The sequence below is a fragment of the Anastrepha obliqua genome, chromosome 2, assembly GCF_027943255.1.
Source record: "Anastrepha obliqua isolate idAnaObli1 chromosome 2, idAnaObli1_1.0, whole genome shotgun sequence".
NCBI lineage: Eukaryota > Metazoa > Arthropoda > Insecta > Diptera > Tephritidae > Anastrepha > Anastrepha obliqua.
This window is the reverse complement of record NC_072893.1, coordinates 32,131,296-32,203,384: the sequence shown is the minus strand read 5'-3', so window position 1 is coordinate 32,203,384 and position 72,089 is coordinate 32,131,296. Positions and strand designations below refer to the sequence as shown.

The window sequence follows — 72,089 nt, the reverse complement described above, 5'->3', positions numbered from 1 at the left end:
CGTCCCAAAGTACGTTTTTCCAAAACTGAATAGATTTGTCTTTGTGGGCTTTTGCAAAGGCAAGTCGGTGTTTGATATGTCTTTTTGACAGGAGTGGTTTTTTTCTGCCTATGCGGCCAAACAGCTGGGCTTCGTTAAGTCGCCTGTAGACCAGATTCTTGGTTTATTTCAAGTATTATTTGCCGTGCCAACTTAAAAGGATCTGCTTTGCTCTTGCGTATTATGGCTCTCTCTATATTAACATCAGTTTTTCGCGGCTTTGGTTTTTTCCCGTTTTTTTGCTTAGATAGGATGAATTTTGCTTAACTAAATTCAGGGCATTATAAGCCATTTTCCGGGAGCACATCAACATTTCAGCTATTCCTGGATAGATTTTTCCGTTTTGACTCATACTGTATATAAGAGCTCTTTTCTCCGGCGTGCAATGTTTTCCACGTCCAATTTTTAGTAATTACTTAAATTTTATTTAAGAAACAAAAAAGTATACTGCGCAAGTTAAAAAGTGCTATTTTGGTGTCCTTAATATTGTTTCAGCGATTTTTAGTATACTTTTTTGTTTCTTAAATAAAATTTAAGTAATTACTAAAAATTGGACGTGGAAAACATTGCACGCCGGAGAAAAGAGCTTTTATATACAGTATGAGTCAAACGTCGAACGTAAATATTATAAAATGGAATGCAAAAAATTCCATCGAAAAAAAGGGTAAATTCCTCGCATAAATGTAAACTTAATAACGGTAATCAATGTAAACAAACAAATTTATTTGATCAAAGAAGAGTTCGTACTAAAAACTTAACTTAACATATAGGGTTCACATTTGTGCTATTTATCTGTCCATGACTGTATTTACACACCCATACACACACCCGCTTTATTTTTCTTATTTTCATTTAACAAGTGATAGCTCAGATGAAAAAAATTTTACTATTTCTGATTTTTCCCACCAACAATTTAATCAGCTGTTGTTACTGGCTTTATGTTAACTTTGGACTTTTGGATATTTTTCTTTTTGAGAGAGAGTTCTCAGAAAGTAAGTTACTGTGTAAGTTATGAAAATGAACAAACCTGAAAATTATTGATTGAAAAACCGGTGTTTCTATATGAGCCTTAGGTAATCATAAATGAACCAAAAACACAACCTAAAAAGCCAAAGATTCCAACTTTAATCTGTAGTAGTTTTCAGGACTCAAAAAGCTTTTCAACAAACTTTTGCTGCTAATTTATTTACTATATGTACATCTACGTATGCACATACAGAAATTCATATATTATATGTGCACACTTGTAAACACTTGAAAGCGATAACCTTTTAGTAACGCTATACCCAAAGCATTTCAAATATTTCTCAGTCAATGGCACAACTCTCAATCCAACTGACCGCTAACGAATAAAAGAGACAACTTTCAGCCCCTTCGTGCCATGAAATTGATACTGTGATTCAGCATTAATTATTTGGCAGCTGCGCTTTGAATGAGATTCGTGCATACGATTGTTGGTGAAGTACCAAAACGAAGGTCAGCCGCGTATTCGTTGTAGCAGCAGCTGGTGGAGAACACAAACACTTTCGAAATCGGTTAGCCAGCCTTGCAGTAGACAGAATAATTTGTGCAACAAGTGGTGTTTTTAGTATTTGTCACATGTCGAAATAAGTGCAGTCAAAAGTTCCATTAAAAATAATCACTAAAACGCCAAAAAATAGCCAAAAAGTAAAAACTAATTTGTAAATTACTCAGAATAGTAAAGGAAAGGTAAAATGGTATTGGACTTGGAGAAGCGTACTTACCTGCTGGTGACGGGTGCGTCTCGCGGCATTGGCCAACGTATGGCCGTGGAAGTGTCTGCCAAGTTGAAAGCTAAATCTTTGATTGTGCTGTTGGCACGTAGTGAACAAGGCTTGGCAGAAACCAAGGCCCACATAGAAGCGTTGGGCAAAGATTTGAAAGTGTGCATTTTCTCTATTGATTTGAGCAGTGCCACAGCAACACAATTCCAGGAACTATTGGCCAAATCACTACAGGGAACAAGAGTAAGCGATTTTGAGCGTGCTTTCATCATACACAATGCCGGTTCAGTCGGCGACGTGTCCAAAAGTGCGGTGGACGTGTCGGACACTACGGTCTGGCAGCAATACTATCACATGAATGTGTTCTCCGTGGTTTCACTGAATTGCGAATTTTTCCGCACTTTCACTGGTGTGCCAAAGGTGGTGGTAAATATTAGTTCAAAATGTGGCATTGAGCCATTTGCTTCAATGAGTTTCTATTGCTCTGGAAAAGCGGCCAGAGACATGTACTTTCGTGTGCTTGCCACCGAGCAAGCCGATGAGGATGTAGTGGTGTTGAATTATGCGCCCGGCGCGATCGACACCGAAATGACGGTCCTAGTGCAGCGCGAAAGCATGAACAAAGAATTGGCTGGTTTCTTTAAAATGCAACGGGATACAAAAACTATGTTGACCACTACACAAACAACCAAAAAATTCTTACAGGTACTAGAGGAGCAAAAATTTAAATCCGGTGATCATGTGGACTACTGGGACGAGTGAGGAGAGCGCACACTAAACTCGAGCGGAAGTGTCGAAGTCACATACGAATATAACGAAAAATGGTGCTAATAAAACCAGAGTCTCAAATCCCAATAAGAAAATATTACATTTACATATTATTAATTATTCCAAAATAAATATTAAATAAAAAATAAATATTAAATTAAATAAAAATTAGTATTAGTATTAGTATCATAATAGAACTCACTACTGATAATAGTATATAGGAAACAACAACAATTGAATACCATATGCCCTCATTTCAATAAGCCCAAAGAGAAGTTTCATGGGAAACAATGCCGCTTCTTTACTTAATTTGCTTTGTTTATTCTAGCAATGGATACAAAGTAGTTAGTAATAGTGACTACTGCACTTTCATTTGTGCTGTTAAAGACAAGCGTGGTTTCCGTTAATTTTGCATTGGTTTTTTATTGTTCCATATTTTTTAAGTAAACGTCATTTTATTTCATTTTGTTTTTTGTTATAAATACTAATAGTTTTTATTACCACATACTCACATCTTTGTGCGCTTGAGTAAATCTATCGAAAATGGTATAAATTTAAAAGAAATCAGAGGCTCGCAATCGCTTCGTAGGAATTTTCAGCAAATCATCAGTGAGCGTTGATTTTCCACTACTGATCTGTTTCGGTGTGCTTGGTGCTGAATTACTTGCACCTGCTGGCGTTTTACGGGAATTTGCAGCTTTTGGCGTGAGTTTGGCTCTCGGTATGGCGGCACCAGGCGTACGTTGGGGCGTGGGCATAAGCGGTGTTGTACACAATCCTAATTTAGTGGTTGCTAAAAGTCTCGCCGCCGGTGACATTGAAGCTAAACGATCCATATTTGAGCGTATGAATGGCGAATTGATATTTTTTCGTGCTGTATCAGCTGCCCTTTGTTTTTGCGCACGCATCTTTTCACCTACTTTTTCTGCCAATGCGATCGCAATGTTTTCACGACGCGAATTCTCGGTGATTGTGAAGGCTGGTCCTACATTTGGACGCACCGGTGTGTCAGAGCCATCGAGACAGAAGGGCGTACCTTCGATCTCACCCCATGTCATGAGCGGTGAAAATGCTTCACCTGGACGTGGTGATGGTGTTTTTACTAGATTAAAACCACGCACCTGTGGTCCTTCACTTTCGTTGCCGGGCGTTATGACGTTACCGTCTAGACCGATTTTATTCATCAGTGCCTGCGATTGGTTTTTACCCACCTCACTGCCCGTTTTTTGTGTAGGGGTCTCAATGAATGGATTACTGCTGAGTCGAGTAGCGTTGTGTTGTATTATTTCACGACGTTTCGCAGCTTCTACACGTTCCTTTTCGGTCAGCTCTACCCCATCGGGAATGTACATAATGGAGTTTTTGTTTGTATACGTCCAAGTTTCAATCTGAAAAATTAAAAATACTTTTTTAGTACCCTCTTACCACTTAATACCCAAATTCTTTGTAACATTGTTTTTGTTATTCAAACACCTTTCGCAGTGGATCCGGTTCCTCAAATTGTTTTTCAATAGACGGCAGAGTTAACGCTCGTGCTAATTTGGCGGCCGACAATTTTTCTTCATTGTACAACACGGCAAACTTCTGTCGCAATTTCTCGTCGGCAGTGTCGATGATTTCTTGAAAACTATAATTGTCTTCACTGGTGTAATGTTGCAGAAATGAATCCAACGAATGTTTATCCGCTACTGACTTTGACCCCGTTCCCTTTGTTGACATTTTCGAGCAACTCGATATAGTTGATTTTGGTGTATCTGAACCATGACGGGGCGTCACATTGCCATTTGCACTTGCGGGTGTCTCAAAAGTAGCCGGTGACATGGCTGCGAAATGATAGGTTAGTCATATTTACAAGGATTAACTTGTGTATCTTTTTACTTACAGCCTCTATCGGTGGGTCTGCGTCCACTGTACTTGGCACGTATCGCCTCCATTTCTGCATAATCTTTACGCTCCATCGCATCGAGGTAATCATTTTGAGCACGCAATTTATCCAAATGTGGAAAGAAGTCACGTTGTATTATTTTGGACAGCTCTTCAATGTACATTTCTTCTGTGAGAATTTTTTGTTTTGTTTTCTTGCGTACTGCTCCTACATTGGGCACTTTAAAATCTTGTAGAGATTTGTCGCGTTCTTTCAGATTCACCAATGCCTGGCTACCAGGTGTGCTTGGCGTGGCTGGCTCACTCATTTTTCCTTTATTTTAAAATATATCTGAAGTTGAGTATTAGGTATCGTCGAAGTTTTAAAATGAATATACGATTAAATACGCATTTTTTGCATAAACAAATACTCAGTCACTACAACCATTCAGAGAAACAGCTGACAGCTAAAAATGACGTTTAAGTGCTGCCAAGTTTTCGATTCGTGCTGCGCTGTGGAACGGAAGTTATTGTGGATGCTAATTTGATGGCATCCGAAACACTTAACGGAAATATTGACAGGAAATGTGATGGAAATATAGTACTTCGGGTAGTATAAAACATATATTTATTTGTTCCTTAAAGTGAAGCGAAGTCTTTGAAATATTTAATTAAGTGGTGATTGAAGTATACATGTATACTTTTTGGTAACAAAAATGAGAAGTTTGATTAATAGTGCTGAGAAGTTTGTGATGACTGCAATGAAGAGTTTAGTTGTCAGCAGTTGTTACATTGAAAGAATAAAAATGATTAGTTAGTTAAAGAATAGCAGATATATTTCTGTTATAAGAAATGCTATTGGTAAAAGAGAGATAGCATATCACACCGACAAGGGGAAAGTATCAGAACTTTCCTATGGTTAGAAAGAAAATTTGTAGTTTAATGAGGACAGTGCTGATGAAAATATGAGTGCTTATATGATAGTCAGCTTGTAGGGCAATTATATGAAATGTATTAATATATCAGATCATATTTAAAATGTATAGTTAGAAATTAGTCGTTTTGTCATCGTCATTACGCACCGACGCCCAGTGTGCTAATTAAGTTATGGTTATGTTATAAAATATATATATCCTATAAATAATAATAATAATAATAATATTTAAGTAAATAAGATTTATTTTTTTAGAGCTATTTATTGCTTTTTGTTTGCTCTGAATAAATTAAATTAATTCATTTGACACGCTACCGAAATAGAGAGAAAATAAGGTGCGTTATAATCTTTGAACACTAATACTGAATTTTAATTATACCGAACTCAGTCTGAAGGCCAGTAATAATTGCTATTATGATATACTGATAATTTTGATCCCTTTTCGGACTAAAATCGTTTGGCGATCAGAGGAGCTTGCGTTCTCTCATTCAGTAGCTGTTCCTTTGCCTACTAAACCTAGTCTAACTGTATTCATCGGATGGCGACGCAAGATGAAGGGATTGTATGTGGAACCTTCACGGTCGTTCCGATGATATTTTGATTTTATTTTGACGAACGGAAAGAAAAAAGTAAGATACATACAATAATACATATATAATATATATGATAAAGTGTCCTCACCTTGTAATGGCTGAAACGTCCTCGTCCTCTATTTTGAAGTGATACTATCATACATTTAAATTTTACAAGGAAAGTAACCTCGTCGAACAGTGTTTAACACAGTTAACGTCTTGACTGTTTGGCGGGGAAATGCCGATGTTAACGGCCTTAACATTGCAGGACTGGAAACGGTTGTTTGCAACAGTCGGAATGAGGCGTTTTTAACCCTAGGGTGGCTAAAACACTTTTTTACTGTTACTAACCAATATTTACGTACTGCAACAATATAACTGGTTTAATGGAAAAATGAACATCCTTTACAATCTATATGAGTGGAGTTTGTTTATGGATTCCCATGAACGTAGTAAAAAAAAAGTTTTGCTACATTTCAATAACGCATAGAAAACAATGAAAAAGATACAAAGCGACATAGTATAAAAAAGGAGATTTCGGCAGACCTTAAAGCAGTAGCAAGTTTAATACGAGGGGTGCCTTTTATATATCGGGATTAGAGAACAAAAACAAATTTTAATCATCGAAAATCATTTTACTGTTTTTAAAAATATTCTCCATGAAGATCTATACACTTTTGCATGCGTTTGAACCAATTGTGGAAGCACTTTTGCCACTCTGAATGAGGTACCTCCAAAACATGCATTCTTAATGCCGCAACCGCTTCTTCAGGTGTCGAAAAACGTTGACCTCTCAGTTTGTTTTTTATGTACGGGAATGAAAAGAAGTCATTCGGTGCCAAGTCAGGACTATACGGCGGATGACCCATTAATTCCATGTTTTGGGTGCTCAAAAATGCAGTTGTTTGAGCCGATGTGTGAGAGCTCGCATTGTTCTGGTGAAGAGTGATCCGTCTTTGGCGATTGGTTTTCCTAATTTCTTGGAAGACAACTGGCAAACAAATGGTTGTGTACCACTCAAAATTTACTGTTCTGCGTTGTTCTAGTGGTACGGTTGCGATATCTCCAGTTTTTCCGAAGAAACAGGCGACCATTTGCTTGGAAGTGCTTCGTGCGCGAACAACTTTTGTTGGATTTGGCTCATCTTGAAACATCCATACAGTCGACTGCTGTTTACTTTCGGGCTCATACGCGTAAATCCATGATTCATCACCTGTCACGATGTCATAGACGTGTTTCGAAGCCCCGCGATCGTATTTTTTGAGCATTTCTTTCGACCAATCGACACGAGCCTTCAATGGTTTTCGAAACAACAACTGATTTTGGACGACCTTCACGAAATTCGTCTTGGAGTGAACTACGACCACGATTGAATTCACCATACCATCGATAAACACTGGTCCTTGATGGAGCTTCATCGCTAAAAAATGAATTAAGTTCATCCATGCAAATGTTGCTGAGTTAATCCACGTCGAAAGTTGTAAAAAATAATCGCACGAAAATGTTCACGATTTAATTCCATTTTTGGACCGAGATGAATCTTTTAAGTTACTGTAAACAACACAAATAGCGCTGATAATATATTTCAAAACGTTCTGAGTACGTAAAAGCCAAAAAATGTCAAACTTTGCGATACAGCTGTCAGTTGCCAGATTGCAACACCAGGGTTGCCAAATCCCGAAATATAAAAGGCGCCCCTCGTAGTTGGTTACAAGACATTTACACAATAAATATATGTTTTCTTTGCACATGAGATTCACGTTGTACATCGAACCAATATGAGGAAAAAGATTGGCAAATGAGAGATAATCAAACTATTGGACAATTCAATTGCTCCACCTAAAATGATCATCTTTCGACCTTCTGTATTTGCATGTTTGACAACTCTATTCCTCAGAGCATCTCAGGAGAAGATTCAAGCAGGTAATTTTTCTTGGACCGGATACTCGTATAAGAAAACTCATGAACTGTTAAGAATTCAGTGATCGCTTAGATCCAGATGCTAAGCTTGCGTGGTATGGGCTTAAAGCTGTTTGTAAAGATGTCTTGGGAAAAAAACGAGCGCACAGTTTTCATGATTTAGTACAGGGTGGGCCATATAGCGTTTGCTTTTTAAACCACCTATTTTTTTGAGAATGGTAACACAAATAACATGTCAAATGTGTTCATAATTTACTTAAAGGTTTGACATTTACAAAATGGGACGCTATACGCTTGAACAAAATTGGGAAATATTAAAAACCTATTTCCAAAGTGGTGAGTCTTCTTCTTCTTTTCTGATTTTCAAATCGGTGGCTACGTTAATAAGCAAAATTGTCGGATTTGGGGCTCAGAAAATCCACACGTTACTGTAGAGAAGCAAATGCATCCACAGCGAGTCACTGTTTGGTGCTGTTTTTGGTCTGGCGGCATCATCGGGCCATTTTTTTTCGAAAATGAGCGAGGAGCCACGGTTACAGTAAATGGCGAGCGTTACCGTGACATGCTCAACGAGTTGTTTTCAAAAATTGAAGAGGATGACATGGACGACATTTGGTTTCAACAGCACTGCCAAAGTTACACTCAAACTTTTGGCTACCGCTTTTGAATTCCAATATCAATTGGCCGCCTCGGAGCTGTGATTTAAGCCCGTTGGACTATTTTTTGTGGGGAGCCGTTAAGGACAAATGCTATGCGAACCATCCAGAGACGATTGATGCTTTAAAACACGAAAACGAAGTTGCCATTCATGAAATTGGAGCCCAAACAATCGAAAATGTGCTTAAAAATTGTGTTGGTCGAATGGCCTACTGTAAAGCCAGTCGTGGCAGTCATTTGAACGATATTATTTTTTATTCATAAATGACAATGATTGAACATTATCATACAAAATAAAAAAAAAGTTTGAAAAAATATTGATAAGTTTTTTTTTTATAGCCGATTCAAAAAGCAAATTTTCCATGGCCCACCCTATACAATTAATTATCAACAGAGAAAGATGAAGAGGTCCCATCAAGTAACAGTATCTACGAAATCTAGCATATATGAAATTGTTAGTGGATAATGGCTGCAATCGATGATGTTAGTAATATTTGTATAATGCCTTTACGGCTGTATGGTGTGTAACCGAGTAGGCAGGAAAGTCCTATGATTGTAGCCCTAACATCCAGGGATGGATATACCATGATAATTAGGGCAATGATAAAATACCAAGTGGTTGCGTGGGTATCAACATTTCGGGCAGCCATGGCTAAGCTCCAGCGCCTAGTATGACCGATGGCATTGAATAGCAGCTCAAAAATTGCGGTGGAGAGGATTCTTGAGCTAAGTACCGCATCAGCAGCTTCATCGCGTCATTCAGCAGTCAGCTAAGCATTCCCTATTTAACCTTACTAGGGAAGGTTATGCCAAATGAATTGTGATCTCATACAAAAACATGGAGTCGTTGAGCCTGCAACTCTTGCTTGCTAAACTCCACGGGGATAATATCACTAAAATTATTGTTTCTAAGAAGAGGTGCAGAATTAACGAAACTGGACAAGAAGGGAGATTGGAGCACCCTTATCTTTGAAAGGAAACTACGGGATTGCACCCAGCACTGGAATACGGATGGTTCGAAAACACTCGAAGTCATAGGTGCTGGGATTTCTGATCACAAAACATAGCTGTCTGCGCCAATAGGTAGTTTTACCAGCATTTTGCAAACGTCGGTGTATGCCATCTGTCTAAGGGCAAAGATTCATTTGGAAATAAAGCTCCGGAATGCGCGCATTGTCATCCCCTGCCTCACTAAAGACTAACTGGGAATGCTCACTGGTATTCTCACAGATAATTTCAGATTGCGCAGATATCTGCACAGCTTCGAAATATGGTCCACCGACTCCTGTCATTTTTGTGATCAACCCCGAGAAACTCCAACAAACATTGGTCTCGAATGTGATGACATAGCAAGAAAAAGAAATATATTTACATACAGAGTTCGGCCCTCGAAGTGTAACCAATTAAAAAGACCATAAATTTAGTTTGAAAAATTACTTTTATTCAATTCAAAGTAAAAAAAAGGTGTGAAAATAATACAAAATTAAAAATAAATTTACTTTTGCTCCATATAACCACCTTTTGTTTTGACTATGGCCTTGAGCCGGTCCAGAAACGAATCGCAAGCTGCCCGAATATGGCTTGCAGATATTTTGGTCCACTCGCGGACGTTGGCTTTTCTCAGCACCTTGGGACTGGTGAATTTTTTAGTTCGGACTTTGCTCTCCACAATGATCCAAAGAGAATAATCCATCGGATTCGCGTCTGGTTTGAGAGCCATTGTGTGGACGTTATGAAGTTCGGAACGTTATTTTTTAGCCACTCTTGATTAACCCGAACTTTGTGAGACGCTGCCGAGTCCTGTTGAAACGTCCGTTGTCTGCCAGCCAAATGTTTGTCTGCCCACGGCTTCAAATCAACCTCCTGAATATTTTCCCGGTAACATTTCGAATTTACCTTGACGCCAAACTTGCCCTTTAGTGTAAGCAAACCGCTGTCAAAACTCTGATTTCAACAGATTCCGTCAAAATCGCTGAGAGCTGTTAAACAGTCTGATGTTGGTCACACATCGGTATTTTTTGCATTATGACCGAAATCTCTACTTACTCTCAGTAAACAAGATATTCCCTCAAGCCATTTCTCGGAATAATTTCTGATGAAGCTACCGGCAAGAAGAGTTGACCATACAGCACTTTCTATGTCACTGTCACTGTACGAACCTATACTAACGGCCCAAGCAGCCGATATGAACTTCTTTGGGGAACCTGATAATATCTGATCCACGAATAAATCTTTGAAATCAGACGAACCAATTGGGTATAAAGTGGTATCACCATGCTCGTGTGATTGAGAATGAGATTTGTATTTTGGAGATCAATCAAAGGCTCAATCCAAATGGCCTAAACCGTTATGGCGTCCATCAAATGAGAGCAGATTTCACTGGGGCTGGTTTTAACATCCATTTATTTGGGGTATACAAATATTTTTACGCGTATAAGGCAGACATTTTATACAGATGCGAAGCAATGAGAAAACCAGTTGCGACGCAAAAACCAATCTCCTACTTAGAGCATTGAAATTCTTCTACATCAGCCCACTAAATGAAGTTTCTGTAATTTATGTACTCAATTTTATGAGTTTTCAACCCACGGATCCGAGACATATTATTTATTCGCTCATTTATTTGGTTATCCAGACGCTACAATGCGATCGTATAACTTTCAATGCCTCAATATCGAAAACATTTTGTCAACTCCAACGCCACACAATGGCAAAGCAAAACTTCCATTTGTGGCCCGCAACAGGAAGGAAAATACTTGCGAGTTCCGCCGGCAGAAAAGTGGCAACCAACAGCATTTGAATATGGAAACGAATCACAAATCTGTTAACAGTTGGCAATAATATTCTCATAATTTCTGCTGTCCCTTTTATGTGTGTGTTTAGCTGCTTCGAATATGTTTGCCTTTTTTGTTCATTGCTATTTGGGGCCAAACAAAGTGAGCGACACTGCAAATGTGTTGCGCCCATCGAGAGGGTCGACGGAGAATCATTGGAGTAACACTCAAGAGGAAATGCAAGGGTGTGAGTGTGCGCTGAGAGTTACGCTGCTTTTATGACTTGCATGTGGATACGAATACGAATAGAAGACACGAATAAAAAAAAACATTTCATTCACGTCATCGATGGCATTAATTTTCGAACATTTCATCACTTTCATTGCTACAACAAAGAGACACGATCGAGCCAATGAAGGTACCATCGCTACATATGCATACATACAGACATACATATGTACTTAGTTATTTGAATGCACCTACTTAATAATACTGCGTGGCAAAAACATTTATCGGCGGCGCATATTGGATGTGAATTCAGCTGCATACGAACGACAACAAGCACTGAAACTGCAGTTGATGGAGCCACCAGTAGCAGCCAGGGTGCCTCCAATTTTAATTGCTTTTAACTTCCTATCACACATTCATACATAGACTTGTAGTGGTGAACGTTTTGGAAGTGGTTATAAATTTTCGATGGCATCGCCGCAGCCTCTGCTGCTTGCGTGAATTTGAATTACGCGCTCAATTTCCGATGAATCAAGACGAAGCGATGTTGGCCGATGACGATGGCGTTTGCGATGATGCTGATGCCAACCGACCGTCGCCTGCCACCAAAGTCAACCGAGCGCAGTTGGTGTTGTTGGTGGCTTGTGATGGCGCATGCCATTGTGCGTTGCGCGCTAATTGATGAGTCTAAGTAAATGAACGGTGGCCGCAATTTGTTTCACATTCTTTGACTCTTTTGCGGTAGCGCACCACAAGTACATTGATAAATTGTTAAAACAATCAACAAAAATATACAATTCCTCTACATATATTCTTAAATACACGCATATATGTATGTATGTATGTACATATTATATATTTGTATTGCATGTTTGGTATGAGTGTTGCTGAAATTGTCAGCATGCGTGATGATGCAGTGGGCCAGCAGCACTTCATAAAAAACAAAACGAACGATAGTTTTAGTACAATACATACAATACATACATACATACATATATATCAGCACACTGCTTAGACTTAAAATGTGTCCATTTTTCGCTATAAAAATGCATAAATTCCGTAATTTGCTGTTCACGCCTCATAAAAAATCCCATTTAACTTTGTTGTAAGTGGTCGCGACCGCAGCCACATTACACACTTATATACGCGTGTTGGGGTCTTGCGCTAAGGGGGGCTAAACATACATACATAAATACGCATGCTCTTATATATAATAGTGTGCTTATAGCAAAAAGAAATTCAAAGTTTCAGTTGCAAATTTATGTTTTTGTGATCGCATCCAACAGCTTTACTAAACACCCAAAAGGAGCTGTCAGCGCTTAGCTGTGGCAAGTGTAGAGGTGTAAAATTGCAATGCTGTTGGAAATGTGGCACAATTAGATTGGAAAAATCGTTGCTGATGCGATGTAGATGGATTTTTTGGATGAATAAATATTAATACTTGTGATTCGGGCTCAATTTTCTCAGCCGTAATTTGCCATATGGAAGAATTTAAAGTGGCAGTTTAATCATTTAGTAAATATAGAAATACAAAGTTTCTTACAGGCTACATAGAACGAACAGTGTTTGTAAGAATTATATATATGTATATACATACAAGGTGAAGCCCAAAATAAACAAGACTGGCGTCATAAAAATGGTTTCAATGAATGAATTGGTGCGTTGGAAGTTACATCCCTAGCTGACTTCTAGTGAAAGCTTGGTGACATTCTGTTCAGTCGAAGCGAAGTCATTGCGTCTAAAGTGTCAGTATATTTGTGTCATCGATACAAAAATGAGTTTCGGACAAAGAGCTAATATCAAATTTTGTTTTAAAATCGGTAAAACGTTTACCGAAACATTTGAAGTTAGGAAAAAAGTTAATGGCGATGATTGTCTATCTCGTGCCAGAGTTCATGAGTGGTTTACACGTTTCAGAGATGGTTGTGAGGTCATAAATGACAATGAACATACGGGCCGCTCAAAATCAGTAATCATCGAAAACTCCATCGAAACTGTTCGTAATTTTATCAAAAATGAACCGAAATCATCGTTGAACTGCATGGAATCGGAGTTTAATATCTCCAATTCACCGATTTATCGAATTTTAACTGATCATTTGGGCTTACGAAAGGTCTGTGCACGTTTCATTCTGCACAAATTAACTGAGGGCCAAAAATTGCTCAGAATTCAACATTCGAAATACCTCATTAAGAGGCGAGAAAAGACGAGAACTTCTTTTACAACATTGTAACTGGTGACGAAACGTGGTGTTTCCACCATGAACCTGAAACTAAGCGCCAAAGTGCAGAATGGAAGGTCCCAGACGAGCCACCCCCCAAAAATCGAGTTTAGAGAAATCAAAAATCAAGTCGATGCTCATTTGTTTTTACAATTCCAAGGGAATTGTCCACAAGGAGTTCGTGCCAACGGGTCCAACCGTCAATGCAATTTTCTTCCTTGGCGTTTAGAAGTGTCTGTTGCATCGCATTCGCCGATTTCGCCCTGAATACCGCAAAGGGGGAAGCTGGTGCTTATTGCACGACAATGCACCATATCATCGATCCACTCTTGTGACTGATCAACAGACGAACAGCTGTTTAAATTGTTGGCAGGAAAAATCACAAAAATTAAAAAAAATTTCATTTGAGCTGCCTCGTATTCAATTAAAAAAAAAAAAACAAAAATTAAAATCCAAAGTAAGGAGCATCGGATTCATATGATTTCATTTCGTCCACAATAATTTGTTCCATTTCATTATCGCTGTCAGATGAAGGACATTCCATTAGCAATTGCAATTCCCTAATTTTAATTCATGCTAATTTTTACTTTGCGATAAGCTGTTTTTCTGAATTGCAAATTCTTAAAAGTAAAAATTTATCCAGTAAAATCTTGCAATTTCTCCTCAAAATGAAATGTCATTTTGCTCTCTTACTTTCCTCTACTTTGCAAATTTTTTGGATACATTAACACCAAAACGTGATAATTTGTAACAATTTTTATAAACTATTTGCTTCATGAACATACCTTTTTTTATAATCGTTCACTGACATTTGGCAATTGAAAGTAATACAGTTGAATTGTGATACGAGTAGGCCGCCGCCAACTTGTCTGCCAAGAAGAGGAACATTTAGTTACTTTCAGCATTGTGTAATGATGTTCCAAATCGTGACTTAACTACGCACAGTAGCAAGGCTTAAGACGTTAATCGAGTTCTACTCGTATTATGAGGAGCACATCCCAATTTTCCGACGTTCTCTTTGAGTACTTTATAAATTAAATTCGATGTAAAGCGAACCATAATCAACAATATGGGACGTATCCACAAATATTAATCACCCTATCGGAAGATTTAGTGAGTGACAATCATTCGGGCATGCGTAGGTTCGTACCTCCATGCATGAAACAGCAAAATGATAGAAGAGTTTTTTTCTAATAGCACTTGCCCCTCGGCATACAATGGCGAACCTCCGAGTGCCAATCATTTGCCGTTCGAATTCAGCTTAACTCCCCCTATTTGTGGAACAATTTCAAGAAACACACCACAAAAAAGGAGTAGAAGCTCGCCCAAACACCTCCGCGCAAAACAGCGCACGCGTCAATTATTTATTTATTTTTAAAATATTTATGTGTATGCACGTATATGTATACGTGTATATTATTGTCGCGTACGTACTTTATTCGGTTTTTCCGAACTTTCCTTCAATTTGTGGTGTGCGTCTCGATGTTGTTTCACAAATGCGGAAACCTACAGTTTTATGCCGCCTTCGAACGACAGATGGTTTTTTATAAGAAGCTTTTGTATGACAGAATTATTTACATTCGGGGATATGTTATTGTCTGGCGAGACCGAGAAACCGTTTCTACTATTTGGGGTTCCATAATAGAAGCTCTAATGACAAACTGCGTACGACAATGCTGGAGCAGGATGAATGAGCTAGGAGCTAAGAAACAAGTTACCATCTACTGAGTTCCAGACCACAAGGAAAACGAAGGAAACGATAAAGTAGATATACAGGGTGGGCCAAATAAGACCTACTAATGTTAAGCACAAATAACTTTTTTAATTTTTTTATATATTTATTTTTCTCTTTTTGTAGGTTATAATTAAATTGTTGGAAATTTATTATGGAAACCTACAGTACAACACAACGCGTTAAAATTATCGAGTTTTTCTATTCTTGTTAACGATCAATTGTTTTAACGCAGCGTAAACATCGGCGTATGTCGGATGAAGCGCATTTCCATTTAAATGGTTATGTCAACAAACAAAACTGTAGATTGTGGAGCTCTGAAAATCCTAGGGCAACACACCAACATCAATAGCACCTATTTAAATATACTGTTTGGTGCGGTGTTATCGGTCCATATATCTTAGAAAATGAGGATGAAATGCCGGAATCGATTTCCGGAGCTTCTTACAGAACATTGATTGAAAACTTTTTGCGGCAATGGCGGAGCAGTTTCCTAATTTGTGGTTTCAAAAAGATGAAGCAACTGCGCATTACTGTTGTAATGGAAAACGCGTTAAAAAAAGCCAATCTTTGTATCGAGAAAAATGGTAGACATTTGTCTGATGTAATATTTCACACATAATTTCCATAAAATATATTCAATGTATAAAAACAATTAACCAAAATAAATGATTATTGCAAAAGTTGTTTGTGTTTATCATTAGTAGGTCTTATTTGGCCCACCCTGTACTAACCTAAACAGGCGCAAAACTTCCTGTAGCTAGCACGGCCGGCATACAACCACCACTCTGCAAACAACGACTGGATATAGATGCAGCAATGATGCAAGAAACGAATTCAAAATGGTAAAGAACCAGCTCATGTAGGATCGCGAAAATCATGCTACGTAGACACAATGTCAGGTCTACAAACTATATTTTATCTCTTCACAGGAAAGAGAGTGCAAACTTGTAGTGAGGATACTGACGGGACACTGTCTCACTCCATCGTACGCGCCCAAACCGATGGTAGTGCAGAACGATACATGCACAATATGTAACGAAGTCAAAGTGAGAGGAACTCTGGAACACTTACTCTGCCACTGTCCTGCACTTGGCAAAACAAAAATAACTGCATATTCAACCTGAGAAAGCGTGGCAGATCAAAAAATTACCAGTGCCACATCAATAGACTTGAACGCATTCGAAAGGAATTTCTTCGTTTTGCACTCAAATCTTTGAACTTCACTGATCCGATTCTTTCATACACTGCAAGGTGTGAATTACTAAATTGCAAATCGTCACAGAGTACAGAAGTATACTTTCACTCTGTTTTGTTTTCGATATTATAAATGGGACAGTTGACACGCATTTACTCTTGAAGCGCTTTTTTCTGTTAAACTCACATACCTAACAAAAATCGTCGGAGTAACGATTAGGTATGTTCATGAAGCAAATAGTTTGCAATATTTGTTACAAATTACCAAGTTTTGGTGTTCATGTACCCGAGCAACTTGCAAAGTAGGGGAAAGTGAGACAGCAAAACGACATTTCATTTTGAGGGGAAGTTGCAAGTTTTTACTGAATAAATTTTTACTTTTTCTGTCGGTGCACTGCCTACCTACTGCTCAGCTCTCACAGCAGAACCAGCTGCACTGCATGAAGCAGTAATGTTTGCCTCCCAAACGAGCAAAAAACATCTAATATGCAGCGACAGCAAATCAGTCATTGAAGCCTTGCAGAATCCAAAAAAACGATCTGTTACTCATCAATATTATAAGAAATATTATACAACGAAGTTGCTGATGAACGTGCAAATAAAGCACGGATGCAGCCGTTACATTTCCTTAACCACCTCACTCCTAAAGACCTACGGATGTATGCGTCAAATTACTTAGCCGGAAAACTCACGCATGATTGGGCCACATATCATCACTACTAGAAATTAAATAGTCCCCGTGGAACTAAACCGATTTTCCCATCTGACTCTCCTTGCTGAGGTATCAGAACTTTTGTGCGTCTATGAATCGGACATTCAATTTCCACTCATAGTCATTTACTAAATGGAGCTTTGAAGCCGCCATGCTCCTACTACCAAATACCAGATTTATCAGTATAACATCTCCTGGACGAATCCCCTGGCCTAAGTCAGATCCGAACAACAGTTTTTTGGAGCAGCAAACCCTCTGACCATCTGAAATTAGCAAACTCAGACGCTTCCTTAAATTTCAAATCTTATATTAGCTAAACTAAATATGTATATAAAATTATTGTTACTTTCATCTGACATAACACAAAGTTTTTGTTTTTTTTTAATAATAAATGTAAATTATCTCTAAATTATCTGAAATAGTCTTACAGGGTTTGATTGAAAAGTAATGAGCCTTCCCGCGCGGAGTGTCTGCCAAGCGATCAACCTAATCGGCTGATGGGGGAAAATGATCGTTGGACCTTCCACTAGAAACCGGTCCCAGTTCGCTGGCAACAGCGGCGCAGTCAACATCGCTCAGCGCGTGAAAGCTGTTTTAAAAGTGTGTTCGGATTTTGCAGTGGCGAAAATGCAGCGATCGTTGGAGCAACGTTACTCGATCAAATTTTGCGTCATCTTTTTCGACTCTCGCGGCATCGTCCACAAGGAGTTTGTACCTCCAGAAAGCACTGTAAACGCGAAATTTAACAAAGAAGTGCTCCTTCGGCTGAAAAACCGATTCGCCCGGGTTCGGCCCGACCTCGTCAACAATTGGACCCTTCACCACGACAATGTGCCGGCGCACACCGCCTTCCTCTGCACCTCTGCATTTCCAAGATGGGGGCTCCGGTGCTTCCCCACCCTCCCTACAGCCCAGACCTGTCCCCTCCGGACTTCTTTTTGTACCCGCGCCTGAAAAGAAAGCTGAAGGGGAGGCGTTTCGACTCCATCGAGGCGATCGAAAAAACTGTGACAGCCGAATTGAACGCGATTCCGGCGGATGAGTTTAAAAAATGTTTCCTGCAGTGGAAGGACCGCTACCAGCGGTGTATTGACGCTGAAGGGCCCTATTTTCAGGAATATTAGTTGTATAAGCCAAAAGTTTTAATAAAACTGCTTAAAAAAATAAGGCTCATTACTTTACAATCAAACCCTGTATAAATATAAATCTCGAGCCGAAGGCCTTCGTAGCCAGAGTTCTTGTTAATTTTTAGTGTATTGGTTATTTATAACTATTACTCTTACATATAAATAAATAAAAATAAATAAATTTTTACTTGTAAGAATTTGCAAGTGAGAAAAATAGCTGATCGCAAAGTAAAAATTAATTAAATCGAATGTTCTTCATCTGACAGCGATGATGAAATGGAACAAATTATTGAGGAAATGATATTATGTGAATCAGAAATTCGTTATTTTGGATTTTATTTGCTTAATTAACTCAACTAAATTTTTGCTTTACTTTTTGTGATTTGTCCCGCCAACAATTTAATCACCGGTTCGTAAAACTTGCAAATTGTTTCTGGTTTTGCGTTCTCTGTACTTTCTTTGATATTTTTCTCTTTGAGAGCGAATTCTCGGAAATTAACTTACTGGCAAATTACTGGATAATTTTTACATGAGCAGACCTAATTATTTCTAAGTTCATTTTTTTTCTGGTGAATAAAACCACATTTCATCAATTCGTGTTACTCGTGCGATTCCTACTCCATGGCTTTCACAACAATTTCACTCAGTAGCGTTGAGAGTAAATGAGTAAGTGAAAAACACGCAGCAGCACATAATTTCCGAGCCAGTGTGGGCGTATCTAACACATTGACTTGTGCACACACCCATTGACATAATCGTAACAAGGTATGTAAGCGCACAGCCTAACAATTACTTTGTGTTTACATTGTAAAGTCAGAAAAGGAAGCGCACTATTCCTTGCACACGCGTATTGAACCATAAAACCACGCATGGCCTCCTCCCATCTACATTCAAACGAGTAAAACGTATGTTTAAAAAGTAAAGTGAACGCATTGCCGCTTTGCTTGAAGAATTGAAAGGGGTGCCACGCTCGACTCAACGACATCAAAGATGGCACAGCCACTTGAACTTGAAATGGAAACAAAATCAGTTTTTTGTATTGTCTGTACGCCTGTCAAAAAAATTGAAGATCGAAGAAAATTAATAGGCATTGCTGGAACGTAGGATTTGAAAAGTTTTTGTAGGGGTTTTGGAGTACCAGGAGGGTTTGAAAACCTCAAGGAACATCAAAGAATTTGATCAACATAAATTCCCACAAATATTTTTAAGCCTGTGGAACGCACTGACTTTATTTTCGACTACCCCCATCTTCTTTTTTTTCACGCGGATGCTACATAAGTGTACCTATCAAAGTTTAAACACCCCAAAAGTGTCAAATTTATTTTTTATATATTTTTTAAATACCTTGCGCCAATCAAAAATTTTACTTCTGCATCGAAAGTCGGGTCGAAAGAGTTAACTGTAGCAAGAGTCTTTAAGCGACTAACCTTGATCAGCAGATTTCCAAACCCATGGAGGACTAAACTTATTTTTAAACTTTATCTAATTGTATCTCCTCGCAAGGAAGTAGAAGTCGCGATTGACCAAAAACACTTGGACATGGTCGATGTTGCGCGAACTAGCAGATGCCGACATCTCATGGGACGGCACAGAAACAACAGCACAGAACCGTGTACGATGGAAGAGTCTTGTCGAGCCCCTATGCTCCCGAAGAGTCTCTAAAATGTTACCCTTCATCAGCAGATCTGACAGTTGAAAGTTCTCGCAGAAAATAGTAGATTGGCTCTCCTTCCTCTTTTTGTTGATTTCTTGAGTGAATCGCCTTAGCTATTTAGGAAAGATTGTGCACTTGTTTCACGGTGCTAGACAGCAATATTTATGCTTCCCTGTGATACTGATTCTATAATCAAAGTTTTAGGGTTCGTATTGTCGATTTTCTGCTTAAAATTCAACGTAAGATTTCAGCAGTCTTATCTGTCCTTCATACTTTAGTAAATATCAGTTACCTGGCGCCCGAGTTTGTTCTTACAGGAATTTGTATCGGTTGTGAAAGATTTTGTGCGTAGCTAAGTTTTCTGATGGGAGAATTTTGAGATAGTGTGAGAAATTTTGAGAATACTTTTTTTCTTCATCCACTTGACATATTGAATGATGCCTTTAGAAAAAAAGGGAGAGTCGAATGCCAAACTTTTTTATAGTTGAAGAAATCTAAGCAGTAATAAAAGTAAAGTCTCATGTCGATATGTTTCAAGATGATGTTCAAGGCTTCGAGTACCCGATCGGGTGTTTCAAAACGCCAAAGCAGCGAGTCCAAGTCACCGCGTTTTCTGATAAGCTTTCTTTAGCTATTCGCTCATGGTATATATAGTAGGTAGGTAGGTGAAATGGTTGAAGTGCCAGTCTGGCACTCCCCAAGTAGCACTAAAGCGCCGTCTTGACACCATTATGAGACCTCCGACAGGCAGATATCTATAGCCAGCCAGAGCTGTTGATTTAATGGAGATTTAAGTTGGCGTACTGCCCCAGGCTGTCGAAAACAGAAGCACCCAGTGACCTTGAACGTCTAGCTGGCAAAAACGGACATTGACAGAGATTGTGCTCAACATTCTCCTTCTCTGAAAGATCCCCACATCTTCTGCAATGGGTGTTAAATGTTAGCCCTAGCTTTTCCGCGTGTGTACCGATCGTCCAGTGACCGGTAAACACAGCTACGAGTTTGGAAATTAAATGGCGAGGAGTCCAAAGGACTTTCTGAATCCTCCGTTTATTGTACTGGAGCCAAAAGGTTTTCGAAATAAGAAGAAATTAAGCTTCATCTTTTCTGCGCTTTCCTGATAAATAATTTGTGCATTTCCCCTTTAATTACTGTCAGGGGGGCTCATAGTGTCGCCCATACTCATTACTAAAATTATGGTAGGAACTGAAGGTTGGCACGAACGCATCACTGATCCAATATACGTCGTCTAATACTTTCATGCAATTTACTGTTTCTTAAACATTATTTGAATAGATCAGTTCCTCTTAATACCATACATATATTCAATAACCACCGCTTTCCTTTGTTTCTCTCTCAGAAATGGTAAGACCAAGGTCGCTGCCACGATAGCAATAAAACTACTTGTAAACAAAACTCCTCTTCCACAGGTTATTACTGGAAACGCAACTCTAAGAGATTCTCAAGAGCGAATGGTAATTTAAATGACGCCTGAACTGACGTACCTAAACTTATGCGCGACAAGTGTACTTCTGTTAGTGAAAATGTTCTCATGAAAACCACTTACTGTTCAGAGGGGACAACATCAAGATACAGCCCACATATTGGAGGGGAAGCGCCTAACTAAACAACGTTTCCCTAGTGCGCAATAGAATGAGAAGCTGCGATTCAAAGAAATGGAAAACACTTTCACGCCAAGAGGTTCTATGTTTACTTTCATTTGGTAGAAAATTTCCGAGAGTAAAACTCTGTTTAGATCGAACTTCTTCAAGAATGATAGAAACAAGATTGCGCCCATCAGAGAGTGCGTGACGTCACATTAGCTGAGTTGTGCAGTGTTGCCAACCATTTGCTTTTCGCAATAAATTTAGCGTTTTTATACCCAAAATAAAAAAAATTTAAAGTTCGGCGTTTGCTTCTTTTTTTAAATTTAAAGCCACCGAAAATGTGAGTTAAAAAACAAACTGTTTAATAAACAAAATAAGGTTAAAAAAGTCACTCGGAGAAGATTTTAATGCTAATGAAAATTTGTTGATTTTTATCTTTGATATTTTGATAGTCGAAATTAAATTTTTTGCTTCTTTTAAGGTTATGCAAAAATATTAAATGTTGTTCTCTCAACTCTTCTTAACATTGAAAACCTTTTTACACATTTTAAGAAGAAGAATTTAATGAATGTGAATTAAAATAATAGAGATGTAATCGTTTCTTCCGCTCCTCAATCCTTATGAGTCATAGGGCATCAAGAGGTGTATTCATAGTAAAAATAAGCAACAAAATACCAGAAAGTACTGAAGAAACCATAACGATATTTCTACAAAAAGAGTACCTTGTCTTGTTTAATAACCTCAAATATAGCAAAAAAGTCGTTCTCTTAACAAAAGAGTTTCTCTTAACAAAAAACAAATAAATTAAATTATACATAACTATAACACATTTATTTAAAAAAAGGAACATTTTAAAGACAATTTGTCACGCATACAAAGTTCTTTAAGTAATTCAATACAAATTTGGTATTTTATTTTCTTTAAATGGGCATTTTAGTGTGTTTTTATATCCAAAGCTAGGCAACACTGCAGTAGCGAGAGAGAGATTTGACTGCTGAAAGCAGAAGAACACCAACAACAACCGCAATCGCGGGCATATGTGACCAGATGTTAAATAAAACTAAAGCTAAATAAAACTAAGTGAATTATTGAACTAATTTTTCGAAAACGTATATTTTACAAAATTTTTAAACATTTCAATTAGTATAGCCTAGAAAAATGTCATGAAGTAAGAACTAAAACTCCGAGACTAAATAACAAAAAATAAAAAGCTAAATCAAGTTACGAAAATGGTAGTCTGGTCATACTGATGCTAAAACGATGTAACTCATTGTCAAATTCGCTGAGAGCAAAGTAACGGTACCACGACAGGCGCCATCTCATTACTTTTTTCATCATGGAACTTCTTCTCAATTTTGTAATGTTTGTCTTGATTTTGTTTAATATTATTTATTTATTCATACAAATAGTACATAGTAAGAAGACTAATGTCTTTTAATAGCACTTCAACAATATTATATACAACTGGAATATTTTTAACATACAAGTTTCTTAATCTAAATTTTACACCAGTTCATTAACAAATCAATCCAATATATTTAACTTAACTATAATAATTAGAAGAAAAAAAGTAGTAGGAAAAGAAAAGAAGGATTTAGAAAAGAGAAAACAAAAGTAGTATTAGAGAATGTAGAGAGAAATTTAATGCAATCAATCCCACACTTTTAAAGTAATTGTAGACTTGTGCCCTGAAGTTAAATCTGTTAAATCCAGCTTTCACAGTGTCGGGTAATGAGTTCCACACTTTAACAGCGTTAATGAAAAACAATCTAGATGATGCTTGGTAATTAAATGTTAGAACGATGAACTTGTTGTGTCTGCCAGACCTTACTGGTATCAACCTCTCTGTCAGATAGGGAGGTGACTTGAATAATGTAAGTTTGCACATAAATATGCAATTTCTAGCAGACAAATAATTGTTAAGGCCACAGCCCAGTAACTTTGATCGGAAGGCAGAGATATGGTCATATCTGCCAATCCCATATACATGCCACATTAAGTTTATGGCGAGATGTGGAGTCAAGTTTGCCGTATACCACCTCAGAGTAGGTAATGAGAGCCATAATTAGCTGAAGAACTAATTTGCACCTCGTTTCCTCTGGCGTGAATGTTGCAGAGACTCTCAGCTTACGCAATGTGGCATAACCCCACAACCCTATTTATATGGTCAACACAGGTAAGCTTTGTGTTAAGAATAAACCTCAAATTTTTTACCTTACCTTCTTCTTCTTCCGCGGTTACAGTAAATGGCGAGCGTTACCGTGACATGCTCAACGAGTTTTTGTTTCCAAAAATTGAAGAGGATGACATGGACGACATTTGGTTTCAACAGGACGGTGCAACTTGACACATTGCCAAAGTTACACTCGAACTTTTGGCTACCGTTTTTGAATTCTGATATCAATTGGCCGCCTCGGAGCTGTGATTTAGGCCCGTTGGACTATTTTTTGTGGGGAGCCGTTAAGGATAAATGTTATGCGAACCATCCAGAGACGATTGATGCCTTAAAACACGAAATCAAAGTTGCCATTCATGAAATTTGAGCCCAAACAATCCAAAATGTGCTTAAAAATTAGGTTAATCGAATGCCAGTCGTGGCAGTCATTGGGACGATATTATTTTTATTCATAAATGACAATGTTCAATCTTCAAAATAAAAAAAAAGTTTGAAAAAATATTTATTAGTTTTTTTTTATAGCCGATTCAAAAAGCAAATTTTACATGGCCTACCCTATATATCATCAGCATACGCATGGACATTCACAACGGTAAAAACATCATTGAAAAAAAGACCAAGGATATACCCTTGCGGAACATCAGTGTGTACGTATTTAGACTGAGATGTTAATTTACTGGTCTTGACATTCTGCGTTCTGCCATTAAGGTAGCTCGCCATCAGCTTCACCGCACTGTCTTTGAAGCCGAAGTAGTGTTTAAGCTTCAAACAACAATCTGTGACTCACTGAGTCAAATGCTTTAGAAAAGTCAAGTAAACAAAGTAGAGTCAAGTCTCCGTTGTCAAAACTAATTCTATAGGGTTATTCAATAGTGCGCTTCACCTTTTTTCCGATAGGGAGGGCGAACGACGCAATATTTTTTATTTTTCCCTTGTCATTTGTAAACTTCATTAGTATACATTTCATCATGGAACGCTACAGACTTGAGCAACGATTGCAAATCGTGCAAATTTTTTATGAAAATAATCGTTCTGTTGCTGCTACTTTAAGAGCATTACGGCCATTTTACGGTCCATTTAACAAGCCGTCCCGTTTTGAGGTTATGTGAAGTCATTGGTCTACAGTAACAAGCCGGCGACGATTTGTGAGCTCAGAGCCAATATTGAACGCGAAATTGCTGGAATTTCGGCCGATTTAATAGTGATCGAAAATTGGGTTCAACGATTGGACTTCGTAAAACGTGCACGCGGTGGTCATGCAAAAGAAATCGAATTTCATACTTAAATGTATATGCTCAAAATCTATAATAAAAAAAAAATTAGTTAAAAAAGTCAAACCGTTTGTGTTTTATTCAAAAAACTTCAAAAGTTGAAGCGCTCTTACTGAAAAACCCTATAATATCGTCCAGTATTTTAGCCATTGCTGTCGAGCAACTGTGACTTTGTTTGAAGCCAGATTGTAGTGGAGAGAGTAGACGATTATAATTCCTGAAAGGGCGATTGATTTTTATTAGAAGCTTTTTCACTGCAGATTTATTTTTATTTTTAATTCTAGCAAATAGTGCTATTAGGTTAAGTGTTATATTATAAAATATCAGGTTGCACTTATTTTTATAAATATTGTTATGATCTACACTCAATAGACTCGTAAATAATAAATATGTATATAAATAAACTAATATATTGTAATTGCCATTGTCTTCAGAGTGATGATTGTTGCTAAGAAATTGTATTCCATCATTTTCGTGTGCCATTACCGAGTCCATCGAGGCCACAGTGGATCGTTACGCGAATGGTCACACAGCTTAATTGATAAAATATGTTCCACAGTTACCCCCTACTTTTACATTCTCCCCAACGCAACCCTTTCCTAACTATTAATAACTAAGCCTCTGCTCCATGACATAACACACGAATGCTAAAGTTCACACAGCCCTACACACTTAAGTGTGGATTTCCATCAACAATTCGAAAGGAAAAACATTCATAATAATAACAACAATAACAACATGGGATAGTGATTTAAATTTCAATGACGTTTGAAATTAGCTATCCCAAATGATATTGGCGCACCACAGTTCTATATACACACATACATACATACATACATACATACATACATACATCCATATACAAACTCGAACTTTTTCACCGAACGCGCCTCGTACACACATACATATAATCACAAATAAGGCTCACCACCGAATGTCAAAACGAAGCAATGTGACACCTACACTGGCAATGTGCCCATCTTCCAGAAGGACATTTTAAGCAATGGCGAGCGCGCAGCCGATAAGATTTACTGCTTACAAGTTCAATTCATTTACTTATAGAATAGATAAACTATTGACAATTTGCCGAGACCTACCGCACGTATGGTTTGTGCAGTGGCAGTGTAGCGGTGGTGTCGTTGGCGTTTAGGTGGCGTGATCGGGGCGTACGAGTAGATGACATTCACAGGATTTCGCTTGCAAGTGACAAACCGTGCACCATCAACAGCACAACAACAGTAACAATAACGGCGATAACTTGTACCGGAGCGCTCCAGTGATAGTGGATATTGCAGCTACATATGCATGTGGGTGTGTGCGTAACTCAAGTGGTTCAAGTGATCTGTGGCACTTGAAAGATGCTGCTCGGTGGAGTAGAGCGAAAGTAGATTTTGTGATTTTTCTTTTTTTTTCTGGTTATTTTTGTTTTGGCATTTTCGAATATGATACCAAAGCGTTATTTGTGTGACAAATGAGACGAGGTAAAACAAACAAATCTGTTTACACTCGAATTGCGATTTATAGCCAACTATCGGCATCTCCAGTTCGCTGATTTTTGTTTCGTTTTTTAATTTTTTTCCTTTTTTCGGGTTTTTGTGAGTATTGCCTTTTACTTTGACATTTATTTTGTTTGTTTTAGGCGTTTGAAAATTTTCAGCGGATATAAGCGCATCTTCATTCGTTTACACACACACACATACATAAGCAATTGCCGGCAAACGCACATAAACGGTAGGAAGCTAAGGCAATAAATAATTTTCAATGTTTGTTTTTGCTTATGCCAACAAAAATATTACTTTTTCTTAAGTTCTCTGCAATTGCAACTGCCAGCTGTGATGCTTGAAAATAAAATATGAAAAAAGTAATTAACAAAAGTTTAAATTTTGAACTCTGTATCATTCATTTAAAAAGTAAATTTTATTTTGTATATAAATAAGTACGCTCTAGAAGTCTTTTTCCACCTTTCAAATTTCCTTGCTTTTTTTTGTGTCAATGCTTGCGTATCAAAAATTGCCGTTACTAATGACTTAGCTGTCATTTTCTGAAATGTGACGTGAGTTGATGGCCGCTGCTCTTTAAATTTCGAAGCGGTGTAAATAATCGAATTTCTCGCAAAGTCAAGCATTTAAAAATATGTATATAAATAGAATAAGTACGTAATTTACATGCAATGACTCACAGCCAAAATGATGCAGCAGTAACCTAACCAAACTCTTGCAAATATATTTGTGCCGTTTTATTATTTATTGGAGATATGGCCGAATTTGTGTAAAATCGTTTGTGTTGGATTTTTAGAATTATTTTTAACCAAGAAAGAAGTTTAGTTATCGCTTGGGACAAAATTGAATGATTTTGAAAAATATTTCACTTGAAAGTGGGTTTTTTCTTGTTTTGTGTTTAAGATGTTTTGTACCCTACAAATTGTAGGACGAATTTAAAAATAAACATACCTCTCAATTCGACTTAAAATAAATGGAGATAGGATGCTATTTTTATTTAATTTCATATATTTATACACAGGGTCCGGCACTCGAAGTGTAACCAATTAAAAACGTCATACATTTAGTTTGAAAATTTTTTTTTGTTCAATTCAAACTAAAAATGGGTAAAAATGATACAAAATTAAGAATCAATTTACTTTTGCTCGATATGACCGCCTTTTGCCTTGACTATGGCCTTGAGACGGTCCAGAAACGAATCGCAAGCTGCCCGAATGTGACTTGCAGATATTTTAACCCACATGCGAACAATGGCTTTTTTCAGCGCCTCGAGATTGGTGAATCTTTTAGTTCGGACCTCCTATCCAAAATGGCCCCAAGAGAATAATCCATCGGACTCGCGTCTGGTGGATTTGAGAGCCACTATGTGGACGTTAAGAAGTTCGGAATGCAGTTTTTTAGCCAATTTTGGGTCACTCGAGCTTTGCGAGACGGTGCCGAGGCCTGTTGAAACGTCCATGGACTGCAACCGAAATGTTTGTCTACCCACGGCTTTAAATCAACCTCCAGAATACTTTCCCGATAATATATCGCATTTATCTTGACGCCAGGCTCGATGAAAACGATTGGAGAGCGCCCATCTGCGGTTGCAGCGGCCCAAACCATTATCTGTGGCGTATGCTGCCTCCTGGTGGCCAAGTGATGACTCAAATTCTCGTGTAAACGTTCGGTCAAATAAACCCTGTCGTTTTGGAAGTTCACGAATTGTTCAATTTGAAAAACTGTCTCGTCTGAAAACACAATGTTCGGAAATTGACCGCTTTCGGCCAAGCGAAGCAACTCCTCGCTCTCTCAAGTCTGACTTTTTGCTGCTTTGGTGTGAGATACGGCAGATGCTAAGGTCAGATATTTTCAATTCTTTCGGAACTTTGACTGGCACTTCGTCAGGCATTTCGCTCAAGTCGCTTCTTAAATTTTTGAACCATTTCACGTGACGCTGCAATCTTTTGACGAGCAAATCGCATCGAAGAGAAGGAAAAAATATCGCGCCGAGAAGGCTGGGTCAGCTATGGAGCTTTCCGGGTTTGAGCTGTTTAATGGAACATTCTATTTCTTCTAGAGTTGGACACGAAGTTGAGATCGATGATGATGGGGGGTTGGAGCGTGGAAATTGTGTAGGTGATGGCGTAGAGCTCGGTGATTGAATTGAGGTTTGAGGGTTCAGCACTTCGGAGAAGTGCCGGAACCATCTAGCCATTTGCCCACATTCTGATGCAATGAGGTTTTCATTTTCGCTTTAAATGGGACGGTTAGAGTTTCCGTATTTACCAGTGAGCTCCCGATTCAGCCTATACAGTTCATCAAGGTTGTTCTTCCGGGCGGCTTTCTCTACTTGGAATGCTAGATTATAGATCCAATTTCGGTTGTCGGTAAGATCGTTTTACGTCCTTATGGAGAAATCTTTATTGGCTATCAAACTTTATTTTTAGGGCGCGCGTATGCGCATTGTCTCTAAGAACTTTAATTTTACACCTGTTTTCAATGATGGAAATGGTAGAGCCGCTTATCCATGCCTTCTTCCTTTTGTGGTTGGGTTTAAGTAGAGTTTTACACTCGTCAAGTAAAGGTAGTTTGACGGTCTGCCAAAGGCTGTTTATGTCTTGTTCGGAGATATCCGATCCTGGTAAATGGCTTTTAAGGTAGTTCACGTAGCTGCCACGGGTTTGCGTATTTTTAAAGCCTCGGTATTGAAGCGTAGTCTACAGAACTGAAAATATCGCAAGACAGCATTCGAGGCATATCGAAAAATGAGCTCAAGGTCAAGGCTTATAAGTTCCAAAAAGCACACGATCTTTCACTCCAGCAAAAAAGAGTTCGGTTCGAAAGAGCAAAAGAGTTGTTGCGCTTGCCCGAACGTGGCGAATTTCCTGAACCAAGAATGGTTAAAAAAATCATGTTCCACACTTCATTTCGTCCACGCAATGGCTTTCGAATTCGCCAGACGCAAATCCGATGGACTATTCCATCTGGTCCATTTTGGAGAGCAAGGTGGGGACTAAAAAATATGCCAGTATGGATGCGCTGAAAAAAGCGATTATACGAGAACGGGCCAAAAGACCTCAAGATCATCAACTCATTTTTTGACCGTTTGAAGGCTATACTCAAGGCAAAAGGTGGTCATATCGAGCTAAAGTGAATATATGTATGTTGAAATTGTAATCATTTTTGAACAATTTTGTCTTTGAAATCAATAAAAACTAATTTCACACAAAAAAGTTATGGTGTTTTGAATAGGTAACACTTCATATCGTTCACCCTGTATTTAGGGAGCCATTTTTCCCCGTAGCCATAACTCTCATTCTGACTTTTGCGATTGCCAAATAAAACAGTGAACTATTTAAAACTTCGCCGTACTGCGAACGCTTGAAGCCAAACTTGGCTTCATTTCACACATTTCAGTACTGTTCTATTCATTTCTGACAGTCATCAAAGCCAAGCAAGCAAATCCAGCCTGCATTAGGCCAGCACCTAAATTCTTTTCCACTTTTCGTTACGGAGTAAAATTATAAATCCCCTTTATCTTGAGGTTGTTTCCATTTCGGGTTCTTGTATGTCTATTAATTTTCACTTTTCATATCAAACCACGCCTAAGCATACCAAATGCCATAGCCGCATCCCTATCAGAATGTACACGTATGTATAGTATATATGAATATATACAAATATTTATTTACAGTTTTTACTTAGTCCTGCTATGTAGGAAACCATTTAATTTTGGTGTTTCCTACATACATACATATGTATGTACATATATGTAAGTATTTGTTTATGTTCCGCATTTTCAGTGCGCCTGTCTAATACAACTCGCTTCTGTTTTCTTTTTTAATTGATACCAATTCACAGAGGTTGTTCGATTCCCCACAATTCACTACACAATTTTAACGGTACTATTCTCTACAATTCAACATGAGTATCCACGTGTGTAATTGTTGCACATGGCTCACCTGCAACTATTGTGGATTGTATATCTATATGTGTATGTGTTTCTCTCTTTTATATTGTAAACAATAGGAAAAGGTAAATGAATTTTAATTGTTTTTGCTTTTTTTTTTTGTTTTTGAGTACAAAGCACCAATAGCGGCGGCCGACTCAGCCATTTTTGGTAAAATCTCTTTGCTGTTGTGAGCATTCGAGAAAAGAAGATGGAGGTTCCATTTAGAAATAGAGATGTATGTACATATGTCCAGAGAGCAAACTTAAGAAGAACCTCAAAAATAATTGATTGTTTGGTGTTCAATATAAAGTTAAATTAAACATAAATGTTACGGTCCCTGATCAAATGATCTTTTATTCTAACAGTTCGAAGTTTAAGGTGCTGGTCCAATACAGGCTGGCTTTGCTTGGTTTAGAGAACTTGAAAAACAAAACTGTGAAAAAATGTTGCAATTTTTTCCCTTTAATAGTAAAAATGTACAAGATAAGACGCCAACGACGAATGTTTTGGGTGCACGAATTATAAAGGGTGGTTAAGTTTTAAGGGCCGGTGTTGATTTTGAATAAAATTCAATTTTTTTAGGAAATCGTTGTCATTTCTCTTTATTATGATAATATCGGTATGGCTCAATTACGCACAAAACAAAGTATCGGCCAAATAGCCGCCGCGGCCTCGGTCCTCCATCCGATGGTCCAAATTTTCGATGGCGCTGAGGCATAATTGAGATTCTATGCCGTTAATGTGCCGAATTATCTCATCCTTTAGCTCTTGAATTGTTGCTGGCTTATCGACGTACGACTTTTCTTTCAAATAACCCCAAAGAAAGAAATCCAACGGTGTCAAATCACATGATCTTGGCGGCCAATTGACATCGCCACGACGTGAGATTATTCGGCCATCAAATTTTTCGCGCAAAAGAGCCATTGTTTCATTAAGTGACAAGTGGCACCGTCCTGTTGAAACCCCATATCGTCTACATGCATATCTTCCAATTCGGGCCATAAAAAGTTCGTTATCATCTCACGATAACGAACACTATTCACAGTAACTGCCTGACCGGCCTCATTTTGGAAAAAATACGGCCCAATGATGCCGAATGAAATGCAGAAAAAAACTTAACATTTAGGTGTGGTTCACATTCAACATCGGCCCTTGAAATTTTAATTAGATCGTTAAATTAAGGGCAGGAGTTTTAAATTCCTAATGCCTAAAGCGCTGCAAATAAAACATTGAGCTGTTAGAAACTTCGAAGTACTTCAAGCGCTTCAAGCAAAGCTGCAATTTGGTATCATTTCATATATTTCAGTATTGTACTAATTATTTATGACAGGTTTTGAAGCCCAGAAAGCAAAGTCAATGTGCACTGGGCCAGCAGCACCCAAGTTCCTTTTTGGGTAATGAATTTTTGTTTTGAGACACTATTTAAAGTGGTATCTCTTCATTATATTACTTTATTAACAGCTAACTGCAGAGTCCGGCACTCGAAGTGTAACCAATTAAAAAGGTTATAAATTTAGCTTGGAAAATTTCTTTTATTCAATTCAAAGTAAAAACGTGTAAAAATAATACAAAATAAAGAATTAAATTTATTTTTCTCAATATGACCACCTTTTGCCTCGATTATGGCCTTGAGACGGTCCAGAAATGCATCTCATGCTGCCCAAATGTGACCTCCAAGTATTTTGACCCACTCGCGGACAATGGCTTTTTTCAGCGCCTCGAGACTGGTGAATCTTTTAGCTCGAAATTTAGTCTCCAAAATAGCCCAAAGAGAATAATCCATTGGATTTGCGTCTGGTGAAAGTTGTTTTTCAGCCATTCTTGGTTCACTCGAGCTTTGTGAGACGGTACTAAGTCCTGTTGAAACGTCCATGGTCTGCCACCGAAATACCACCGTGGGCAGACATGGCTTCAAAGCAACCTCCAGAATACTCTCTCTCTAATATTTCGCATTTACCTTGACTTTGAGATTATTTTTCAGTATGCGGCGGATGCTGCGGTCAGATATTTTCAGTTCTTTCGCCATTTGATTGGCATTTCGTCGGGGATTTTGCTCAAGTCGCCTCTTTACTTTTCGAACCATTACTTTTGAAATCTATTACTAATTTCCTTTTTTCGCGTTTACTCTTCCGCCCGTTTGTAAACAATACTTGGTTTAGCAATACTTTACGCAGCAGCAGCAATATTCTCAACAGATCGTCCAGCTTTTGGTCTGCCAGCCTATCTGCCTTTTTCTATCCCCGACAGAGCCAATTTCTTGACATTTTTTCAGCAACCTTTGAATTTACGATTCATTCGGGCGATTATTTCCACCAAAAGAATCACGAGTTTCTTAAAGATCGACCATTTCCATAATAAGTTTCAATAATTTAACGCGTTGCTCCATCGCGCAAAAATTGTGTCACTTGACAAATGTTAAAGATGACATAAACAAAGGCACCCTTTAACTTCATTGTGGCGTGAAGCATTGAGCTCTAAAGCAATTTGAAAACGACGGCAAGGGAATGATTTTTTCACGTATGCCCTATTTTTATCTCGGCGGCTTCGTTAACAAGCAAAATTGCCATATTTGGAATTCAAAAAACCCACGCCTATTTATACAAGAATCAATGCAACCGGAGCGTTTAACTACTTGACTGCATCATTGGTCCATATTTCTTTGAAACTGAAGATCGCAGAAATGGTATGCCCAACGGAGAACACTACAAAGAATTGCTAACCAATTTTTTTGGCAGAATCGAGCAATGAAACGTGGCTTGTTTCGAAAACGATCACACAGAAACTTCAATGCTTTGCCAAAAAATGTTGGAAGATAATATGCAGAATATTCTGGCCTAACAATAATAAGTAACGTAGAACTCTAGAGACACACGAACGAGGAGCCCAACTTATATCAGCTAACATGCAGGAACAGCAGGAAATGGAGTTGGATAGGCTACGCTCCTAGAAACCCGCCCCACAACGTCACAAGAATGGGCCTAGAATAGAATCCTCAAGGAAGCATAAGCCGCGGCCGGCCAAGGAACACCTGGAAAAGATCCATCCTGCTTGACTTATCATCTTTAAACACAAGTTGGGACAATGGTAAGAAATTTGAATCTAACTGTATACGTTGCAGAAGCCGGTGATAGTAGCGGATGTGAATGGTACTTAGGCGAAGACACTAAGTAGTCCTACGCTACTCGACAGAGGGCTACAGTATTCTTAATGGAAGAATATGCTCTTCGAAATGAGTCAAAATTGAATAGTGTTGCGAAACACGACAATGTTCGTCTTATTTGGGCGCCTGGTAGCCAAGTGCTTTGTGAAAGAACCAATCAGGAAATTAGCGTTCTCGTTTTTAAACTTAGTAGGAAGGATCTGGAGGATATAATCACAGGAAACAGCGCCTGTTGTTGTTGTTGCCGTATCAGTAACTTTGCCCTGTCAGTGTAGTGTAAATCACCGGTCGTCTTCGTCTAGCTCATCTAACGGTAGGCCAAGGAAACTTGCTGTTCCTATAGGTTAGGTCCATAGGGAGAGGGGTGTTAGATGAGTGGGTTTGATGGGGCATGTGAAAAGGTGGTTAGTGTCGCGCGGGGTGCCTTCACATGCCGTGTGGTGGTGGTTGGACTCCGATGACGGCATTCGGGGGTCGGGAGCTTAAGAAGGTGATAAGAGTCTGGCGATGAATGTCGTTAATTGTCTGTCTGTACACTGTGCGATCAAGTAATTGTCGGTCTGTTTTGTCCTGGATCTCGTTCGCGTAATTAAGGAGTTGCCTCCTGATATGGCTGGGAGGTGGCTCAGGCTGAAGCAGGTGTCTGCATGGGTGGGACCTGCGGTAACACCCTAGCAGGAACTGCTTGCTGAGCAGTTTATTATGCTCCTTTACAGGGAGCATATGGGCCTCCTCATGTAGATGTTGACGTGGGGCTATCAGAAGACATCCTGTGGCAGTCCTAATGGCAGTGTTTGGACAAGTTTGTAGCTTCGTCCACTGCGCATCACTGGTTCCAGGCGACCAGACTGGCGCAGTTAGTTTAAAACCGGCCGGCCTATTGCCTTAAATGTCAGCATTTCTTTGTCTTTGTCCCAAGTGCTGCTGGCAAGCGATTTGAGGAACTTGTTGCGATTTTGGACTTTAGTTGTTGTATGCGCTGAGAAGGAGAGCAAACTGTCAAAGGTAACTCTCAAGATCTTGGGGTTGTTCACAGTCGGAATTGGTGTGTCGTCGACTTTTACCTTAAGTTGCAATTTGACCTCTTTTGTCCAGGTGGTGAAGAGGGTCGCCATGGACTTCGTGGGGGAAAGTTGTAACTTCCTCGCAGTGGAGAAGCGAAAAAGGTAGGCGAGGTAATCGTTTAGCTTGGCGCACAGGCCATCAATGTCATTGCCCGACGCCATTAACGCGCAGTCGTCGGCGTATGAGACCAGGGAGACTTCCTCTGGTGACTGGGACAGCATATGGCTACCATGGGATGGGAATCATTGGCGTTCCTATATGCCTATTCTGTCGTGATAATTAGGACACTGCATACCATTTTCTTTGTAGCTGTCAGGCGTTTCCTAGAATCAGATTCTAACTGATGGATAACGATTCATACTCTTCCTTTAACATTCATCAATGAATCCAAAAGATGCGCGGAACAGTGACCTCAAACCAATTCCTCCGTCGTACCATCTAAACAATATCTATCCTCTTTTTTTATCCCTTCCACTACCATATAATCCTATCCGGTTATAGTACAATGGTCTTCCTGACTGAGTTCTTGGATTTGTCCAACCCCAAAGAAATCTAATCTAATCAGCTTGTCGATGACCCAACCTTTATAACTCTAACCCAAGTGATGAGGTACATACTTTGAAATTTCAAAATTGGTATTATTTCTCAGAACTTTCGATTAATTCCTACAAACATAGGTACAATGAAGAAAATATAAAGTCATGGGGTATATTAGAATTATATAAATTTTCTTTATTTTACATTCAAATACTTTATGTAAATATTTACAATTGTTTTGGCATTGATTATTTCTTAAAATACGAACGAGATTACACAGCGAAGAATTTAACACCACTAAAGATGATTTAATTAATAATAAATTAAGCATTTTCTAAAAATGAATCAAATAAATTAACTAATGTCATTAAACACAAATGTACAATTACCATTTTTTGATTTTGTAATTTGACACTAACATTACTTAAGATGTTTTCTTGGATGACTAACCAAAAAATAATCCACTAGAAAATATTTACGTGATGAACTTAAAAACAAGACTTCAACAAACTAATACTTTCGATTGAGTTTAAATAAAAATAAATTACATTTTAATTGCACTTAGAATTGAAATAATATTGACTATTTGTTTCTTGCAATAGTTCACTGGTTCTTCATTTTTTATGGTTCTTCTCTCGTAATTTCTCAAAACATTTACCGTGGCACCAAGTCAATGTAGCCATTGGGGCGCATCATCTGATGTGGTGAACCATAAAACGACTGGTAGCTGCTAATACCATAAGCATTAGCCGCCGCTGAAGCCATCGCTGTGGGACTGCCAGCCGCAGTGGCTGATGTCGGACGCATGTGACCTGCCACTTTGAGCTTATCATAGGGGTTCCCATAGCCGCTGTGGTAGTGCTGATGATGATAGATGGCACCGAAATTGCTATTCTCGCTCACATAAGGCTGGCCAATTGTGGAATAAATATTGGCGGCCATCACCTGAGAGTGTGGCACATGTGACTGTGAGACCGGCGTTGGCATCATTTGACTCGCAGTGGTGGCGCTGAGATTCATATTCAAGTGCGAGTGATGAGTGTGGGCGTGAGTGTGGGGCGTTATGAGGCCGGCAGCGTTGGTGCTACCACCGCCATTGTGTGCGGTGAGAGTGGCATGTGTGTATGGACTGGGGGTGCTGTTGGTAGCAGCGGCGTTTGCGGTACTGGCTGTGGCTGTTGCTGCATGATCAAGTTTCGGTGAGATGCTGTGCTGACCGAGATGGTGATGTTGATGGTGATGATGATGGTGAGTACCACTAGTTGGTGGCATCAAACCGTTACTATTCATATGACCATTGATGTTGCTGCTGCTGCCGCCGACGCCGACGCCATTGGAGAGACATTGTTGGTAGTTGAGTAGCTCGGGTGATGTAGTGGCGGTGTTGGCCGCGGCTGGCGCGCTGGGCGAAACGCTTACTGGTTGAATCACATGTGCGGAGATCAATGCATTCTGATGATTTTCCAATTCAGCCACTGCTGCAAGAAGCAGATTGTGAAAAGTGGGGAAAAAATTAATTATGAATTGCGTTAAATGCAGGCGTTGATGGATTTACGAAGCTGCGCTGACTGTTTTACCGGCAGGGGGAATAAACTCATTTACTATGCGTACAACGTATAAATTAAATTTTTATAAAAAATGTGGGCATATTAAGAATTTGTGCACAAATTTTATGTATAATACACTCGGGCGGGATGGTTTGAATATATTTTTATATTACAAAAAAAAACACATTTCTGTAGTGAATATGAAAAATGCTGCCAAGTCTAAAGCTGCGATTGGTGGTGCCGTACCTTAGCCATAACCGTAACCATAGCAATCAGCCGTTCAGATCAAACATATGGACATCGGTGCAAACGATCATAGGTGCCGCTCCAAAACGACATAACCATAACAGTAGCCGTATGTATCTATAGAATTTTGGGTTTCCCCCGTAACCGTAAGCAGCTATAAAATACTTGACATTTGTTTTGATATTTGCGATAAAAACTTATGTATTAGAAATGAACGACGAAAAATGAATTGACTTAGTGGAAAATTATAAAAAAAATATAAAATTTGTATGACAAAAAGCAAATGTTTTCGAGAGAGGACTTTATACGATGACAGCATTCGATGAAGTGGAGCTTGGAGTGTTTGAGAGAAAGATTCTGCGTAAGATTTTTGGATCTTTGCACGTCGAATATCGTAGGCGATGTAACGATGAGCTGCATGAGCTTTACGACGACATAGAGATAGCGCACCGAATAAAGATCCAGCGGCTTCGTTGGCTGGGTCAAGTCGTCCGAATGGATACAAACGCTCCGGTTCTGAAAGTATTTGATACGGTACCAGCTGGTGGTAGCAGAGGAAGAGGAAGGCCTCCTCTGTTTTGGAAATATCAGGTGAAGAAGGACTTGGCTTCACTTGGTGCTTCCAACTGGCGCCGGTTAGCACGAGAAAGAAACGACTGGCGCCAATTAAGAAGAAGAAGAAGCATATGGTTTCATGAAGTCTACTTCAATAACAGCTGTTAATGACTACGGCATGAATAATCTTCAAATGCTGTAATGTTATGGCTACGCTGTGTTACGGTAATGCTATGGTTATGGTTACGGCCGTGGCGTCATGGCTATGGCACAACTTATTGCAGCTTTTTTTTGTTGGTTTGCAGGAATAGACTTTTTTACATTTATAAAGACGAAATAATAATTTTAAATTTCAAAATGCTTTTATTTTATTTATTTAATATATGGAAAATAACAATAAATTATTATTTTACAATAAAAAAGGAGCACTAGCTGCCAGGGCTTACGGCTCAAAATGCTTTTATTATTTATGCTTTTAGGAGACTTGATGTTTTTTTTTTTTGATTTTTGATAAATCCTGCCCACTTTTTCAAATCGAGTGTATAGATTTATTTATTTAGTATATTATAAACTGGTTTTCGAAAATAAATTGAGCTATAGTTTCGTCATGTGTCAAAAAAATGCACGCTTGGAAAAAGTGCCTTTGTCGATGTTTTAAATCTTAAATCTTTGCCACCCTAATAGCAGTAAATATGTTATTTCTGCCCACATATGTATGTTCAAGGTTGCGCAAAATTAATCACCCTCTCGGAAGATTTATAATTTTTTCAAATGACATCGGACATCAGTCACATTTGACACTTGTGAACTAAAAAAGTTGCAGTATACAGACCGACAAGCAATGGAGTGCGTAAAGGTCAAAATAAAGATTTCCATCACTCAAAATCATTTTTCTTTATTTAATAAGAAAGTTATTTAAAAACAAAATTGGACGATTAATTTTGAGCCATCCTGTACATATGTATTGTATATACGAGTGCATATGTATATGTAAATACATATACTGAGGATATACATATTTTTGTATTTACCTAAATTCGCATCTTTGCTGCTGGCTTTTAATTGCTGCTGCTGAAGTTGCTGTTGTTGGTGGTGATGGTGGTGATGGTGTTGCGCACTATGCTGCTTCATTCTAGCCTGACTTTCGTGACTCATCTGAGACATACCCATAGGTCCAGCATTGCTAAAAAATCAAAAATCAAATATAATAACATTTCTTATAATTAATGAAAATAATAGAAATAATTTTTCATGAGAATATATAGTATTTTACAATAAAAAGCAATAATTTCGAAAAATTCGGTATCATAAAATAAAATAAAAAATGATGACCACATAGATGTGCATGAAAATAAAAAAATATTGTTTATACAAACTTTTGCGCATTTTTCTAATTTTAGATTTGTTTTTGTTTTTAAATAAACAACTTTTCATACCCCAAATGAAAATGCTTTTTTTACTCAACTTTTATATCAAAATAATGTAATATAAAAATTGCCTATATGGGTTCGGACGAAACCCAATTTTTTATACGCTGTGCATATCTTTAATGAAATGTTAAAGTCATAGTTATTTTTTTACTTTGTGATTATTTCAAATATGATAAGACAGAATCTTTTTTCTTTATTATGGAAATATACATAAATATCTTAACCTTTTGGGGATGAGTGTCGCCCAAGCCGTTTAACCGTTGCGAACGCGTGTCGGCATTTAGCCCCCAAATTAGTTCGTAGGCGACGTCTGTCGTTCTGATCGATGAGATACGCATTGGCATAGTAAAAGAGTCACGTTTTCATTCAAAGACATTAGAGCCCATTAGCTTTCTTAAAAACTTACGATGTGAAACGACGGTAGAATAGAACGAATTTCAGTTCATCGATTCAGTCTCTCAGGGTCACTGCCAGAAGAACCAGCAAGCTTTCTATGCATTTTATATGTCCTACGCACAATGGCTAAGCGATCTAGAGAGGATACGTTAGATAGTGACAGTTCTGACGAATATTACTTTGAATCTGATTTTCTTTACTGCGCACTCCAGTACCTCTCGTCCTCAGCGACACTCGCCTGTCGGGCGGCTCCGTCCCCAAAGGGTTAATAACTATTTATTAAAGAAAATACGACAATGACCCAAATGGTCGTCCGTCGGAAAAACACATTTAAATTGACATTAACTGTTTATATTTTAAAGCACTAGTGACAAACCAAACTAGGCTATTCCAAGCGCCTGAACCAATTCCATTCAAGCTATCATTCACTTCATCTTAGTCTAAGTAGAATTGCCCAAAGCACCGATATCTGATTTGTTCAAAAATAGGGTACCTTCCTAAGAAGTGTGCTATGTTTCCTAATTCGTTTAAGTTACATAGAGAGCAGTCCGAGGTAAATAAGGTAGCATATGGCTTGCAAAATGCAAGAACTTTTATAATTTTGAACCGCATAGTTGAAATAGCGTCTACCAGTATTATGATCTAAACTCTTGTAAAGGGCGATCAATTTAGAGGTATCGGATTTGAAATTTGAAACAACAAAAATTGAAATTGATTGGGTAATCTTCATTATTTTTGAGTAAAACCATTCATGACATTTATTTTTTTAAGATAATCCCTTTCAAATGTTGGACGCAACTGCGACTTAATGCGGCCATGCGCAAGCACCAATTTTGAATAACTCACTGGAGAACTTCGGTCGGTATCTCGTGAATAATTTTAGTAATGTTGACTTCCAATGCCTCAATCGAAGCTGGTTTATTCACAAAGCATTTAGACCTTACATACGCCCACAAATAAAAGTCCAAAGGCGTGCTATCACATATCTTAGTGGCCAATCCACTTGTCCGAGACGAAAGTTAATTTGTTCGCCGAAATGACGACACAGTAAATCTATTGTTTCACGGAATGTATGGTAAATGTTGTGGAGCTCACGGACTTCATTTTTCGGCATCAAAAAGTACTTTATCATGGCGCGACAGCTTCCGCCACTTCACCATTACATTGGCGTCTTTGAATAAATATGGGCCGATGATTTCTTCAGCCCATAGGCCGCACCAAACGGTTGTTTTCAATGCATTCAATGGCTGTTCTTGAAGGGCTTCGAGTAGCTCTTCAGCCCAAATATTGCAATGTTTCTTATTAACGTAGCAATTAAACCAAAAATTGGCCTCATCGCTAAACGGTTATGTACACCATGGCTTGAGCGCGCGATGAATACTTTTCACAGACCGTCGATTTTCCTAATACATTGTACGATTTGTAAACGATGTTGAGGCGTAAGTCTTTCCATGTATGCTGTTCAAGAAGCGATGAACTTTGTTGTGGAAAACAGATGGAGAGGCAGATCTATATGTGTCTGCAGCGACAGCCAAGCCGCGCTCATGGCCTTAGACAGCCTCCCAACCACATCAGGAGTAGTCGAGACCTGTAAATCCAGACTGATCTATGTCGGTGGACATAGGCCCATCCTAGCTGAGGAGTCAGAGGTCTCGTCACCCACGTGTCCCGGGACCTATGTCGGTAGACATAGGGTAACCCACCCTGCAACTCACAAGCCAGCTTGGCAGGCTGGGAGAGACTGCAGATGGACTAAACTGATGTTACCTGTAATGTCCGATCGAGTGTCGCAAATCCTCCTGTCATTAAGCAGATGAGGGGCCAATTTCTGGGGGCGAAGCACATGGAAAAGGTAGGCATCTCAAACAGTGTACTCTGCCCAGCTTGTGAAGAGGAGGATGAGACGACGGACCATTTCCTGTGCGTCTGCCCTGCCTTCGCTCGAATCAGGTTTGAGGTTTGGCACTGATGTGTTAAGAATCGACCACCTTGGCTCCTTGGCACCATAAGATCTACTCAGATTTCTTCGGAGATCGGGTATAATTTAAAGGGAATCCAAGTGTAGTGCAATGGACTTAATTAATGTCTGAGTGCTGCATTTGCTAGTTGTCCCGACAAAAAAAAGTCTTTCCATGATGAAATGTCAATGAATACTGAAAAAAAGTATGTATTTAGTTTGGCAGTAGTCATGCCTGATCTGTGAAAACAACCTTATTGGAAAAAGTACCTCCAATCTGATCAACCTTTATAATGACATGTGGACGAACGGATAGAGAGGCGCCACTTAATCAATTCGTCCTGCCATTCGGAACATTTTTGTACGTATTATGGGGTTAGGGGTTGGATTTTTTGGATTTTGCATCAATTGGATTTTTTTTGCGTTTTCTTAAAGTATAGTAAAGGATGTTTTTTTTAGAGGTTAGGTTTTCAAGTTGGCACTACTTTTTTCGTAGATGGTCTTTTTGACAGCTGTCACTTGATTTATGCTCAGTTTGGTTTGCCATTTCATAATGAATAGACTTACACCTGAACAACGTTTGCAAATCGCGCAAATTTATTACGAAAATAGTGGTTCGGTTCGCGCGACGCATCGAAGAAAATTTAGTTCGGTGATGAAGCTCACTTTTGGTTGAATGGGTATGTCAATAAGCAAAATTGTCGCATTTGGAGTGAATATAATCCACAAGCCATTGCTGAGACGCCGTTACATCCTCAAAAAGTCACTGTTTGGTGTGCTCTATGGGCAGAGGGAATCATTGGTCCATATTTCATTAAAAATGAAGCCGGCCATAATGTTACAGTCAATGGAGAGCGCTATAGAGCCATGATTAATGACTTTTTCGTGCCTGAATTGGACGATGTTGATGTGGACGACCTTTGGTTCCAACAAGACGGCGCTACATGCCATACAGCCAACGCAACAATCGATTTATTGAAGGAAACTTTTGGTGAGCGCATTATCTCGCGCCGTGGACCTATGGCGTGGCCTCCAAGGTCGTGCGATATAACACCGCTGGACTATTTCTTGTGGGGCTATGTGAAGTCGCTTGTCTACGCAGATAAGCCCGAGACGATTGACGTCTTGGAAGAGAATATTCGGCGCGTTATTGCTGACATACGGCCCCAATTGCTGCAAAAAGTGGTCGAAAATTGGGCCTCTCGGCTGGAATTTATTCGAGCCAGCCGCGGCGGCCACTTGCCCGAAATCATTTTTAAAACATAATGGCAAACCCTTTGCCATTCTTGGCCATAACATTAAATTATATACGTTTTACTTCATCTTGAAAACCTAACCTCTAAAAAAAACACCCTTTATCTTAAAAACATTGTGTGAAAAATTGAAGTGATTCCCACAAATAATTTTCGAGTTATTTAACAATTAACAAAGGGCACTCGGGCAAAAACAAAAAACAAAAACTTTAAATGCGTTTTTCTCAAAACTATGTTTTTTGAACTGGTGATCACTGTAACTTAAAACCCGATTGGTAGATTTCAATAAAATGTATACTGCTTTTGAAAAACATAAAAAGCACGTGCCTGATCGAAGGTTTTTTTTATTTTCGAGATTTTTTTTATCAATTAATTGTCGGTTTTTTTGTCGAAAATCTGAAAAATATTTCCTGAGTCCGCCAATCGTTAATTTAAAAAAAAAAACCTTCAATCAGACACAAGATTATCTATTAATAAAACTAATTTTCTTGACCGATTGATTTTAGATGAACTTCCAAGGACTTGTGATGATCACCGCAAGGGACTTCTGGAGAAATTGGCTCCACATAAACAGCGAGTACTTTTACAATTATAATTTTTTTTTGTTTTTTTGAAATTTTGCTAATTTCGAGTCGAAACATGATGTATTAATGCATTGTTTTTATTTTTGTAAAATAAAGCAATTGGCTAGCGAAAAAATATTTGAAAATCATCAATTTTTCGGGCCTCTGACTACCCCTAACCTTTTTTGTCTATATCTCTACAAACCACTGTTATGTGTACCAAATTTTAATAACCCATTGCAGTAGTGTCCAGTGGTAAAAATATGCTTTCGTGCATTTTTGTTTACTTCAGTGCCAAGTGGCTTCACTTCTGCCTCTTACTCTTCAACTTTGATCGCCCGTTTCTCAGATGCCACTATTTCATCATTCACACTTTGGCCCTATCAATTCAAATCCACATTTTGTTTATATTTGTCCTCAACAAAAAAGCTACAATCCCTGCGCTATTTATGCAGACAAACAAACTTACGCGCGCATATTTTTGTGAGTTATTGTTAGTGTGAGCTTTTTTCTACTATAAATAAATGAAAAATAAAATATGTACGAACGAAAAAAAAGTTCCGCATTTCTCAAAAATACTTGGGATTTGTTTGTTGTATTTATAAAAGCAACGTTTAAAATATGACGGCTGTGATTTTGGAAGTGATTTGTTTGATTTTGAGTTCAGCGCTTTAATGTTTGTGCACATGCCCTACTCCCACATGCACTGCTGCGCCTGTTGCCTAGTTGCGCATAGTGCCAAATAACATGTTGCACGGTGCCCTTTTTGACGTGCCGTTGCTGTTTTTGCTGTTGCACAAAGCCACTTGCATGCCGTCGTCATTGTGTCTGACATTTCGTCGAGATTTGTTCGGGTATTAATTGGGTCAAGTTATCAACACAAAAAATCCTATCATAAACAATGTTTTATTGTAAGAAAATTATGTGCTCAAATATGTACGTATGTGAATGTGTGTATGAATACATGAAAAAGTGTGAGGCTTCATCAAACGCATAATTTCAGAATTTTATGTTGGAGAGCGTTTACTGCTATACTCTCCCATCTGCATGAATATACACGCATACATATGTATATAATTGTGTATGTTGACACTTCGTTTTATAAACTATTGTTTTCGTGTTTTGTATTAATATAAATAATTACTTACACATCATTGGTCCCATCATCACGGAAGCCTTTGGCAAAAGGATTACTGACAATTTTAAGTTGAGTAACCTGAAATTGAAAGAAAAATGAATTTATTAAGAAAAGTTGTAATTTGCGTATTTTACAGTATCCTAAAACACATTCAATAACTTAATCCGACCTGGATGTGTGAAAACTGAATCGTAAAAGTGTGTGAAAGAGAAAGAGCGTGCAGATGGCCATTAAGAATATAGTTTCAGAATATCATCAGGAAAAAAATCGATCAAATTATTTTATTAGCCAAAGTTACGAATTATTGAAACAATTAAATAATATAGGACGTTATGTGAAGATTGCGCCATTAGAAGCTACAACTTCACTCCATCTTTCAGGCAGCATACGGATTCCTCTGACGAAAAATTCAAGTCCTTTTGACTTGATCCATTCATTGAGCCAGTGTGCGATGCTCTCGTAAGAAGTTAGCCGCTCTCCAATAATGGCTGGCTGCATTGATCGGAACAGATGGTAATCCAAAGTGCAATATCGGGGGAATACGACGGGTGAGGCAAGATTTCCCAATTCAATCCCTCTAAATATTTCTGAAGCGATTTAGCAACGTCTGGCCTGGCGTTGTCATGCAGCAAAATCAGTTAGTCATGTCTACCGTCCCATTCCGCCCGCTTTTCTTTGAGAGCTCGATTCAAAAGCATTAGCTGCAGTAGGTAACGATCGGCAGTGATGGTTTCAGATGATCTAAGGAGTTCATAATAGATGACACCCTTCTGATCCCACCAGATGCACAACATAACCTTTGAAGAATGAATATCTTTTTTCGCTGTCGATGGACCTGGTTCACCATGTTGTTCCACAAATGGAGGGACTTACAGTTTCAAGCCGACTCCGAACGGCAGATATTTTTATGAGGAGCTTTTTCATGGCAGAAATACACTCGGAGGTTTGCCATTGCCTGCCGAGGGGCGAACGCTATTAGTAAAATCTTTTTTTTAATTTTGGTGTTTCACCGAGATTCGAACCGAAGTTCTCTCTGTAAATTCCGAATGGTAGTCACGCACCAACCCATTCGGCTACGGCAGCCGCCGACACTTAGGGTTATCATAATATCATCGCCACCAACGATGCGATGCAGAAAACCTTTTTTTTTTTTTTGGCATTCCAGAAGCATCTCACACGCTACCAAACGTCTCTCGATATCCCTCTCCTTCAACTGATGTGCCACTCAGTTACCTGCGCTCTAGACCATTCCCATCGCATGCAAACGTTTACCGACGGTTGAGGGTGCGACATGCGTCTTCATCCAATAATTGTTGTAGTTGAGTATCTTCGAATTTTTTCGGTGCCCCTTCGCGCTCTTTATCACTCACGACGAAATTTCCCCTTGGAAGCGTCGAAACCACTCTTTAGAAGTTCTATTTGACGGTGCGTGATTACCGTAAATTCTGGTCAATATACGACACATTTCAGCTGCACTTTTCTTTAAGAGGTAATAAAGAAGCATGACTTCCCGCAAATGCTGTTTTTTCGGGGCGAACGTAGGCATCAACATTTTTGACATCAGATAAAAAAGGATCTTTACGCTTCAAACGAGTGTCAACTACTGCGATCGAGATCTCACATATATACCTTCAAATCGCCAGCAAATTACTAGAGTGAACTCAAAAATAGAATCAGCAGCGACACCTCTTTTACGAGGGCGGAAACTTATTCCCATACCCAATATTATTTATAACAAATTCTAAAGCAAAAGAATTTGAAAGCTTAGAAATGAAAACTTTTGCTAAAAAAAAGTAAGCAGGCAATACTGTTTTGTTATGCTATAAAACGTGGGCAAAAGAGGACGCTAAGTTAGTTCCATATCGCAAATGAAAGACAACGACAAAGAAATTGAAAGAAAATATTAGATAAAACCGTGTGGCACTTCATTAAAACCAGGCGAAAAAGTTTGCGTAAAACACTTTTCGACAACGGCAACATATCAGAAGAGGCCGAAGTAGTCTAGTGATGCTCCTCCGATGTCTTCTATCAAAATTTTGCACTGCTGGACTGAGTCCACGACTATCCTTTGGTTGACGCTCCTACGCAAACAGAGTAAATCTTTTTTTATTAAAAAACTGCAGTTTTATTTAAACGAATTTAGACTATTGAACGGTACTTTGTTATATGGCGGGGAATCATTAATTTGCAATTCATTTTACAAATATAAATGAAGCTTGCCTTCGTCATGCATATAATGACAACCTCTCTATCGGATGAATGAATTCAACGATGGTAGATTACCATGTTTGTGAGAGTAACTTCGGCTGCCACGTCACCGAGCAGAATTCTGCCCGCTCATTTCACACATATTCACATATGTACTCGTCCAAATTTGTACATCGTGGCATCGAGCGAATAAGCTAGCTAGCTGTGCTCTCTTTGTACTATAATAATTTTAAATCATCGGAAATTTGGTCTATATGATAAATATTCTTTGAACGTTGAGAACAATAAATTGTTGAGAAAAATAAACGGTTATCTTAAAAAACAAAAACTACAAAAACGTTCACTAATATTGTGGACTCAAACGTGCATATGTACTTATGTATATTTATATGTATGTATTTATAAGCTTCCATTATACTTATGCTATGCATTTCAAATTATCGAAATAATGATTGCAATAAATTATTTCGCATAATGTATAAAGCAAATGTAAAGAATATGGCTGGAGCAACACACAAATGTATAAATGGGTAAACCATATGTTGCCGGTATCGCTCGATTGTTTCGCGACGTACGCATATTTGTATACACTGGTATGTACACACATACATATATAAGTACTCATAAGTTATAAAAAGTAAGCCATTACAACCAGAAAAAAATCGAAATTAAATTTGGGGAATTTGAATAAGTTTGAAAAGCAGAAATTAGGACATTGAATTTGATGAAAAACTTTCACCACTTTATAAATTAAGAAAGAGATAATTAGAATCTATGGGGTTGTTGGTGCATATACATACATACACACTCTACAGTCGTACAAGTAAGTATACATAGCTACTTGACGCGCAGAATTCATCTAATTTATCCCCATAAAACTGGGGAAATAAAATAAATATTTCAATACGGCATACCGTTTCTCCATTGGCTCTTATTGAACTGCTCAAATAATTTAATAGAATTTGATGCTAAAATTTCAAAAATTTCATATGAGACTTACGCGTTGATTTTGGTATGCAGTGACGGCGGTGAAGGATGTCTCCGGAAAGATGAATGTGCGGAAGTGGCTCGAATGTTCATTCTCATCCAGTGAGTTATTTTTCGGTGGCAGGTAAACGATGTGAAAGCGAGGCTGGTATCGATGCATGGAGTTTAAGATTATCTAAAAACAAAAATGAAAAAATTTAATTTGCAACACAAAGAAAATAAATATTTTATGTTTTCGAAAAAAGAAACATACATAATTTTTTAGGCAAGCATATGTATTATTTAATATTTTTTAAGGGGTTATGGGTAGTCAGTTTCAAAAAAAATTTTTTTTTTTCATTTTCTTAAAGTATAATATATAAAAAATACTGTGTGAAAATTTGAAGTGATTCCGACAATTAACAAAAGGCGCTCGTGCAAAAACAAACAAAAACAGAAACTTTAAATGCGTTTTTCTCAAAACTATGTTTTTTGAACTGGTGATCACTGTAACTTAAAACCCGATTGGTAGATTTCAATAAAATGTATACTGCTTTTGAAAAACATAAAAAACTCGTGCCTGATCGAAGGCAATTTTTTTCAAAAATTTCGATTTTTTTAAACAATTAATTGTCGGTTTTTTTCTCGCAAATCTGTAAAATATTTGCTGAGACCGCCATACGGTTAATTTTGAAAACAAAACCTTCGATAAGGCACAAGATTATCTTGCTAAAGATTATTTTGCTAAAGTCAAGTCGAAACCTGATGTATTAATGCTATGTTTTTATTTTTATAAAATAAATAAAATAAAGCAATTGGCTAGCAAAAAAAATATTTGAAAATCATTAATTTTTCGGGCCTCTGACTACCCCTAACCTTTTTTGTCTATATCTCTACAAACCACTGTTTTGTGTACCAAATTATAATAACCTATTGCAGTAGTGTCCAGTGGTAAAAATATGCTTTCATGCATTTTTGTTTACTTCAGTGCCAAGTGGCTTCACTTCTGCCTCTTACTCTTTAACTTTGATCGCCCGTTTCTCAGATGCCACTATTTCATCATTCACACTTTGGCCCTATCAATTCAAATCCACAATTTTGTTTATATTTGTCCTCAACAAAAAGCTACAATCCCTGCGCTATTTATGCAGACAAACATTATCTATTATTAAAACTAATTTCTCTTCTCCGTTTGATTTTCTATACAATTAACAGTCACCGCACCCTGAGGCATTTGTGACGGCCTATGTAACTTAGACCCCAGAGCTGACGAACTGTTATTCATTAAACTATCTATTGTGTATAAAGTTGTTTCTAACAGCGGTGACCCCTCGGCAGGCAACGGCAAACTTCCGAGTGTATTTCTCCCAGAAAAAGCTCCTCATAAAAAAACCGTTTGTCGTTTGGAATCGGTTTAAATCTATAGGTCCCTCCAATTGGTGAATATCAACACGCCCCCACACATAGGAGGAGGAGCTCGAGCAAACATCCATTTACTCATTTTATTATTTATCTATCTTTATATCTGTATCCTAAAAAGAGTCGTCTTCTCATTGTCCGGAACACCTTAATTGATAATGTGCTCAAACCCGCAAATATAGCGGATATACTTTCCCATCAACATCCGAAGCGAGTTCTTATCAAATTTACGTAACCCATGTTTTTGCTCGTTCTTTCCCAAGATATTTGATTCATAATAAGTTGGCAACCATATGGTTCGGCAAGGTAACTAGTAAAAGCTCTTATGCCTCACGAAGTGAGACTCAGCAGTCACCATCATCCTTTGAAAGAAACTAAGATTTTTTCAGTTAAATACTGAGAAAATTTTTGGAGGTATCTATTGAATAATTTTGTGAGAACTTCATACGCTCAAGACCGCCTGACTTTACCATTACTATTTACTATTTTTCAATTCGGAAGCAAGCGCAGAGTTTTTTGAAAAGTTCTGATGTTTTTTGATGGTTGGGAGGCAATCCCCATAAATGGGTACATTACGACTTTTTTAGAAATTTTCGATAAAATGTTTGAAGACTGTCAACTCTCGTGGGCCCTTTTTCTCGTCGAAAACATGTGTGGGCGTTCGAATTTCGTCCCTCAATTCTGAAATGTGCGGGATATTAGCCTACAACCTTCCAAAGACTTCAAACAAAGAAATTCAAGGACATCAAATTTTATGTTCTTGATGGTAAAATCACTTTGCCACTGCGCAACATCATGGAATTTTCAAAACACCACAGAACTCTTACCCTTTCTATAGAGAATATTCAAAATGTCTATGCGTTTTCGACAGTGCAATACTGAAAGAGAAAACTTCAAGGGATAGCCAACGGCATACTAGCAAAAAGTAGGAATTTTTTGGAAACTTTCGGGTGGAAAATAAAATAAATCGAAACTCTGAAACATGTTCTTTACTACATGGGTAATAAACGTTTTTTGTATTGTATTTTAAAATAATATAAAAGAATATGGCCGCTGCATAATTTTTCGTTGACGGAATATATTGAATTTTGTTAAAAATCAGTAAAATCCCAATAAACTTGTTTTTTCAAAAAATTATTATATATTTTAAGTCTTAGTCCATGCATAATGTAATTGTGAAAATACAGATAAAATCCCAAATCAATCGGTCTAGATTTGTTCGAGTTATGAGTGCCGCCGACAAAGTGTCAATGGTGCAGGAACTGAAAATATCTAACCGTAGCATCCGCCTCATACTGGAAAATGAGTTCAAAGTGAAGCCTTACAAGATCCAAAAGGCGCAGCCCTACAAGATCCAAAGCAAATCAGCAACAAGTCAGACTTGAAAGAGAGAAGGAGTTGCTTCGCTTGGCCGAAACTGGTAAATTTCCAAACATTGTGTTCTCTGACGAAAAATTGTTTCAAATCGAGCAATTCGTAAACTCCCAAAACGATAGGGTATATTTGACCGACCGTTCGAACGGGAATTTAAGCAGACATCACCTGCCACAGGTAATGGTCTTTAACCGGTGGCAGACCATGGACCAGACCTTTCAACAGGGCACGGCCCCAGCTCACATAGCTCGAGTGAAACAAGAATGACTAAAAAAACAACGTTCCGAACTTCATAAAGTCCACACAATGGCTCTCAAATTCACCAGACGCGAATCCGATGGATTATTTTCTTTAGGCCATTTGGAGAGGAAGGTCCGAACTAAAAGATTCACGAGTCTCGAGGCGCTAAGAGAAACCATTGTCCGCGAGTGGGCTAAAATACCTGCAAGTCACATTCGGGGAGCTTGCGATTCGTTTCTGGACCGCTCAAGGCCATAGTCAAGACAAAAGGTGGTCATATCGAGCAAAAGTTAATTGATTCTTAATTTTGTATTATTTTCACACATTTTTACTTTGAATTGAATAAAACTAATTTTCCAAACTAAATTTATGGCCTTTTTAATTGGTTACAATTCGAGTGCCGGACCCTGTATTACGCATATAGATATATATTATATAATTATCGTTTACAGCGTTTTTTAGTGTTTGGTCGAATTCCTCCTTCTAATTGTGGTGAACGTCTTGAAGTTGCTCCACAAAGTCGAGAGACCTACAGTTTTAAGACGACTCCGAACAACAGATATTTTTTGTGAGGAGCTTTTTCATTGCAGAAATACAGTCGAAGGTTTGCCATTGCCTGCCGTGGGGCGATCATCTATCATTTTGTTGGCTCGGCGCGGAGATTCGAGACTTTCGAATGGTATTCATGCTGCGATGGCAAAGCCGATGGGACACTGAACCGAGTGGCATATGGGCGGCGAAACTTATTCCATTAATCGACAAATGGGCCCAAATGAACTTTAGGGAAGTGAACTACTTCTCAACTCAGTTCCTCTCGGGCCACGGATACTTCCAGAGATACCTATACCGCATGGTCAAGGTAACCGATTGCAAGAGCATATACTGCGACGCGCTGAACACACGTTTTTTAGTTGTAACAGATGGCTCGCGGAAAGAAATGCTCTGAGGGAGCTGATTGGCGACGTCGCGCCAAGCAACATAATCTGCAAAATACTCGGACGCGAGGACAGTTGGAATGCGGTAAAGAAATATATCGGGAACTTACCACGGAAAAAAAGATTGACCTCGACACTGAGCAACAAAGCGAAGCCGCACAGATAGAGACACAAGAAGATGAATAGAATTGGTTCTTTATGGATGCCGTTCTGGTCCCTCCCAAAGAAATATGGAAACCAGTCCCCAGAAGGGTGTCTCCCCAGAAGGAGAGGAGGGATCTTTTTAGTGGCTATACCACACGACGCAGTAGACGACGGTCGTTGTAAGGCATTTTGAACCCTACCCCACCCACCAAAAAAACAAACAAAAAACCTATTCGGCTACGGCGGCTTAGCCCCTTAACTATTCACATATGGCAGCTATAGATTTACTTGTAGTAATTACGTTAAATTAAAAATCTTAATAGGATGCCCATTAATTATTCCCTGAAGCCCCTATGGTCCATCTTCAAAGGCTTAGCGAGCAATATATTATGGCGAAAACTTCCGTATTCGTCGCTACATCAGTGGGGTAGAAGAGTTGTGCATCTACATTTTCAAATAAGAAATTTATTTTTGAACTAAAAATAAAAATGAAATAATTCGCGTGCAAATCGCAAGATAATTTGGAACATAAAAATATCTGTGTTTACAGAGCTAAACAAAAAAATAATAAACTCTTTAGACTTCGGCACCTAAAGTGCTCTTGCACACAAAACAATCAAACAATTACTATCGACTTCACCAATTTTCCTAAATCATTTCCATTCCAGCAATTTTTTTTTTTCAGATCTTCTTTTTAGTTTTTCGTCTGTTTATTTATTTTCAGAAAAATGTGCGCAAATTGTTTCAATGAAATTCCATTTGCCGAAGTCTGGCTACACGGAAAACAAATTGCTGTCAGCCGTTAAGTCGCGTCGTGCAATGAAAGGCATATAAATCTTTCAAATTCTTTTTAGAAATATTTACATACTTATGCGAGTGTGGATAATTTGCCCACTTACATGTCCATTTTCATCCAGTTGATTATTGGTCAGTTTAAGTTTGTCAAACGAAATGATTTGTTTCATCCAATTAGCACCTGGTGCTGGCGAATCGGGGTGCACGTGAATGCGAGGCGGGGAGATGGGATCCGCTTTGCCAGCGACCACCCAACTTGAGCTAAAATTGAAATGAATTATAAAATAAGAAATTAAGCAATTAAGCGCCCAACGCCATCCCCAACGTCTTTGCTCTCTACATCGGCACTCACTTGTGGAATGCATAGCGATAGCGTTTGTCGTCGACTGGCACAAAGTCCATCATCATTATGTAGGTCGCCTGCGGATCCAGCCCACCGATGCGCACCTGAAATGTGGGAAACATGCGTCGGCCAGTCTTGGTGACAATCATCTCAGTGCCTTGCTCATGGAATTTATCCCACAAAGCCTTCGTTTCCAGCACAACGACTGCCTGTGCCAGCGTTGGATGTATCGGTTCCTCCTGTGGTGCGTGAATTCGAATAAAGACTTTTTAACTTCAGTTGGATTGAACGAGTAAATTCAATTCAAACAACTCTGTCTGCACTTACACTTTTTCTGCTATTGTTGTTGTTGCTATTTGTCGTTGCATCCTTCTTGTTGCTCTTATATTTCTTATTTTGTGTTGTAATACTGTTGTTGGCATTGTCGTTGCTGTTACTATAACTTGTATTGTTATTGTTGTTGCTGCTATCTGAGCAACTGCTGCCCGTGTTGCTTCGAATGCTGTTGCCACCGCTGCTATTATTGCTCTGCGTTTCAATGTCTGACATCTTGGCGTCGATGTGTTCGAGTGGCTTATATGAAGTGCGATCTTTGCCGGCAGTTTGTATGCAGGCTGATTTTGAAAGAGAAAAAAGTAATAGAAGCGAGTTTAATAATGCGTATTGAAAATTTTTCAGTACTACAAAAACTCTTTTTAGAGCTTAAAATTAATATTTTTATATATTACATAGAAGGTGAAGTCCAAAATAAATAAGACTGGTGTCATAAAAATGTTTTTGATGGCGCCAGCTTTTTAATGAGTTAGTGCCTTGGAAGTTACATCCCTAGCTGACTTCCAGTGAAAGCGTGGTGACATTCGGTTCAGTGGAAGCGAAGTTATTACGTCTAAAGTGTCAGTATGTTTATGTCATCGGTACAAAAATGAGTTTCAAACAAAGAGCTAATATCAAATTTTGTTTTAAAATCGGTAAAACGTTTATCGAAACATTTGAATTGATGAAAAAAGTTTATGCCGATGATTGTCTATCTCGTGCCAGAGTTCATGAGTGGTTTACACGTTTCAGAGATGGTTGTGAGAACATAAATGACAATGAACATACGGGCCGCCCAAAATCAGTAATCACCGAAAACTCCATCGAAATTATCCGTAAATTTATCAAAAAGGAACCGAAATAATCGTTGAGATTCATGGAATCGGAGTTGAATATCTCCAAAAAATCGATTTATCGCATTTCAACTGATCACTTGGGCTTACGAAAGGTCTGTGCACGTTTCATTCTGCACAAATTAACTGAGGACCAAAAATTGCTCAGAATTCAACATTCGAAAGACCTCATGAAAGAGCCGAGAAAAGAGGAGAACTTCCTTTACAACATTGTAATATAACTGCTGATGAAACGTGGTGTTTCCAACATGAACCTGAAACTAAGCGCCAAAGTGCCGAATGAAAGACCTCAGAAGAGCCACCACTCAAAAAATCGCGTTTGGAGAAGTCAAAAATCAAGTCGATGCTCATTTGTTTTTACGATTCCAAGAGAATCGTACACAAGAAGTTCGCACCAATGGGCCAAACCGTCAATGCAATTTTCTATCTTGGCGTTTTGAAGCGTTTGTTGCATCGCATTCGTTGAATTCACCCTGAATACCTCGAAGGAGGAAGCTGGCGCTCATTGCATGATAATGCACCATCTCATCGATCCACTCTTGTGATTGATTTTTTGACTAGAAATCGCATTTTAACCATCAGTCACTCACTGCATTCGCCTGATATCGCTCCCTGTGACTTCCACCTATTCGGAAAATTGCGTCCGTAGAGCCCATCTAAAAGGCTTATACCGACATCCTGAAGGACATTCCGATCAATGATTTGAAACACTCTTTCGAAAAGCTTTCAGACCGCACAAAACAGTGAATCGAGACCAGAGGCGACTATTTTAAATAAATAAATAAACTCGAAGGTATCAGAAAAAAGCTATTGTCGTTTCTATTTTATCAATCAATCTTGTATTATATATTTTGGACTTCACCTAAAGAGAATATTTATAAGTAGATGAGTATAACTGAGTGAGTTTTTGGCCAACTAGGTAGCTATGATCGAAATATTTCTAATAAAAACTTATGGCCCACTTTGCCTCATATTCAACAATGTACGTGGGCAACCCTACAAGTTTCCAGAATCGACATATGGCATTTATGGGCTGTATTATTTTGAAAATGTATATTTGTTGGAGACGCCGGAACGATGCCGGATTTACGGTGGTGTTAGCCGCTTCGTAACTATCAGTTTATCAATAATCAGGTTATCCATATCATAAAGATGAGAGCTAAGGCGCTTAACTTTTAGCTCTCCGAAAGCAGGACACCTAAGGAGAAGGTGCTAAGATGATTCCACCTCATTCTCTCATGCGAAAAGAATTCGAAGTGACGCTGAGTATCACAGTATATATACCTCCCGGCCAATGTCCTGTAAGGGGGCACGCACGGAATTGAAGAGCTGCGATTTTGTTAACTGCAGGAGATCCCTCGAGTGCATGCGACCTTACAAGTTTGTGTACTTGCCCAGCGTTCGCTAAATTGACGGGAAACCTACCTCTCTAGGAGCAGACCGTGAGTAGTCAACAGGATCTAAGTACTCTCGTTTCGCGGGGCAACTACCTCACTGGTCCCTTGTCTAGACAACTCGTCCGCCTCGCAGTTTCCTGCAATTTCGCTATGACTAGACAGGCATCCAGATGAACCTTATATCGAAGAATTCGGATGCGATCGAAAGTGAAACCAGACATTCCCCAACCAGTTTCGAGTGCACCATTATCGAGGGACTACGCAAAAAACAAGCAGGTTTTCGGCCCCCCTACTCCTGCGTCAATCATGTAAACTCCTTGAGAGTGATGGTGGAACAGTCGGTTGAGGGGCGCTCGTCTCTTTACTTCTGCTTCATCGACTTCGAGAAAGCGTTCGACACTCTCAGTCATGAAGCAATCTGCAAAGCTATTGAATGCAAAGGAGTGTCTGACAAAAATTGTCACCATCATAAAAGAATTGTATGCGGGCGCTTCATGCCGCGTAAAATACGAAAATGCTCTAAGTGGTGGTATCGAAGTTCAAACCGGTGTTAGGCAAGGATGTGAATTATCTCCACTCTTGTTCAACCTAGTCCTGGACCTAGCAATGCGATCAGCAGAGGCATTTTCTGGGGTTTATGCGGCCGGCTTTAAGACCTAGACTATGCGGACGACATTTGTTTACTATCGCACAAATACTCAGATGCATCAGCTAAACTACAAACTGCATTTGGCATGCTAGATAAGGTATGGAGATCAACCCACAAAATTGAAAATAGTTGATGCCAACGTGAAATCGGTAGTTCTGCATGGATGTGAAACATGGAATTTAACCACAAGCATATCACAATCATTGCAATCCTTCCTAAACCGTTGCCTACGAAAGATAATGCGGATATTCTGATCTGATATTATAAGCAGCGATGATCTTTGGGCGGCTACCGGGAAAACACCAGTTCACACAGAAATTATGCGGCGCAAGTGGAGATGGATCGGACATACATTGCGCAAACCACGGGATGACATTGCAAGGGCAGCGCTAGACTGGAAGCCGTAGGTGCGTGAGACCAGCCGACACATGGAGGCGACAAGTAGCAGCAGAGGCGGACAGAGCAGCCCGTTCGTGGAGTCAAATTATAACTTGTTAATTGAGGCCCTATATTTCATTTAGGAGCTATGGGAAAATACATATATATATTATCGAGCCCAGGGTCCATTGCCGCTTGGCTGTCGCAGTAGATATTAACCTCCGTGACAGTTATTAAATATTGGGTAGTCGAAAAAGTCTTTTCGTTTTTTGTCAATAGATGTCGTTGGAGTCATCTATCTCCAGTGATAGCAATCACATTGTGTCATATCATATGGTGTTAGAAAGGTGGCATTTTAAGCTTCATTGAACCAAAAAAAATTTAATTCGGAGAAGTTGAAAAAAAGTTATTGCTGTTCAAAAATGAGTGAAAATAATGAAGAAATTCGCTATATTTTGAAATTTTTGTATAAAAAAGGGAAGAATGCCACGCAAGCCACCAATGAAATTTGTGAAGTTTACGGAGAGAATGCTATATCAGTTCGTGTAGCACAACAATGGTTCGCTCGCTTCCGTTCTGGAAATTTCGATGTGAAAGATGCACCTCGCTCCGGTCGACCTATCGTTGAAAAAGTCGATGAAATTATGGAAAAAATTGGCCAGGACCGTCACATAAGCTGCCATGACATCACCAAGGCACTAAACATTCATCATCAAACGCTTTTGAACCATTTAAAAAAGGCTGATTACAAAAAGAAGCTCGATATTTGGGTACCACATGAATTGTCTGTGAAAAATTTAATGGACCGAATTAACATCTGCGATTCTTTGCTAAAAGGAAATGAAATCGAACCATTTCCGAAGCAAATGGTAACAGGAGACGAAAAGTGGATCAAATACGACAATAATGTGCGAAAAAGATCATGGTGCAAGGGTGGTGAAGCTCAACAAATGGTCGCAAAGCCATGATTGACGCCTCGAAAGGTTATGGGATTGGTGTGAGATTGGAAAGGAATCTTCCACTATGAGCTGCTCCAGCCTGCTCGAACGATTGATTCTACACTTTACTGTCAACAACTGATGAGATTGAAGCAAGCAATCGAAAAAAAAACGGCCAGAACTGATCAGCAGAAAGGGCGTCGTCTTCCATCAGGACAACGCTAGGCCACACACATCTTTGATGACTAGGCAAAAACTGGGAGAGCTTGGCTGAGAAGTTTTGATGCATCCACTATATAGCCCTGACCTTGCACCATCGGACTACCATTTGTTTTGGTCAATGCAGAACTCCCTTAATGGAGTAAAGTTGGCTTCAAGGGAAGCCTGTGAAAATTACTTGTCGCAGATGTTGAAGTTTGATTAGAAATACGAAAGATTTTTTCGACTACCCAATAAGTGAGCAGCCAATCAGCTGCTTCTTTAATTGCTGTTACTTCTATTTGGAGTACACAGGCTGTGGTCCGGTAGTTCCTTTCCTAATTAGACTAAAATTGCTTAGCCTATAAAGCTGCATACTAAGTAGAAAATCTTTGTAGAACATTTCTAATTTTTTATAGAAAACTGCAAAATTGTACTTATTTGGTTTCAGATAGACAATGGACATGTTTTTTTTTTCTTCTTCATTTCTCTAGGGAGCATAGGGCCTCGACAAAACTCAGTCTTGCAAACCAATTTTTATTTCTGACGGGGTAGGTGATTAGCTTGCCGCTACCAGTCCTAAGTAGTGGGAATGCCCACCTGTCGTTGCTTAGAAACAACGCCTTCTTACTGCTTGAAACGCCATCTGTGTTTCACATTTTTCTGACAGAAGGATCGCACAGATGGTTGAGGACTTCGCTAAATTTCGTGTGTCTGGGCTATTACCGCAGCCAACCGCTTCCTCTTGCTGGCGCCACTGATGCAGTGTGTAACTGTGTGCTTTTCTTTGTTTTTTGCTTGTTTTAGCAGCTACAATGCAAATAATGCGCAGACCATTGTGCGGGAGTAAAGATCGAAAGGTTAAGTTTTTGGGGTTGAGGAATGGAATTGGAGGAATTTTTTTTTTGGTTTTATTTTAGAACTTTATTTGCTTCAACCTAAAAAATAGATTTTTCGGCCCTGAGTTTAAATTTTGAGTGACAGTTCAAAATTCGAAATATGCAGCTTTTTCTTTTTTATTAATAAAAAAAAAATTTTTTGTAGCACAGTGTAGTACTACAAAGAAATATAATGCAACATTCTATTGCTTTTATTACCAAATACGTTTAAGTGTTTTATATATATTTATAATTTGAAATAAAATAACAGCAATAAATAATTTTTTCTATTCAAAAGTGGGAAAATTCGGGATTCTTCCTTGAAAATCGAGTTTTTTCCTTTAAAACCAGTCAATAGCGAAGAATTTTGAGCAAACTAAATAACAAATATTTAATTTCTTGTATCCAGAAACAGTTTTTTCTATTTAAAATTAGTGAAAATCGGGTTTCTTCCGTCAAAACTAGTCAAAAGCGGAGCAAAATAAGTATCAAAAATTTAATTTCTCGTATCCAGAAATCACATAAAAACATTTTCATACCAAAAAATTTATTAGGAATTAATAACAAGTCTTAAAAATTTGGAGGCTCAGAACCCATTTTACACCTATGTTTCCAGGAGCTTTTTTTGTACATAACTGGCAGTAGAATATTTCAGTCGCCGAAACAAAGTCGATTATATTTCTTTAGAACAAATTGACTCGCTCTAATATACATACAAGTATATGTGAGAACTTTTTTAGGGGGGAACACCACTGTGAAAGCGTGAAAATTAAGAAATGTTCATGCATTTTTTTTTTATAAGTAGGGATGATTGTTTGAGGATCGGACAATAATTTATTTAGCATATATTCAACTATACTGGCACAAATTTGTTATTAAAAAATATTAAAAATTGCAATTATTATTAATATTAATGCAATGACGTCTTAAAAATCTGATGCACCCTGATGGCCACGATACAACGGAGAAAAATCATCTGTAAGCAAAAAACCAAAAATATTCTTAATCTATACATTAATGGCTATCGTCGCACGTGCCGGTTTTTTTTATTTAAAAAAAAATGGTGCAGGTTTGAAAAATGAGTTTGTGTTTTTACTCTTTTTTTGTTTACGAAAGGCTTGAGAAAATAATAATATTTGCAATTTTTAAAAACGGCTATGTACGGCTGTAGCCAATACATGTACAAAAAATTAAAAAAAAAAATTAAAATCGGTTCTTAAGTCTTCGAGAAATCGAGTTCAGAATCGTGTTCAGAAAAGTCGTTTTGAGAAAAACGCGTTTAAAGTTTTCATTGACCGTTGTAACTCACTACCTGCACTTATTGTATTGGGTATGACTTCGTCAATTTTCAAGATTTTAAGTTAAAAATTTTTTTACATATTTTTCAATATAAATATCTACTTTAAGAAAATGCAAAAAAAAGAAAAATGGGTTTTTTGAAAAATCACAGTGGTGCTTCCCTTAAAATATCCCCCTCATGCTTTTTGTATTCTATATTTTCAAGGTTCTTAAAATTAAGCAAATCACGAGTCCACTCTTTTCTTCTCTCTTTTATCTTATCTCAGATAATTATTCACTATTTCTTCGTTTTTGCTTGACAGAAAAACATTTAGCCGTGCCAAGTGCTAATTGATTTTCGAATTCATTAATTTCAACGGTCCCTTAAAAATAAGAAAATTGGGAGTACGAGTAAAACACCAAGTAATGGCGACAAAATGTTTCCAATTTTTGTTTTTTCATTCAACCAACTGTTGTAGCATCGACAAGATTTAGACAACAACGCGTAGAACAAAAAAAAAAACGAATTCAAAACCAGGGCGACGGAGAAATGCATTCCAATGCCGTGTTCGCGACAATTAATGGTTTGCCGACCTGTTACGGTACATAGGTCAACTTGTGTGCTTCCAGACTTAGAGGCCTATGTACATAGATGTAGACGCAAATGTATGCTTTCATGGTGCGCACTGAGGAGAGGAGAATCTGGAGAATAGTTTTGGAGAATACAAAACTGTCAGTAGGGATTCTCCCAAACTTTTATGAGTACAAAAAGTACACATTTATGTAGAGTAAAATCGTTGTATTCGTATTCGTATTGCATTGTTTTTGCATTTGTTACGAAGTAGCTGAGTTGCTGAGAAGGAGTGAGTGGTGCAATCAACATAAACGAAACAAAAAATGCAGATTGTAATTTATATGGAGGCAAATAGCCAAGAATATGTGCTCGTGCATGCAAACATATAAGTAAACGAAGAGGTGTAATGAACAAATGCGCACACATATTTACATACATGCATCTGCACACATGTGCAAGTACATATAAATATGTAGTACGAGTCTGCTTGTACATCCTGGCACAAGTATGTCAATCGTCGCTTTTCTCAGGTTGACTCGGCTACAGCTTCGCTCCGCTGACTAGCAGTTCGAAATACAAACGACTACCGCGCACGATAATTAGATTTGCCAAAACCAACCCAATTCATCATATACACTTCTCCGCTGTAACGGCCGCCCGCTCTTACCTACTTCGATGCCATACTTTGGTGCTGCACTGTGAAGGTGGAGACGGTGACGCCGAGAGCGAGAGCGACAGCAGCAGCCATGCCTAGTGTACCACCTTCGCGCCACGCCACTTGTATGTTGCCACTAATTTGTCGTATTTATGGGCGACAAATCAGACATTCAACATGTTGATGTCTTCTTTAACAATCGAGATCACGCATGCCAAATCGCACAATTATTGTTCGTGTGCGTTCGTGTTTGTGTGTGTGCGTGTGTATGTGCACATGATCATCATCCTTTCAATATTCTCCACACCGCTTAAAGTGATATAAATCAGGAGAAAAAGTATAACAAACATAAACATAAACATTCGCTCTTCGTGATGGCAATTTATGTTGAACATTGCAAAACATTTTTAAAAAATGATTTATGTATTTTATTGTAGCGCAGCAGAAAGTAAAATTTCACAAAGGGCTGGGCGGCTGACTTGCTTGGCACAGAAATATTTTTTTAAGTATGTGATCGTAGCATATTTTTACATCTGGTGTTGGTGCAAATTAATTCATCAGTAGAATTTTTCAAAAATCGGATAATTCTTTTAAGTTTTGTGTTGAATATGTGCCATATATTCAATAATTCATAATGTTGAAAAAAATTAGGTTGAATACTAGGAAGTGCCTACGTACACACATACATATACATATATGTACATCAGCATTTCCACTCAAATTTAGATACATCAAGCCATTGTGGTGTGTACAGGGTCGTAACTTCCTTATAGCTGGATAATGGAATAGTTGTGGTCGAGTAGATTTGGTAGTCGCTGCGATGCTCGCTGTAGAAATGAAACAAGAAATGATAGAAAATGATGCGTTCGTCACTCAGCAGGCGTTAGCAAACGTCGAAGTAAATGGCATATGCCGTTCGCAGGCGTCATACATTCTATCAAAAAAATTCCGTGAATTGGTCTATAACACACAGAATATTTTTCATTCATTGAAATTTGTATTATCTTCAAAATAGATCCTTCCAAAATATTATATTACGCTTACAGTATGTGTCAGAAGAAAAGAACCGTTTTTTTTTTTGTAACTTCAAGATATATTTCGTTCTGCTTTTTGCTGCGTAATAGTCCCACTTAAGGGGTTACATGGGTTTCGTTGGTTCAAAAAATCGATTTATTTTTGTTTTGGCTTATTAATTTCTACAACATTTCAGGAATATTATCCTAAATTTTCAAGTCGATCCGAATAATAAATTCGGAGATACAGCCTTTGGAATGTGTGCGCTCCAAGCCACTTTTATTGTTACTCAAAACTTTAAACGCGTTTTTCTCGGAACCGTGTTTTCAAAGTCGGTGGTCAAATGTTCTCGAAAACTACTTAACCGATCTTGAAGAAATTTTACACAGGTGTTCGAAATACAATTTACTCGTGCTTGAATGAAGGATTTTATTTTTTTTTTCAATTACAACTATTTAAAAATAACCAAATGTCAAGCAAATTTGACCGAAATTTTCGTTTTTTTGGAAAAATGTCTGCCAAAATTCTACAATAATTTTTACTTTTCTTTTCTTTTCTTCATTCAAGCATGAGTTTATGGTCTTAACTAAAACACTTATTTTTGTTTTTTCATTTTTGATGATCCTGTCAGGAGTTATGCTGACAACGCGGACGCAGGAGGAGTTTTAATTGTTTTTTTGAAAATTTCAGAAATTATTCTTTAAATATGTATCTATAAAATAGAAAAAGTTTGAATTAAATAAATAATTGTTTACATAGAAAAAAAATTATTGAAAATAGGCATTTTTTTACCCGACGAAACCCATGTAACCCCTTAAGGCCTACAACGCAAGTGCTAACTCAGGTTAGAGTCGTTCGAAATGATCTTACGCCGCGGCTGCAAAAGTGATTAAAAACTCAAAAAATTTGATGACTTTTCCGAGCGCGGCTTGAAGCGAGGGACGACAAAAAATCAAGACAAAGTGATCGTCCAACTTTTTGACTACACCAAGCACGATCAGTTCTTGCTAAAAAGGGAGTAGATGTGAGTATCAACACAATCGAACGGCGACTGAAGGAGGCGAACATATCTTACAGTCCCAATTACAGAAAAACACATTGAGAAACAACAAAACAAGAAAATGACGTCCCAGTATTGGACTGGCCTTCCCAGTCCCTAGACGTCAACCCCATTGTAAATATCTGGTGATTTATGAAAACTCATCTTGCCGGAAAGCCAGTCCATGAGTTAAAGCAACTCGTGCGTCAACTTCGCAAAATCTTGTCCTGTTTGTCGACGAGCTACGCAGAAAAGCTGGTTCAAAGCTTGTAGAAGATGCCAGGCTAAACTCGACAACGATGAAGACTACACGGCTTATTGAGTAATTGCGGCGCGTAGTTTTGTACATACTTTCATGTAAAAAAAAATTTAAATACTTCATGAATAATCGCGGTTCTTTTTTTCTGACACGGACTGTATATCAACGAATATCATTAAAACATTTTTCAAATGCGTTTTCCGGGATCGATTTCAGTTCTCCGCGTAAATTCAGCTATAAGTCCACTGAAAGCGGGTGAATTGAAATGAAAGAAGTCAAGCGGAGTCATTCGATTGTGGGTCGACTTCGATCGTTGACCAGCGATCGATTCAGAGTGATAAGCTTGTGTAATAGTGGGCAAAATCTATACGGCTGCCTTTTTCAATGAATTTGTTCCCTCAATCACCACATAACTGCCTGAGCTTGTTTTGAATCTCGATAAACCCTTTAAAATTAAATAATCAATTCCCGCACTTTTTTTACAGGGTTCAGTGAAACATTGAATATTTTGTACGCCATGGAAAGGCAACATTTTTACGTAAAAACAACAAGACCATTAATATTCCCTCTTGAGTATCAATTCACCTAAAGCGTATTTTTCTAAAACCATCTAAAACAAAGTGAGACCCTGATGGACTATTTCGATCCTTAGGCACGAATTTTAACCCTCATTCCTCATTTTTGATACATCAGACTCGCTTTACATTGTCAATAAAACGATTACACTTCCATCCTTCAATAATTGATTGCCCTGCAATTTTATATTCAGTTGATGATTTATTTCTGTAACTGAACAGTTTTCGATCTCACCATTTTACAATAACCAGTCATTCTTGGACTAGCGTAAGTCGTACGAACTGCGCCAGTCGTTGGTTGGAGCGCGAGAAGGGCAACTAATTTTCATTAGCACTAAAATCTTCTCAGAGTGGCCTTTTTTAACCTTCTTTTGTATAATAATACAGTGTTTTTTTACTTAAAGTTTCGGTAGCTTTAAATTAAAAAAAAGAAAAAAGCACTAAATTTATTGCGAAGAGCAAATGGTTGGCAATACTGCACAACTCGGAAAAACGTGACGTCACGCACTCTCTGATGGGCGCAATCTTCTTTCTATCATTCCTGGAGCAAACCTGATATCTATCATCTTCCTCATAACTCATAACTAAAATACACATCTTACTCTTACTCAGAAAGAGATATGATTGCAACAAAATTGTGAAAAAAAATTTTCAGCAAATCATTACTCCTCTGGTCCGCAATACCCCTCAATTAGGGGTAAAATGCACAGCGAATTAAACTAAGTTTCGATGTACGCAATGTAAAGGCAAACGCATCAAGGCAGATGGAATTCGTCGAAAGCTTCTGCTACTTTGGCTGTATCATCACGCCAGATAGTGGAGCAGATGATGATGTCAACTGTAGGCTAAACAAAGCAAGGGCGGCATTCGGGCGAATGCATACTGCAGGGGGGAGTTCGTAAATCTCCAAGCGAACTAAATTTCGAATATTCGGCTCATGCGTGAAGTCCGTATTGTTGTACGGAAGCGAAACATGGCTGGGCTCTAACACCATCACACAGAGGCTACAATCCTTCACCAACAAATGCCTCCGCATCATCTGCAGAATATTCTGGCCAAATACCATCAGTAACGACGCAGTGTAGAGATTTACGAATGAGGAACCCATCCTTAGGCAAATCAAACGCAGAAACTGAGGATGGATAGGTCACACATTGAGAAAACCACCAGATAGCATCACGAGAATGGCACTGAACTGGACCCCGCAAGGGAGCAGAGGTAGCGGTCGACCAAAAAGTACTTGGAGAAGGTCGATGTGGCGCGAAATAGCAGATGCCGACATCTCATGGGACAGTGCAAAAATAACAGCACAGAACCATGTACGATGGCAGCGTCTTGTCAACGCCCTATGCTCCCGAAAGGAGGGAACATGGGAAAAAATATTAGATTGGGAAAAATTAACTCCATAATTTTCGGTAAAATGTTTGCGCAAATGGCTTAAAACTGTTTCATAGTCCATTTTTACGATGCTACGGTCAACTTCGATTATTTCAGTGATTTGTCGATATTTTCTTTAACATCAAAAATGTCTGAACAGAATCGACCACACCAAAATTGCGCGTAATTAGCTGTTACAGTATCAGCACAATTTCAGCGGCCTAGCTTTCCTTTTCGTCTTTATAAAAAAAAAACTGTAAAATGTACCGAATTTTCTCTTTGATGACTTCCATTGTTAACAGCCTGTAACTCACAATTGAATGGAACAAACGAACAGCAAACTATTTTTTTTAGTGCGAAATTTCACCTTGACAATCAGCATAAACTTTAAATTGTTTGATGGATACTTTACGAGATATCGATCACTACACCCCTCTACCGAGAAAATAGTGGATTTATTCTTCCCCAAACTAATGTTATATATATAATACAATAATAGCCCCTCAAAAAATATCTGCCCCTCATTTTTCGCTTCTGATAAATAATATCTATCTGCCTTCCGGAGTTGGCTTGAAACTGTAGGCTTCCCCATTTGTGGAACGCACACCACAAATAGGAGGAGAAGCTCGGCCGAATACCCAAAAAAGGTGTAAGCGCCAGTTATATATACATATGTATATACAGCAATGGTCATATAAATAGCACATTTAGACTTTGAAAACAAAGAGTTGAATATGTTTTTAAATAATTATTCTTTAATGGGAAAAAAGCAACATAAAAAATAAAAAACTTATTTACTTCCATTTTAACACAAAAAAATGGTAAAAAAGAATTTCAGTTCTGATTTAATTTACGAGAATGTTGATAACTCACGAAACCTCCTGGACACATAAATAGCACATCCTAAAAAATTCAAAATAAAATCAAAAAAAGTAAACAAATCAGATAGTTAAGTAATATTATTGTTTCCACCGTTTTTGATTACTTCTTCAAGCCGTCGCTCTATGCTTTCTACAAGCTTGTGGCATCTTTTCTTTGGAGTCGAGTACCAAGCCTCCTCAACTGCGGCCCACAAATCATCAAAATTTTTTAAATTTTGAAGTGAAACTTCTTTTGCCTCGAAGGATGAAACGCTGTGAGGAGTAAAACCATAGCGTTTCATCGACATGTGACGCTACGCCAGCGGCATCTGTTAAAAGCGTGGCGTGGATGAAACGCTGTGAGGAGTGAAACTAGCGTTTCATCGACATGTGACGCTATGCCAGCGCCATCTGTTAAAAGACTGGCGTGGCGTGTCGTCGTGAATGTAATGCGGTCGCCATTAGTAACGCGAGACGCGTCATAGAGTGTGTGTGTAGTTTTGAGCAAATCTTACAAACATATTTTGTTTTGTTGATTGATTTCTGCTAAATATGGCATCAAATCAAAAACGGAAACCGAAAACAGGTGCTGAACGGCAACGTGAGTATTTGGAGCGTAAAAAATTAAGAGCTACTGTTGAACACCGTGACAGTGAATCCTCCGGTTGTACGATAAGTGATAATTTGTCATCTGTGCATCAGGATATCGATGAAGAACATTTCTCCGTAAATCGATCAGTCGATGGGCGGTCATTTCATCAGTATCATGGACCTAATTATGTTGTGTGTGAAGCTATAGTTCATACAAACGATCCACTGCCATCAACATCGATTCATAGAGATTTCGTTTCTCCGATAGCACAATGTTCAAATGCGCCTGCAATAACGAGAACGAAAAAAAGCAATGCTCAAGTTTGCCGAGAATATCGTGCAGGAAAAAAAGCAGCGCGTGAAAATCCAGACAGTGATTTACATGAACTGAATACTGTGGACATGGCGGAGTGTACATCATCGGAAAATAATGCTCAACGTGTTGTAAGTGAATCCAGTTTAATAACTTGTCTCTCTTTATATTCATGTAAATAAGAAAATAGACGATATAATATATTTTATTCATAAAATATTGTTACCATATACTATGGCAGGGTCTGAGTTGCTAGGACAACATGATCATCAAATTCCGATGATTTTAAGTGGCGACTTTAATGTCAATTTTGCAGAAGAGCGATCAAAGACTCTAATAAGTTTCCTCAAAGAAAAATTAAATTTAAATATGGTTAATGATTGTGAAGTACCAACAACAAGATGCGGAACTACCATTGATGCAGTATTTCATCGATACCTTGATAGATTAGAATGTAGATCATTTTTTACGTATTTCAGTTACCATAAAGCCCTTGTTTCATTTTTGGAAAACGAATCCAATAATAATAATGACAATGCCGAGAACCAAATGTAATTGAGTACAATAAATTCATTTCTTTTTATATTAAAATAAATAAATAATTCTGTTTAATAAAATTCCATTCCATGCTTTCCATGACTTCTGCATGCATTATATTGAAATAAAAGTTAAATTATTGATTTGTTGATAAAAGAAGTTTCACTTCAATCGTGCGGGTTCCGTGAACTACCACACACTTTCTTTTTTTTGTTAGCGATTTTGACCTTAACGTCATTCCACAAATTTTCTTTTTAATTGAGATCAGGGCTCTGCGCCGGCCGATCTAGTACATTAATTTTTTCTCTTCTGAGCCATTGCTTCACTGTCTTTGCAGTACCCTTTGGATCATTATCCTGCATAAATGTGCAATTTAATGGCATAAACTCAAACACAAATGGCTCCATTTTATTCTGGTCGAACGAAAAATCCCACTTTGCCCCATTTAGAGTGCTCCAATCGAGTCCAAATGTATGACCGACCCCCACTAACTTTGGACGGCCGATCCACCCATGCCAGTGGCACACCCCCTGGAACTCCCCTGGGGGGTTCCCCATACAATCATTTCAAAATATCACCATTTTTGGCCTTTACATGAGAAAAGAAACTAAAAAGTTCGACCCAAATTGGGGGACATCAGAATTCGTTTTAGAGGTATGGTTCCTTCGGCAAAGTTTCTTATTTTGATCCCTAGAATATGATTATCACAGAGCAATGGGCGATTTTTTTGCCTCCCCACAAATCGACCCGGCCTACTATATATACATATATACAGTTACAGAGTAATTCAAAAATCTTAAAATAGTATATGCATGTGTGCTGTATTACCTTCTATCTGTTTCATCGGGCTCAGCCCTCCGTTATACGAGGTGGCCCAATAATCAGTCGTATAGCAGCCATAATCCGCAATGTTTGTACTCAAACCGCCGTTATCCATAAAAGACATTGTGGAAACCATAGCGCTGGCACACTCGGTAGGTCCCATGAAATTTGTAACGGGTCGTCGGTAAATAGCCTGATGCATAACAAAGCAGGATGCGCGTGTGTGAGTGTGTACGTGTATGACGTAAGCCACAAACAGCAGATTACGGGTTATTACGCTTGACGGTGGATCTCTCGTTTCACTTTACACTTTCAACTCATCAATTGCAATTCAATTGTTTAATCTAATATTGACATTGATTTCATTTGAGTTGGATTGTTTGAAATATTTTCACACTTAGTTTTTCGCGCACTTGTCAAATTATAACTAAATTTCGATTACTCCTTGCAATTCGCGGCTGCGAATGAGGCATTTGAAATGAAATTAAGAGTAAATCATTTCACATAAAAAACACAATAAAAATGTCGAAAGCGGAATTGCCATTTCCTTGCATTGCTGATGTTGTTGTACAGTATTGTACATTTGGTGTTTGTTTGTGTGGTAGGCGAAATATCAGAAGGTGTTGAAAAGCTTTGCGATCTCAAGACATGTAACACACAACAACTTGGCTATTTGCTCAGAATAGCAAAATTGATGAAGCGTTTGATGAACTTGCAAGAATTTCATTAATTTTTTTTTTGTTTTGTTTTTAGTCAAAAGGAAGATACATCGCACGTACAATGTGGCATGCATATGTATATGTGTGTCGATATGTATGTGATTTCTATGCGATCTGCAATAGATCTCAACACTCGCGCAATAAATCTTTATAGACGAGTATATCCAATGCGATCAATCAAATAACACTTCTCTGGCATATTATTGAACTACAACTACACGAACTTGCACATAAGTACATACATACAAAGATACGCTACATATTTAACATATCCATCACACCCGACTCGCGCGACCAGCACTGAAGTGTTGATGATTGTGATGGCGCTACCAACTTGCGAATTGTATCTTGACACTCTCGTTTTCAGCGCGTTCACCTCTTTAGCACTGCAATTAAACTTTCAACTAGTCACACCCCGTTAAGCGCGAAATGATGGAATCGCTTCGATGGCGCTTCACCAATGTTGAGCCATTCATTTGACACCTTGTCGGCGATATGTACGATTAACAAAAAACACAAAAACACCCGAAAACACCTACGATTAGTTTGCGGCGCGAAATAATTAAATATGTCTACAAGTGGCGGTAGGTTCCTTAACCTTGTTAAGTGTCCGGATTTGCGTAATGAAATTTTCAATTTCAATTTCACTTTCCGCGTTCCCAATGTGTTCTGTGCAACGGATTAGAGTGGAATAACGGCACTTTTGGCACAGAATCACATTAAAAGGCAAGGCGATGCGTACATTTCTGTTGCTGATCAGTCGCATTACATCAACGAAATGATCCTCCAATGAGTGCTATGTTTGTGTTCTCAAAAGATCTGATGTGCAGTCTGTACAAACATACTTACACACAAGCACGCACGCATATGTATGTAGATGCTTTGCTTTCTATCTTTCATTAGATTTGAAATGATCTACATGTGGAAGGGTGGGAGTATTTCGTTTCTTCTTCACTCACTCAATTTTCTTCAAGTGTTTCTAAAGCGAAGCAGTTTTCGGTTGGTTAGATATGTTCGGCCAATCAGCGATTCGACTTCATAATTGGTGGTTTTAGTTTGCTTCGGCGCTGTTTAGCGGTACTCAGAGAGCTTATTGATATTTTCATAAGGAATTGTACAGTTGACTTGGGATAAGTGTCACTATAGAATACTTAGAAGAAATTTTTCATTCAGTTTTGTGGTTTTGAAATATTCCTTTGAAAATAATACTTCAAAGCTTCAACAGGCTTCGAACAAAAAGTGTGCCATATTATGTAAATCATCGTACTGTTTACCACTGCAGAAAGAACAATAACAAAAACAAAGCTTGCTGAAAAAATATAGAAACAAATAGTTTTCACATCAAAATAAATGATACAGTGCATTTTTTATTTTCTCTGAGAATGCAATAACGGTAAAATGTATTTTTTTCTGTTTAGCTTAGCGTCATTCTCATAAAATTTTTGTAAAGAAAAGTTAAAAAAAATAAAATTTTTTAAAATGGGAAAACGGACCTCACTTGAAAAAAGGGAAGACGTTATTCGCCATATAAAGAAGGCAAAAGCCAACGAGAAATTTCAGAAATTTTTGCTATTAGTTCAACTGTCCAGATAATTATAGAAAGGTTTCGCCACGCAAACAGAATAGAAGGTAGGGGCAGATCTGCGCCAAATAAAATATTTAATAATGCAGAAAAGAGGTGGGTAGTTCGCAAAGTTAAAGAAAACCCCGATTTAAGCGCTCCAAAATTAACGAACGAAGTCGAAAAATACTTAGGCAAGATCTATAACCCTGAAACTTTTCGTAGAGTTCTGCGCGAAGAAAATTTTCATGGAAGGACTGCCCGAAACAAGCCGTTGATTAATGCTCGCAATAGAAAGCAAAGAATAGAGTTTTGCACACAACATTTGAACAAAAACATTTCGCTCTGGAAGCCTGATTGGAAGTCCTGCGTTCAGAGAAAACCAAACACCGCGCTTCAACCATGAATTTGAATTTGGTATGGGGTTTCATGTCCTTTTCAGGCGTCGGAAATTTAACATTTATCGAAGGAAACATGAATAAAGAGATGTATCTGGATCTGCTCAAAGATAATTTAGTAAAAAGTGCGCATAAAATGGGCATTAGGGATTCGTTTAGGTTCTACCAAGAAGACAACGATCCCAAGCATACGTCTGGTATTGTCAAAACTTGGCTTATCTGGAACGGCCCACATGTAGTACAGACACCTGCACAGAGTCCAGATCGCAACGTTAGTGAGAATTTGTGGTCAGTTTATGTTGATGTTTTTGAATACTTTTAATTTAGTTCGCCATTTAAGCTATGACCTCAAAACTGTAACTGAATTGTTTTAGTTTGCCATATTTTTCTTATGAAGAAATATTTTTTGTTATTAAATAAAACATGCTATTAAAAAAAAAAAACAAATATTATAAAAGATTTTTTCTGTAATGGGAATACCATAAAACATATTTGATATTTTAATAATTTTTTTGGCTGCATCAAATAAGCTGTGAATCACTGTATATACTTTATATATTAGTTTGGACAAAAAAATCCATTATTTTCTCGATAGAATGCTGTAGTGATCGATATCTCGTAAAGCAGCGATCAAACAATTTAAAGTTTATGCTGGTTGCCAAGGTGACTTTTCACACTAAAATAATTATTTTGCTGTTTTTCGTTTGTTCCATTCAATTGTGAGTTACAGGCAGTTAACAATGGAAGTAATCAAAGAGAAAATTTTCCCTGCCCTTCGGCAGGCAATGGCAAACCTTCGAATATATTTCTGCCATGGAAAAGGGCAGCTTAAAAAATATGTGAGCCGACTCCGAAGGCTTTAAACTGTAGATATCTGCATTTGTGGAACAACATCAAGACGCCCGCCACAAAACGGAAGAGAAGGTCGACCAAACACTCAAAAAGAGTGTAAGTTCCATTTATATAATATGTTTATATGGTATATCCTATACATATACATATATATACTAAT

General features: G+C 38.3%; 3 protein-coding genes across 5 annotated transcripts; 1 reads left to right on the top strand and 2 right to left on the bottom strand.

Moving 5' to 3' along the window:
• The first annotated feature begins 1,369 nt into the window (after positions 1-1,369).
• Positions 1,370-2,692, top strand: LOC129239310 (sepiapterin reductase). The gene has a single exon (XM_054874729.1). The coding sequence runs from the start codon at positions 1,755-1,757 to the stop codon at positions 2,544-2,546; it is 792 nt and encodes a 263-aa protein (XP_054730704.1). The 5' UTR covers positions 1,370-1,754; the 3' UTR covers positions 2,547-2,692.
• A 257-nt stretch (positions 2,693-2,949) lies between these two features.
• On the bottom strand, positions 2,950-5,023 carry LOC129239262 (splicing factor ESS-2 homolog). The gene is made up of 3 exons (XM_054874631.1): positions 4,435-5,023; positions 4,026-4,375; positions 2,950-3,940 (listed from the first exon to the last, which is right to left on the bottom strand). The coding sequence occupies exons 1-3, from the start codon at positions 4,742-4,744 to the stop codon at positions 3,107-3,109; spliced, it is 1,494 nt and encodes a 497-aa protein (XP_054730606.1). The 5' UTR covers positions 4,745-5,023; the 3' UTR covers positions 2,950-3,106.
• Positions 5,024-35,859: 30,836 nt separating this feature from the next.
• LOC129239358 (T-box transcription factor TBX1) lies at positions 35,860-69,813 on the bottom strand. Of its 3 annotated transcripts, XM_054874810.1 has the most exons (9): positions 69,658-69,813; positions 68,406-68,843; positions 53,229-53,515; positions 52,911-53,140; positions 52,663-52,819; positions 47,686-47,847; positions 44,488-44,555; positions 38,772-38,923; positions 35,860-36,870 (listed from the first exon to the last, which is right to left on the bottom strand). In XM_054874810.1, the coding sequence occupies exons 2-9, from the start codon at positions 68,599-68,601 to the stop codon at positions 36,047-36,049; spliced, it is 2,076 nt and encodes a 691-aa protein (XP_054730785.1). In that variant the 5' UTR covers positions 68,602-68,843; positions 69,658-69,813; the 3' UTR covers positions 35,860-36,046. The 3 variants fall into 3 exon arrangements, with proteins under 3 accessions (XP_054730785.1, XP_054730784.1, XP_054730786.1); XM_054874809.1 differs by having other exon boundaries at positions 68,406-69,813; XM_054874811.1 differs by having other exon boundaries at positions 35,860-36,867; positions 68,406-69,813.
• Between the last annotated feature and the right edge of the window lie 2,276 nt (positions 69,814-72,089).

Coding starts and splice junctions, on each gene's coding strand:
- LOC129239310 (XM_054874729.1), top strand. CDS start 1,755: ATGGTATTGGACTTGGAGAAGCGTACTTACCTGCTGGTGACGGGTGCG.
- LOC129239262 (XM_054874631.1), bottom strand. CDS start 4,744: ATGAGTGAGCCAGCCACGCCAAGCACACCTGGTAGCCAGGCATTGGTG. Junction 4,376..4,434: donor CAGACCCACCGATAGAGGCT/GTAAGTAAAAAG, acceptor ATCATTTCGCAG/CCATGTCACCGGCTACTTTT. Junction 3,941..4,025: donor AACCGGATCCACTGCGAAAG/GTGTTTGAATAA, acceptor TTAATTTTTCAG/ATTGAAACTTGGACGTATAC.
- LOC129239358 (XM_054874809.1), bottom strand. CDS start 68,601: ATGCATCAGGCTATTTACCGACGACCCGTTACAAATTTCATGGGACCT. Junction 44,556..47,685: donor CTGCATACCAAAATCAACGC/GTAAGTCTCATA, acceptor TTTCAATTTCAG/GTTACTCAACTTAAAATTGT. Junction 36,871..38,771: donor CAGCAAAGATGCGAATTTAG/GTAAATACAAAA, acceptor TGCTTCTTGCAG/CAGTGGCTGAATTGGAAAAT.